This window comes from Vidua macroura, chromosome 19 (assembly GCF_024509145.1).
Source record: "Vidua macroura isolate BioBank_ID:100142 chromosome 19, ASM2450914v1, whole genome shotgun sequence".
NCBI classification, from domain to species: Eukaryota; Metazoa; Chordata; class Aves; order Passeriformes; family Viduidae; genus Vidua; species Vidua macroura.
Genome location: NC_071589.1, coordinates 4351116 through 4404583, shown reverse-complemented (window position 1 = coordinate 4404583; position 53468 = coordinate 4351116). Strand labels below are relative to the sequence as shown.

At 44.5% G+C, this 53468-nt stretch overlaps 4 protein-coding genes across 13 annotated transcripts; 2 read left to right on the top strand and 2 right to left on the bottom strand.

The window, feature by feature from the left end:
• Positions 1 to 4525: 4525 nt before the first annotated feature.
• JMJD6 (jumonji domain containing 6, arginine demethylase and lysine hydroxylase) lies at positions 4526 to 19000 on the bottom strand. Of its 5 annotated transcripts, none has more exons than XR_008440085.1 (9): positions 18594 to 19000; positions 17476 to 17864; positions 14307 to 14593; positions 12905 to 13040; positions 12662 to 12800; positions 11884 to 12011; positions 10997 to 11076; positions 9101 to 10238; positions 4526 to 7809 (listed from the first exon to the last, which is right to left on the bottom strand). XR_008440085.1 is itself a non-coding variant. In XM_053995140.1 (8 exons), exons 1-8 carry the CDS (start codon positions 18720 to 18722, stop codon positions 10195 to 10197), a joined length of 1332 nt encoding a protein of 443 aa, XP_053851115.1. In that variant the 5' UTR covers positions 18723 to 19000; the 3' UTR covers positions 4526 to 10194. The 5 variants fall into 5 exon arrangements, 3 of the variants coding, with proteins under 3 accessions (XP_053851115.1, XP_053851116.1, XP_053851114.1); XR_008440086.1 differs by having other exon boundaries at positions 4526 to 7723; XM_053995140.1 differs by having other exon boundaries at positions 4526 to 10238.
• A 256-nt stretch (positions 19001 to 19256) lies between these two features.
• METTL23 (methyltransferase like 23) lies at positions 19257 to 20980 on the top strand. The gene is made up of 5 exons (XM_053995143.1): positions 19257 to 19426; positions 19506 to 19610; positions 19699 to 19936; positions 20266 to 20350; positions 20651 to 20980. Exons 1-5 carry the CDS (start codon positions 19352 to 19354, stop codon positions 20850 to 20852), a joined length of 705 nt encoding a protein of 234 aa, XP_053851118.1. The 5' UTR covers positions 19257 to 19351; the 3' UTR covers positions 20853 to 20980.
• Positions 20981 to 21782: 802 nt separating this feature from the next.
• SRSF2 (serine and arginine rich splicing factor 2) lies at positions 21783 to 25772 on the bottom strand. 6 transcript variants are annotated; one of them, XR_008440088.1, is made up of 4 exons: positions 25336 to 25772; positions 24795 to 25203; positions 22731 to 24258; positions 21783 to 22219 (listed from the first exon to the last, which is right to left on the bottom strand). XR_008440088.1 is itself a non-coding variant. In XM_053995147.1 (4 exons), exons 2-3 carry the CDS (start codon positions 25154 to 25156, stop codon positions 23955 to 23957), a joined length of 666 nt encoding a protein of 221 aa, XP_053851122.1. In that variant the 5' UTR covers positions 25157 to 25203; positions 25336 to 25772; the 3' UTR covers positions 21783 to 23595; positions 23948 to 23954. The 6 variants fall into 6 exon arrangements, 4 of the variants coding, with proteins under 4 accessions (XP_053851122.1, XP_053851119.1, XP_053851120.1 ...); XR_008440087.1 differs by having other exon boundaries at positions 21783 to 22840; positions 23492 to 24258; XM_053995147.1 differs by having other exon boundaries at positions 21783 to 23595; positions 23948 to 24258.
• Positions 25773 to 29860: 4088 nt separating this feature from the next.
• MFSD11 (major facilitator superfamily domain containing 11) lies at positions 29861 to 47756 on the top strand. The gene is made up of 14 exons (XM_053994829.1): positions 29861 to 30020; positions 30232 to 30403; positions 31889 to 31944; positions 32930 to 33037; positions 33453 to 33532; positions 33627 to 33723; positions 35764 to 35822; positions 37828 to 37969; positions 38772 to 38812; positions 39560 to 39625; positions 41704 to 41829; positions 42686 to 42860; positions 43846 to 43981; positions 44498 to 47756. Exons 2-14 carry the CDS (start codon positions 30308 to 30310, stop codon positions 44663 to 44665), a joined length of 1350 nt encoding a protein of 449 aa, XP_053850804.1. The 5' UTR covers positions 29861 to 30020; positions 30232 to 30307; the 3' UTR covers positions 44666 to 47756.
• The last annotated feature ends 5712 nt before the right edge of the window (positions 47757 to 53468 follow it).

The following is a 53468-nucleotide window of genomic DNA, read 5'->3' as shown; positions in this document are numbered from 1 at the left end:
TTGCCCGCTCAGGAATGCAGCAGCATGTGGCTTGCATTAACCCAGCACAGAGACAGAGCACTTCAGCCAGCACCCTCTGGAGCAGGATTTATCACTGCCTTAAAATAAGAGAAGCTGGTCCTGACAGCTTTTCCAGAGGTTGGAATCCCTGACAAGGGAATCAACAGGAGCTTCAGAGGTGCTCAGTAGCAGCAGCTCCTGGCTCTGGACCTGCAGCAATTCCCTCTCAGGTTGCTGGAACCTGCAGCACCCACAGGAGTTGTGAGAGCTGCAGGGTTTGGATGCCTGTGAAAAACAACACTCCTGGTCTTGAGAGCAACAGACAGGAGCAGCAAGGATGTGTCTGCCAGAAGAGCTGCTCTAACTGAGCCAAACTCATGCAGTAACGAGGTGACAGGATCAGCAACAGAGCTCAGCTCCCCATGTCCACACTGGGGGTGAGAGCTCCTGCAGAATGTCACCTGATGGGGATGATCCCCAGGCAGAATTCGGGCCCAGCAGGTCCCGTGTGATGCCGACTTGTCCCCTCCACGGCTCTCCAGAGGGAACTGATGGAGTACATTCGGCCTGGTCCCTGGCCAGAGCTCCCGCTGGGAGGCACGGAGGTATCTCTGGGGTTACAAGGCACGATTGATGCCTCCAGCTTCATCATGCACGCTGCAGGGTGGGAGGGGATTCACACCGGCTCAGCCAGGCAGGCTCCCAGCCAGGGACCTCCGCCCTGGGCCTGCCCGCCGGCCCCAGCAGAGACGAGCTCAGAGTCTGCTGGCAGAGGGGGCTCGGGAAAGGGGTCCCCTGGGCACGGCCCCCCCGGCCCAGCCCCAGCCCAGGCTTGGGCTGAGTCCGGAGCCGGGCAGCGGCAGCAGCTGGAGCGCGCTGCCCTCTCTCGGGAGGAGAACCGCCCTGCAGCGCCCGGGAGAGCCGGGGATGGCTGGGGACAGTCCCCGAGAGCCCCGGCGGAGCAGGGTTTAGGCCCCAAGAGCCCGGAATGGGTAGGGGATGGCCGGGAACGGTCCCCGAGAGCTTCGGGCAGGCAGGGAATGGTCCCCAGGAGTCCCAGGCGGGCAGGGAAGGGATGGCTGATGGCAGGGGAGGGATGGCTGGGAAGGGCTTCCTCAGAGCCCAGTTTGGGCAGGGATGGCTGGAAACCGCTCCCCGAGAGCCCCGGGCGGGCAGGGGACGGTCCCCAGAGCCCCGGTCCCGCACAGAGCCGCTTTCACACGGCTGCCAGCTCCGGGCCGAGCAGGGGAGCCAAGGGCGGCAGCAGCTGAGGAGCTTTGCCAACAAAGGGGGATTCAGGAGAGCCGCGGTGACAACTGCTCCGGGAAACAGCCCCGGCAGGGGAAATGCTGCGCTGCAAATCTGCCTGCGGGAGAGACTCAGCCGGGCAGGCTCCTGCTGCCCGGGCCACTGCGGGACCACATCCGCCCCCAGGATGCAGGAATGGGGTGTGGGACCGTCGGGAGAGCCTTCTACAGGCACAGAACTGATCTAACACACCACACATTCTCAGTGTCTGGCAGCCTGTGAGCTGTACAGGCAGGTGCTGTTCTGAGGTCTTCTGCGTCCCACTCACCCAAAGCAAGGAGGTCACTGAGCTCCAATACCCACCTCTGCATCCCAGCTATAACCTAAGCATGGCTCCACAAGCCCCTGTGCAGCAAGGTGTGCAGATACATGCTGGTTTCCAAGGGGAAAAGTTGGGATTGTATGTTCCCAGATCCTTCCAGAACCCATTTTCCCCCACATAAAGTTTGAGGACAGACCAGTCTTATAGCTGCTCCAAACTTGGATTATTTCTGCAAGCCCCAGTCACGCTCCCAGTCATGGACACCACTTTTTCCTTGCCAAGAACAGAGCCCTCTCAATTTTCATGCCAGAAATGAGATGCTATCCCAAGAAACACCCCTGTACTCACTGTTCTTCAGGATTGCAGGTCATTGCCCTACCTGGCTGGCTTCTCATTTGCCTTTTGTACATCTGGCTGTGTGCTGGCTCAGGGATATTTGCATTCAATCCACAAATAGCAGAGCTCAGCCCGGGGGTGAGGATGGCTCTACCTTGCTTCCACCAAAAGAAATGATCCAACCCAAGAGCTCTCCTGAAGTATTTGTTTCTAGACCTCCCTAAGCTCCTGTCTCTACCCCCTCTGCTTGTGAGGCCTCTGCTCTCACCCCTACAGCTTTTCCAACAACTTAATTCATTTTACAATCTAATCCCTGACCCAGGGTAGGCTCTGAGTTGCTGTTGAGGATCTTCAAAGTCGTCATCCAGTACAACTGGCCTTTCCCTTGACAGCACACTGATACAAGCTGATATTCCAAAAGCTCCTGGATACTGGCAGCCATTGCAGCCCCAGCTGCAGTGGAGCAGCTGAGAGGTGACACAGCCTTGGGTCTAAACAAGGCAATGCTGCAGCAGAAAAGCCCCATTCCACCTCTCCCTGTCAGCACAGCTGGGACAGGCAGGACAGGCTGCTGCTCCAGCTGCCCTGCCCCTCCTCCTGCTCCGGGCAGGCTGCAGGATTTGTTCCAGCAGCAGCCCCAGTTCCAGGCCCCTCTGCTGAAGGACAGGACATACACAGTCACAGGCATCACACACAGGTGGGAGCCACCAGGTGTTAGACCAGAAGGGACAAGGAATGATTATTTCCCTCTGAACACATTCCTGACCAGTTCTACCTGCCTTGATCCAAACTTCTCCAGAACCAGAGGAGGTGAAGCCCCACAGAGGAGTCTTTATGTGCCTTGGAGGAAAAAATGTGCTGCAAGCCTGTTCATTCAACTCCAAACCAGTCTTAAAACATGCAGCTGCTCAGTGCCATGTCTGGCACTGCAGGAGGGATACAGCCCTGCTCCATGATTTGCTTTCCAAAACAAAAAGCAGGAGTTATTTGCTTCTGCATCAGACTGGAGGAAAAGAGCAGGAACATTGGCAAAAGTGCAGCACAGGCTCCCCAGCAGGAATTAAAGTATCAGTGTGTCATCCTCCTTGTTGAAATGAAATTGCAACTGTCACAAAAAGAAAGATGAGTAGATAAATCAAGAGGAATAAAAATAAATTAAGTCCTCATTGCAAGGCCACAGAGGGACTGCAGGAGGTACCAGCAATACCTGCAAATGAGGAAGAATAGTGAGGTTGTCTCTAAATTGCCTCTCCAGACTGAAAAACAAGAGAGATCAATTATAAAAGCATTTCTACAGTGGCTGTACACAGTTTTTAGCCACCATTAACTCACAGCATTTTCTGGAATTGGGGCTTGTTAAATACCAGGCATGGACACACCCATGGACCATCCACAAGGAGAGGAGGGGCTCATTTGCTAACTGTGCATCGAGCAGGGGAGGTGAGCTGGGCATGGGGAGAGCTGCTGAAGGGCAACTGGAAAGGAAAAAAAAAAGGCTTTATAGGTGACACTAAAGAAGAAGGATGTTTCCAGCAGTGTCTGGGGAGGACAGAGGTTTATGTGGAAATGAGTGAATTGCCTGTCTGCTGCCACAAAACCATTTACTCTTCGAGGTGTTTCATTTTACAATATATTGCTGTAAGTATTTCAAAAGCCTCAGGGCTGCTGTTCCACACTCTGTTCCAGCTTATTTACCTACAGTTAATGGCTTCAGCAATGCTCACTGACAAAATATACAAGTTTTTCCACCTTCCCAGTCCTTGTTGCACCTTACAGCCAGGTTCCTTGAGGCAGCTCTGCCCCAAACCCCTCTGCTTGGAGTGCAGCCCTTCCACAGAAACTCTCTGAACTGTGGGGCTTTACTCATGGAATCACAGAATGGGTTGGGTTGGAAGGGACCTTAAAGCTCATCTTGTTCCAGCCCTGCCATGGGCAGAGAAACCTCCATGATCCCAGGCTGCTCCAAGCTCCATCCACCCTGACCTGGGACATTTCCAGGAATGATGCAGCCACAGCCTCTCTGGGTAACCTGTGCCAGGGCCCCACCACCCTCACAGGGAAGAATTTCATCCTAATACCCAAGCTAAACTTACTCCCTGTCAGTTTGAAGCCATTGCCCCTTGTCCTGTAAAATGTCTCTCTCCATCTTTCCTGTAGGTTCCCTCCAGGGAGCAGAAGGCTACAATTAGATCACCCTGGAGGTTTCTCTTCTCCAGGCTGGACAATCCCATTTCTCTCAGCCTTTCCTCATGGGAGAAGTGCTCCATCCCTGATTACCATTTGGCCCTCCCAAAGCAGCACACGACACGTGGAAAGTGAAACCCCTTCTCAGCAGTGCGAGGTGGCACCAGAAACACAACACAGAAACCTCTTGTGACAGACTGGGGAGGCCAGGGCAGGGCCAAAGAGCAGGTGGGACAGTCTGGTAACAAACCTACCAACAACTCACCTCCCAGAGCCAGCGCAACCTCAGCAGCTTCCAAACCATGCCCCAGCACAGATGGGCAAATCCTCAAGCATCCCCAGAGCTGTTCCCAGCACATTTAACACTTTGGGAAACAGAGGTACATACCTGTAAGGTTTTTTCAGATCCCAGTATGAAAGAAAGTGACAGGATAATGCAAAATAATTGATTTTATTTAAAATAAAAAGCAAAAGCACAATCATCTGAACAACACAGGTATCCCAGCTCTGCTGGATGGGTGATAAAAGCAGCTAAGGGCAGTGGCAGGGCTTGGAGCTGACAGTGGGACTGTCACACAAATGGGTAACACTTTCCTTCTCCCCTTTGCAAGGGGGATGCCAAAAACCTCCCAGTTCCAATGTGCCCACAGAGGCCTTTCAGACCAGATTCAGCCAACAGTCTCACTTCCCAGCCCACAATGGCTGGGGACTCAGGGAGGAGAGTAGAGGTTAACTATGAAAGAGGCTGCTGTCTTTCCTTGAAGCATTTGGAGAGGTTTGATGTAACTGAGAAGACAAAATGGAGCCAGCACACATGAGCTTGAAAGGGGAGGAAGCTCTGCCAGAGGCTCCTTGGTGTCACCTGCTGCCACAGCACTTGTGCAGGGAACAGGTGCTGGCACTGGTGCCTCATTTGTGGTTCTGATGGAGTGTTGGATCATTTATTTCCTCCTGAACTCTCACAGCCTGTGTCTGTCACCAGGCTCTAAAGCACAGGCAGAGTTCCCAAATCCCATCACCTTTCCTGGGGCAGGCAGGCTGGTGACAATGACACCCAGCCCGAGGCTCTCTGCCCATCCCTGGGGAACAGAGCAGCCCCCAAAGCCCCAGAGAAGTGAGGCAGAGCTGTGCTGCTGCTCTGGGGCTCAAGGAAATGAGGGGTCCACAGGGTGCTGGACCAGCTGCATCCAGGGCCTCTCGAGTACAAAAGCAGCAGGGCTGGAACAAGAGACAAGGATGTCCCAAGAAGCACAAGCCTGGAAAAATGAGAGCACAGAGCCCACTCTCCCCAGCCAGCTTCCCACAAGCACAGAGCAAGGCACAAAGGGAGCACAGTTTTTAACTGCTCCTCCCTCACCCAGCCTGAAGCAAAGGCCTGGGAAGCTCCCCCCCATTCCTGTAAGGCCAGAGAAGCTGACTCCCTGATGAGAAAATTGCATCTAGTCCTATTTGAAAACAGATCCTGCTCTAGCAGGACCCCCTGTTTAGAGCAGGCTATGGAACAGCAACAGTTCAACCCTGGTGAAAACAGGAAGTCTTGTTCTGCTACAATTTATGTACCACACAGCAATTCTGGAAGGACCACCACAGAACACCACGTGGCCAAGAGTGTTGAAAAACATCCCCAATGTTTTCTGCTACAAAAAGCTCCCACCAGGCTCAGAAGTCTCAGGTTGCTCAGGATGAATGGAACAGTTTTGTGGGTGGATGGCTTCAAAGCATCTTACACAGCCATTAGAGTTCAGCCTCACAACAGCCCTGTGAGGTAGGGATTTTCCTCACTGCTCAAAGACTCACCAAAGTGGCTGAGGCAAAAGCCAGAAGTGGAAGAACTGGAGATCCCAGAGTTCTGATTCCCAGGTAAGACTGCACAGACACTGTTTCACAGCAGGAAGTGCCCTGTGGAGCAGTCAGGAGAGGGTTGCTGGTATCATGATGTCTGCTGTCCATTGTAAACACGCTGCTTTTCTGTGAGGGGTGTCACACCAACACAGGCTTCACCAGGAATTGCTTTATTTCACACTACAGAAGAGTTCACAGGCATGGAAGAATGCTCTGCACACTGCATCTTCCCACTGTGCTTCTAGAGGCAGAGGTGTGGCTTTCCCAGCACAGCAATCAGGCTTTCACATTAGATTTTAGACTGTGCAAACTGAACCACGTGCCAAATGCAGCTGCCTCTCACTTCCTCACCAGAGAGAAAGGGACAGCTCTCCAAGGACTCCTCTCACCGTGACAGAGCTGAGTCTTGTGAGCCTTCGCCTCTCCAGGTCCCACATTATTCCAAAAGGCAGCAGCTGCAGACAGCTCTGAGAGGAAACACTTAAGACTGTGAAGGCTCCTAAGCTGTTTAGCCTTGGCCAGAAATGCCAGGAGTTGGAATAGTTGGAGGATTTTTTAAGTGATCTTGTGGAAGAATCTGCAGTGGCAACAGAGCAAGTGTGCTTGCTTATGCCTGGCTATCACAGGAAATTTGTGAGTCTGGACAGCTAAAGAATGTAACAATAAACCTTCCCTCTCTCCATTTCCCCACCACCACACTGCTCTTACACAAACTGACTGGCACAGAAGAGTCAAAAACAGAGATCCCAACAAACATATTTAGGATTCTTTTGTACAAAAGGATATGGTCCAGGAGTGCTTAAATAAGGAACAGACAAGGTTAAAAATGGGTCAGAGAGCCAGGAAAAGCAACACTCCAGGTTCCACCAAACCCAAAACATTTAAGAAAGTCACAGTTGAGGCTTTAATCTCTCTTTAATTTGCTCTTTCATCAGTGCCTGGGCATTGCTGTGTGTTTACTACAAGCACAGCACTTCTGCTGTCAAGTTTCCTCTCCCAAAGAATGGCTGAAGTGAGTTCTGTACCCACCTCCTAGGGCTCAGAAGAGCACCCACTGAAGCAGCCCATGGGAAATTCAGATTTCCTGGCAGCACATTCAGCCACACAGAGACACCACCAGCACAAGCCCCTGCTAATATAACAAACCAGCAGCTCCAAAAGATCCCCTGGGGACCAGAGCTTTACCTGGCGTAATACAAATGCATTTACACAGACTTAAACAACACACCGCATTTTTAAAAAGCATAAAACAACAACATGTCCCCCTCTTCAGTCCTTTAAAATTGGCACTGCAACTTTCAGAAAGGTCTGAACACATAACCTCAAAGAAAAGCCATTTAGGGATGTGAACTGCACTGGCCTGAGCGAGCCCACGGCCCCAGAACTGTTTTGGTGTTCCAAGCCCAGCACATGTGATCCTGCCAGAGTCAGACTTGATCAGAAGTTGCCTTGTGCTAAACATCACACCTGCAGCTGAAGGATTGGAAGTACTGGCAAATGCTTCTTCCTGCCACAGTTTTTGCTGTGCAAGAAACTCCAGGATTCTCCTGCTCCACTGAGCTTCCCATTACAAGGTGCTGGTGCAGCTTTGTTACCTGCCACCCTGGCAGACACAGAGTGCAAGTAGATGGACTGCTGCTGGTTCAGGTGTTGCACCTCAGGTGTGTGCATGGAGCACGCTGATTCAGACCACAAAAGGTGCTTCAGGTTGGTGGTCACCTCTGCTGAAGTTGCTTCAGTTCTTGGGGCATTCACACCACCTTCCTTTCCTTGGCTGAACAGGGATCTTCTCTTGGAAATAAGATGAAAAAGGAAGGTGTTTGCCCAGTGGAAGCAAGGTCAGGTGACATGGGAAGAATACAGAAATGCTGCTGCCACTGTAGGGAGAAAATTCATATGGCCAAAGCTCAACTGGAGACAAAACTGGCCAGAACCGTGAGCGAAATAAAAAAGAGGTTTTTTTTCAAATCTATTAATGGCAAAAAGCAAATTAGAAATAATACTGGCCCATTCCAGGATGAGGATGGTCTCCTCAAAAACAGGGACATGGACATGGCAGAGGTGTTTATTTCTTTGCCTGTCTTCAGCACAGATGATGGACAAAGGGGGTCTCAGTGCCCTGAGCTGGAGGACTGTGACTGTGAGAATGTTCAACTCCCAGTGGACCCCAAAGCAGCAGGATCTGCTGCTCCACATGGATGGCTACAAATCCATGGGGCCTCATGGCATTCATCTGAGAGTCCTCAAGATGCTGCTGATGTCATGGCAAAAACTCTTAATGATTTTTGAGCAGTTTTGGGAATCTGGAAGGGTTCCAGCTGACTGAAGCTGGCAAATGTCCCAGTTTTCAACATCAAGGAGAAGGACCCTGGAAACCACAGGCCTGTCAGTCTCACTTCAGTGCCCAGCCAAATCATGGAAGAGATGATTCTGGGAAGTACTGAAAAACACCTGGAGGACAATGCAGGCAGCAGTCACAGCCAGCACAGCTTCACAAAGGGAAAGTCCTGCTTGTTCAATCTGATCTCCTTCTGTGACAGGGTGACCCACCTCACTGATCTAGGAAAGGCAGTAGATGTCACCCTTTTGGACTTCAGCAAAACTCCAAATATTGTCTCTCCCAGTGACCTTCTGGACAAAGTGTCCAGCCCACAGCTGGTTACCCGTGTTACATGATGGGTGAGCAACTGGCTCACAGGCAGGACACAAAGGGTGACAGTGACTGGGGTGACACTGGTCACTAGTGGGTTTTGCAGGGCTCCATCCTCATCCCTGTGCTCTTCAACATCCTCATTAATGACTTGGACACGGGATTGGAAGGAATATTAAGTTTGCCAAAAACACTAAATTGGGAGGAGCTGTCAACTCCCTCAAGGGTAGAGGCCTCAACAAATTAGAGAGAAGGGCAATCATCAACCATGTGGAGTTTAACAAGGGCAAGGGCTGCGTTCTGCACTGGGGTCCAGGCACTCCTGGTTGTGTGGACAGACTAGGGAACAAGAGGCTGGAGAGCAGAGCTGTGGAAAAGGACCTAGGGGTCCTGGTTGGTGACAAGCTGGATCTGAGTCAGCAGTGCCCTGGAGCCCAGAGGGCAAATCATGTCCTGGGGGCATCAGGCCCAGCATCGCCAGCCAGGAAAGGGAGAGGATTGTCCTGGGGTGGCCTCACCTTCAGTGCTGGGGGCAGTTTTGGGAACCACAGCATTTAACAGACATTAAGCCATTGGAGAGCGTCCAAAGGAGGCCATGAGGATGGTGAAGGGTCTGGAGGAGAAGCTGTATGAGGAGTGGCTGAGGTCACTTGTTCTGTTCAGCCAGGAGAAGACTAAGGTCAGATCTCATTCGGGTCTTCAGCATCCTCATGAGGGACAGCAGAGGGGCAGGTACAGATCTCTTCACTCTTGTGACCAGTGACAGGACTCAAGAAAACGCCTGCAGCTGAGTGAGGGCAGGTTTAGGTCGGATATCACAAAAACGTTTTTCACCCCGAGGGTGGACGGACACTGCAACAGGTTCCCCGGGGCAATGGTCACAGCACTGAGCCTGTCTGAGTTCATGAAGAGTTTGGACAATGCTCTTGAGCACAGGGTGGGGTTCTTGGTTTCTGTGCAGGGCCAGGAGTTGAACTCAATGATCCTGATAGGTTCTTCCCAAGTGCCCATATTCCAGGATTTCACGAGACACACACTTGTAAGCACCAGCCCTGACAGCAACCTTCTCCTGCAGCAGCGTAAGACCCAAGGACTCATTTTCCACAGCTCAGTTCTTGCAGAAGCTCTTTTCTTCCTTGTTCTTCCCAAAATTCTGGTGTGAGATCCACCAGTCATTCCAATAGGCCAAAAGGGCTGGTGTTCCTTTCCTCAAGTGTACAGGACAACATGTAAACATACGACAGTGTCAAAACAAGGCAGGTTTTTACATTTACCTGCTGGTTTTAAAAAGAGTTCTTTAAAAACTGACCGTTGCCTTCTCTGCCAGTTCCATGACCCATTAAATACTTGGCATGTCCTTACCCACAGCTGGGTTATAGTGCACTCACCCAGGGTGCAGAGGGGACAAAGCATTGCACAAAGGACGCAGCCGGGGCATTCCCCTACAGGTTATTCAGGAACCAACCATGGACAGCACGTAACGAAGATGTCTGGGTTGAGGAAGAGTAACAAAAACTTAAGGAGTGTGAGAAACAGAAGCAGAAGGGAGTAGAACAGAGCTGGCTGGCTGCCAACAGAGCTTCCATCAGCAGCTGCCTCTGGGTAGGTGGTGTTATCCCTCAGGGGTAGCTGCGGCCTCCACAAGATTCCCTAATCCTGTCAAAAAAAGGTACAACTGCCTTTAAGCATTTCCCTTGTATCAGGGCTCAAGATTCCAGCATGCAGATTAATCTCAGGCTTATTCTTCCTCCAGCATTATACAAGCAGGGTTAAGATTTCATGTTTGGAAGCGTTTTAGCAACTAAGCCATCACACAGCTGGAACAGAACGCCCACCCACCCTCACAGAGTGAAACAATCAGCATATGGGAGGAAGAACAGTGAAACTCAGAAAGCAAATGTTCTAGGCAAGGTGCTAATTTTCAATATTTAGGGTATTCATTTCAAAATTTGAATGGCAAATAATTTAAAAGTGCACAGGTTTTTCAGAAGAACAGATCTGCATCATGATCTGCATTTTTACAGCTTTCTTTTTAAACCAAGGTCTGCATTAAAGGTTTGTTCTTTCCTGCTGCTCATTCCCTGCCTGAAGTCACACTGGCTGCCAAAATGGGATTTGACAATGTCATAACAAGCAACTGTGGGAACCTCCAGGGCAAGATAAGCAGTCAGTACAGTTCTCCCCAACCTTTAATGATGCTCTGTACTTGTAATTCAATTGTATTCAGTTATGAGCAACTGCTGGAAACAAGAGAGCAATCTAGAGGAGCACACGGGTCTTCAAGGCAGTCCCCACACCAGGAAGTCAGGCTGGAATCATGCTGGAATATGGACTTCCTCAGGTAAATTACTGCTGCACACCTTCTTTAGCAAACCACACACTAAGCCACCACAGCACTTGCATCCATGCCAAACCTGGAGCATCCAAGAGCTCAAGAGCTGGGCAGAACTCTGATGCAGGCAGGCAGCCAATCCAGCAGCACTGGTTAACCAAGCTGCAAGGAATTTGCTTAAGAATTTTGGCAAGCCTCTGCTATATGAGAAAAATGCTTCATTTAGCAAAGAATGTTTAAGTTCTTCCCTGCAGTATACTCCCAGATTCCCAGTGTTCCACTGTTTTTACCTGGCCTGTCCAGAGAATTGCTTTCCTCAGCAACTTTACCCTAGAGCATATCTATCCTTGATTTTGCAATATTAATGTTGACTCCTTCCACACTGACTGAAACTTGCTCAAATAAATATATGTTTATGTATTTATTTATTTTAAATGTAAACACAGACATTTGGAATTTAGGATGAATTTTGCCTTTAACAGATAAAGCAGTGGAACAAATTGAAATAGTCCAGGCAGCAGTTAGAGAAACCATGCAACTACTTGAAGGTTTTCTGTTTGAACAAGACAATAAAACGTGAGCGCTGCCTGATCATTCTTCATCTTTAACTGTTCACTATTCATTTGTGCTCTCTGAAGAGCAGTTTAAACATCCCACCTCTCCCATTAAACAAAGATAAAATCAAATCCTTTCATCTATTAAACGAGACAACTAGGAAAAGTAATAAGACTGTTTATTAAATAAAACCCCTGTTTTTTAAAAAAAAAAAACATCAATAATCTTAGTTTTCTGTTTGGAACAATTAAAATAATTCATGAAGGGAAGATACCACTGGTCAACTCTTTATGTCCTGTAAGGAATCCCTTGCTCTCCATCCCTCTCTCCTGAGGAATCCCCTATCTGAAGTGTGCCAGCTTTCCCTTGTATTGTCCTGTGCTTGCTTAAAACCAACAGCTGCCCTGGGGTCACCTGGAGGAGCTGCGCTCTTTGCTCACGCAGTCGTCCTGGGAAGTTGTGTCCCCGTTCCCCATCATTCCACACGTCCTCCGCTTCTTCCTGCGGTGCATCATCCCCTCTGTCTCAGAGCCAGAGTCACACTGAAGGATGGAAAGATGAAACCACATTTCAGAGGAACCTCAACAACTGTCTGTGCTGTGCAATTCACCACAAGTTCTTTGAGTTCTTTGAGCTCAGCAACCCTGAGCTCAAAGAACCTGCTGTTTTGGGCTAGACACATCAAGGAAATTTTAAATTAAGCATTTAAAAGTCAGGAACAGAAACATTTTTGGATTTCATCACTGGCTAAAGCTGACTTGAGGCAAGACAATGAATGTGCTTCTTTTGGTCCCTAGAAGGACATGATCTTCCAGGAGAAGACTCTGGCTTCTGAAGGATTTAGGTGTTGACAAGAGTTCCGTGTCATAACTGACCCGTTTTGATTCTTTTCCCTGTCGCAATTTTTAGAACATTCATTTTGCAGCAATTTTTCACAAGCTAGATGAGTGACAGATTCATATATACTACAGACATGGATCAAACAGATTGACTCCATTTAGTAATGTGAAGAGAGGCTTCAGCTAATAGAACCTGCTAAGATCTCAGGCTCCTCCAACATGTAGATTGGTTTAAGTGCTTTCCATTAATTTATTCCATAGGACATGGATGTAAGGATGAAGGCATACGATCAGGTATGGAAAAACAATGTAAATGGACAATATGGATTACCTATTGCAATAAAAAGCATTACCTCTGAATCAGAGTCTGAGGAGCTGGAACTTGATGAACTGGAAGAATCACTAGAACTGTCAGAAGCAATACCAGTAGATTCCTGCAGGTCAACTGAATCAGCCAAGGCTGCCAGTTCAGGATGTTCCTGCTTTAGGATCCTAAATACAGTTGAAATTTTAGGGTTAGCCTTTGAATTATTAATGAATATTTTTAGGTTTTGTTTTCAATGGAGAATATAAAAGAAAGCTACTAAATCTCTTACCTGTACCATTTCCGTGACAGTTTAGGTCTCCCTCTTACTGTCTTGTGCCACACCACTGGGAAGTTGGTACAGCTGGCAAAGTTTTGTGTGATGGCAATAGTTGTGTCAAGATTGAGGACTACGTGCCACCAGCCACCTAAAACACAACACCAGTGACCATTGGTGGCTGCATGGCAGAGAGCAAGTTCAAGGACAGCCAAGAACACCTTTCCCACAGTGCAGGTGGAACTGGACCTTATCTCCCAAACCCAGGTGAGTTTTCCAAACCATCACCTTTCCTGTCTTATTTCAGCTTTCACCCCAGTGCCTGACAGATTCTTGTTACGGAAGGCAGCTCCACACTCTGACCAAATTACCCAGCTCACACCCAGGACTGAAGATGTGACCTGACAGCACCATGCTGGCTGCTGACAGTTTATTTAACAGCAGCAGCCATTGTAACCCAGACTGCACAGAGCCCTTTCTGTTCAGCTGGAGAGCATTTTCATGCTGATTTTGCAAGGTTCTTATGACTACAGACTAACCTTTCATTTAAACATAGATGCAAAATTGTTTTTCCACACGGGATAAAAATAGTGGAGTTCTTACAACCCACTTAGAGGCTCAGAAAAGACTGAGGGAACAGTTTAATGGAACCCGACAGCTACAAACTCTTAACAGAAGGTACACTCAGGAGTCACTAATAAGTGCCAAGATAATCACAAGGCATCCTTCACACACCAAGTCAGCTGGATGTTAGAGACAAGCAATGTGGACAGAAACTCTGGGCTGTGCTGCACATAAATGATGCAAGATTCAGAGGTTAGAATCTGGTACTGAACTCACCTCACCCCCCACTTACAATGGGCACACAGTGTGCAGTCACTCAGAGGGAAGGGCATCTTTAGCAAAGCTTTATTTAGCTTTTGATTTCAAATGCAAGATGAAGCATAACCACAGAGAGGTGGGTGGAAGGTGTCAGAGCCTTTAAGTAGTTTGTTTCCCACAGCTAAGAAAAATTCATATGCAAAATTCAGCCATGAATTTGCTCCAGCGTGTAGAACCTCAAACATTTTTGTCCAAGAGTTACTGGAGCTCAAACACCTCTATTATTTTATGCCATTGTTTTATGCCCTGACAGCTTTCTATTACTGAAATTCAGTTCAGACTACATTCCTGTGATGCTGCAATTTAAATCCCACTTGTTTTGCCATCTGTATCACATGCAATCCTATGCCACAGGTCATACACATTTTGTGACATTCAGGAAGTAACTGAATAGTCTCAAAATGAGCTCAGTTTGTTTTGTAAGAAATGGGCCATATAAGAAAGCTGAAATGTTCCCTTCATCTCTATGACACAGGAATGTTACAAATATGCTTTTTTTTGCTCAGATTTCCTTCCTGGAGAGATTTGCACATACCTGGCACAAAGACTGTCTCTCCTGGTTTCTGTAAGACTTCCAGGGGTTTGAACTCAGGGGGCCAGGTGGGAAGCTGTGTCCGAGGATAGATGACATTGAACCAGGTGATGGCCTCGTCCTGCTGGTTCCCCCCCTCTTCCCGTGTCACTTTGATCAGCTCTCTGGGAGTGCTGGTTGGGAACAGGCACCAACGCTTATGTCCCTGGACTAAGGCATTCCATGCACTGGTTCCCAAGGGGTCGATGTGAATTCCTGTTCCAGATCGAGGTGGGCCCATCACAAACCATCTGCATGGGGGGGAAAGTGCTTTAGTCACAGAGCAGGCAGGTAGCTCCCTTTCTTCATGTCAGACAGATAATTACAGCAGCTCATTGCTGCTGTAATTCAACATTTCTAATTCAGTTAGAAATTAAAGTAACTACAGTTCCTTCATTTACATTCTGGATTTTGTTAAGTTCACACTGCAGCAAAAGGATATAACAGGAGTTTAACCTAAAAACCAATATGAATTGGGACAGGAATGACTGTGGGACAAGTAAATGAAGATGACTTTTTATGTCATAGCTGTATTTTGTTTTAAACAGTTCTTCAATAAAATAATGATTTTTAAGTTTATGAGCACGATTTAAGTCCCAACTGCCTGTGCTGGGGTTCTTCCTAGGTAGGGGGATTTTCCTATGATTTTCTAAAATGTGCTGCTCAAACAGATCAGAACTGCAGAACAATGAGGAACAAAAGGCAACAACAAGGAACAGAGCAAGTTACACAACCCTGGCCTCTCTCTTCGCCTTCTGTTCACTCACAAGAGGCTTTTCATTCCAACACTTAACTGTATGGAGCTTATTCTCCAGTGACCATTCAGGATTTGAGGTTCATATTCCCACTGCCCATTTACAAGGTTTATTTCTCCCAGTGGAGAACTTTACCTACTGTACGTGTTTAACTGCAGCAGCACCTTCAACTGCTCATTTTCCCTGGAACAGAGCAGTAAGACCAACCACACCAGAACAAGCAGTGTGAGGTGACTTCATACCAGGCACCAAGAGGAAAAAATGACAATAATTGCTTAACTGGCAGCAGAGAGTGCAGAAACTAAAGCACCAACACAATCCCTCCATGGTGTAGTGACAGGAGGGTGATGCCCAGCAAGAAGAATGCAAAGGTTCAGAAAATACAGCAAGTTCTCCATCTCCCCTTTCCAGTGCAGGTGTAAATCAAACTGGTTTTGAAGGATCATTTGCCAGGATCAATTGTAGGACAGTAAAGTTTGATTATCAAGGTAATTTCTTCCTGCTTCACAAAGGCGCTGTAAATAAGCAGGTATTTGCCATTTCTATTGCCAATTCACTCTTTAGATTCATATTATGCTTAAAAAACTGATTAAACTACAAGTAGAACAGTCGAGGATTTTGTTAAGAAATCAGAAGAATTTATACATATGAAGGTCTGTCTAGCACACACAGATGCACTGCTCAATACTCTTTTTCTGACAATAACCTCAATCTACACACACAGGTTTTAAACCCTTTATTTAGCAACACTGTCATTTACCAGCACCTTCCTCCAAATTATTAACTTACAATAAACAAAACACAATTTGCTCCAAGACATCAAATTTACCATTAAAAACTTCACAACTCCTAAATTCAATCTGACAGCAAATCCCAGCCCCTTTCCCCAAATTAAAATAGCTGCTTTAGTAAATGGCTTCCAAAAATTACTGTCCTTATTTTAAAGAGGAGCAATGCCAGTAAAAATGTCCTAAACAGCACCAATTCTTCTTTTAAGATCTACACACTATCACACACCTCTCAATCCAGAGATCAACCTGTAGAGGTCGTATCCTCCTCATACAATTAGCATCACTTCTTGTCAGATTTTCAATTATGGCCTAAAAGTACTGCACACTCATTTCTGTACCTAGATGAACCCTCTAACTCCAGGAGACATTACTGTACTCTCGTGCATCACTCAGCTCTCAAAAAACCTCAACAGCCTGAAAAATACCTACATTTTCCAAAACAAAACAGAAGAAGTTGGATACCAAGATCAAGAGCAAGGAGCTCAGCATGTGTCTGTACGTGGGGAGGATGTGGGGGACACAGACAGCAAAATAAATGAGTCACAACCAGATTCTCTCATTTACCTCTACCTTGGGTAAATGATCTCTAGTTCATTAAGTGCATTCAGTTTCTGCTACACCCAGTGTGGTTTTGTGTTTGACCACAGTGTTGTGTGTTCTTAGAAGAGAATTATGAAAAGCACTGTAAAAACACCTCCTTCAGTGATCCCAAATGGAGTCAGGTTCTTGCTTCACTCCTGCAAAAGCACAACTGGACTACAGACACATGAGAGAGTGCAGAGGAAAGTGCCATTACTGATGAGCTGTTGCTCAATTTTATTTAAATAAACCACATCACAGCCTGATGTCACTCAAAGGGCAACAAGCATTGTCTGACAATTATAATGTCACTGTGAAGGCTTTAATTACTTGGGAGGGTTCAACTTAAGCTCAAGTGCTATGAAGTGTCACAGTAACACAGATAAAAATGGCTTTTTTATCTAGAAGCCCAAATACCAGGTTGCTGCATTTGAATTTATAAATGTCATTTCACCCTCTTCCAAACTGAAGCAAAAATAAAGGAAGAGTTGAAAAGACTACATAGATGTGAAATACTGTTCTCTCTCAAAACCACCTGAAGAGGAGCTAAGAACTGGTGCCCATATTAGATCCTAATCTAGTTTAAGATCTTTACCTTAAAAGGCATGACTCATAATTAAACAAAATTCCACACTCTACATAAGCCACTGGTGCAAAACCCAGGAGCTGTTCCTGAGGTATTTAAAATTTGAACACTAGAAGGCACACACAGCAAGAAATTGACCTTTACAGCTCTCAGTAACTGTATTTTTTGAAAAAATCTAAGAAGTTATGTAAACTGACTTAATAGAATGGAAAAAAAAAACCCTAAACCATAAACCTATAGCAACACTGGTGGCAGAAGGAAAAATTATGATATAATCTGCCCTTCTCTCCCACAGGATTATAGACGTACACTCATTTCAGAGATGATGTAAAAATATCCCTTTTTTATATAAGACAATCCCAGGTATTTAGGAACAACAAATGAGCTGGAAAATACCCAGTTTTGTCTTGCTGTCACTCTACCTGTAGGGTGGCCTTCGTTTCTCCCCTGCATACTGAAAGAGATCATCAGTGAAGAATTTGGGGACCTTGTAGTCCTCCAGGAGTTTCCTTCGCTTGGGATGCTCTCCATAGCTGCTGTCAAAGATGTACAGGGGGCTGTCATCACGCGTGGTTTCCATGTACTCAATGTAATATTTCATCTTCATCTTCACAGAGTAACCATCATTGTCCTCCCCACATTTGAACTTCTGGTTCCTGTACTTGCGTTTCAGCCGCTCCAGCGTCCACTTCTCCTGGGCAGACCAGCCCACCTGAGCGTTCAGCAACACCACGGGCTTGTAAGGCTTTTCATAACGCTCAACAAACTCCTCCACTGTTAACTGGAGTGCATCTGCCCTCTCCACGTTATCCTGTGAAACCAAGGGAGGAAAGCGGGACAGATATTAGGACAGACTGACGTCTTGTGGGGGTGCTTCACACATATCCTTTGCTCCACACACCACGCGGGAATGGAGCTGCCTCTGTGTTATTTTAAGCTCCCCGAGGCTGCAGCCCCATTTCTCCTGGCCCGCTCCCTGCACACATCAGTGGCACTCGCCGCCTGAAGCCTTTGGCACAGCTCCGCACCGAGGCAGTTCCCCGGGCGGAGAGGCCACCCTGCCCTTCCGGCTGACACATCCCTTGCTGCATTTCACTCCCTCGGGACACCGGGAAGCGCTCCTGGGAGTTATGCGGGTGCCCGTTCCATCCCGGCGGGCCCTGACCTTCCCACACGCCTCGCCACGTGGAGGGAAGAAACTCCTCTCCCTCACCAAACCTCTCCCTCCCGCCGGCTCTGAGGCAACCCCAGCCTCGGGAAAAGGCCCCTTCGCGCTTCCCATCAGACGTCCCGCAGCTCCCCCTTCACCTCAGGCATTCCCAACCCCCTCAGTCTCCCCCTCCATCCCCATCTCCTCAGGGCTCCCCAAGCCCCAGCCGTGCCCCCACCCCACTTCCCCCAGCCCCCTCCGTTCCCCTCAGGTCTCTTCCCCGTTCCCCGCAGGACTCGCTCAGTCGCACCCCCCTCCAGTCCTAATTTTCCCTCCTCCATTCCCACCCTTTCATTCCTCGTCCCCCTCTTTCCCCTCCGCCCGACGCACCTTGCAGGCGGTGGGGCTGAGGGGGAAGGTCTCGCAGTAGTTGTGACGGGTCCAGTCCAGCGAGTCCTTCAGCTCGGGCCGGGCGCTGCGCTTCGCCTCACGGATCCGCTTCTTGCTCTTGTGATTCATGGCGGCGGCGCTGGGGGCCGTCACCGCCCGCGGCCCCCGGCCCGACCCCGACCCGGATCCCGATCCCGGCCCCGCTCCGGCCGCACCTTCCAGAAATTTCACCCCGTGCCGCCGCTGTCGCCGCGGCCCCGCCCCCGCCGCACTCCCATTGGCCGGCTGCGCCCCGGCTTCCGCCACGCCTCGGCGCTGATTGGCCGAGGCTGGGGAAGCGGCGCCCCCGCACCGCCATGTTGAGGAAGGGCAGCGCGGAGGCAGCGTGGGCGCCGGGCGCCCTTGGCCGCGCAGTGCGGCGGCCGCCCCGGGAGCCCACTGCCGCCGCTGCCGTTCCCGCGGCGGGCCCGCGCTCCGCGCTTGCTGCTCCCCGGACAGGGGCGGGCCGACCACGTGGCACCCGGTTTCCTCCTTTCTCCGAGAAGCAGCCCGCGGAGGCGCCCGCCCCGCCCCGCCGGAGCAGCGGCGCGGGCGGGAGCGGGGCAGCTTAACCGCGGCCCCGGGGGGAGGCCGCGGCCGGGCGAGCGGCTCATCGCCATCAGCGCCCGCGGCGGCGCTCCGCGTGACGTCACGCCGGGAGGAGGCGGCGATTGGCCGGCGCGGCCTGGCGCCAATACGTGTCTGCCCGCGATTGGCCCATGGCGGAGCCGCGGCGGGCGCGGCGGTACCGTTTCCAGGAGGGTCCGGCGGCGCTGGCCGTGGACGTGCCCGAGGTACCGGGGGCAGCCGGGACACGGCGAACAACGGGAGCTCCCGGGACCCCGGCACAGCGCCTCGCCCCGTGTCTTGCAGGTGCTGGACTCGCAGTACGGCACGTACGTGTGGCCCTGCGCCGTGGTCTTGGCCCAATACCTGTGGGTGCACAGGCGGAGCCTGCCCGGCAAGCGAGTGCTGGAGGTACCGCCCGCTCCCCGCCCGGTTCCTCCTCTCGTGACCCGCGGCTCAGGCTCTGCCCGCGGTCTCCACGAGCACGCTGTGGTTTCAGATCGGTGCCGGTGTGAGTCTCCCCGGTGTGGTGGCCGCCAGGTGCGGCGCCCAGGTGATCCTGTCGGACAGCGAGGAGCTGCTCCAGTGCCTGCAGAGCTGCCGCAGCAGCTGCCTCATGAACTGCCTGCCCCACGTGCCCGTCCTCGGCCTCACCTGGGGCCGCGTGTCGCCAGAGCTGCTCTCTCTTGCACCCATAGACATTATTTTAGGCTCAGATGTCTTTTTTGACCCCAAAGGTACGTTAATGCTCTTAGGTATCTTTGGTTTGTGACTGCAAGGAGTTCGTGTCCAAGTACTGCTGGGAACAGTGTCAGTAGATCAGGTGACACTGCTACTGACCTTGTTACTCTGGGGTAATTCCAGTTTAGAGCTGTCATAAATACAGCTGAGGGTGTGAGAGTAGGAGATTGAGTAAATCAACTGAGTCCCTTCACACCATGGATCTCTCATACAGATACTCTGTGTTTGCATTGATTTGTAATTACCATTTCATAGAACCAGGCAGATTTATCCACACCTGGTATCGAGACTAACCCAGACTGCTTTATCTCCTCAAACTACACAGACTTTGAAGATATTTTAACTACAATTTACTTCTTGTTGGAGAAGAACCCACATGCTCAATTCTGGACAACTTACCAAGTCCGAAGGTAAATTTTTATGTATTTAAAAGTCAAATCTCAACTACTGTCCCAGCTGTGAACAAGCATCAAGTCTTCTGTGGCAGCACCACTGACTCAGAAAAGCTATTTATTGTGAGTCAGACTGCTATTTGCCCAGTAAACACTATAGGTAACAAAATCTGAAAATAATGCAAGAACCACCAATTTGCTGTTAAGTAGAAAACTGATACAAACCCATGTGTGTTGCACTAGTTTGGTGAGAGGCTGCTCGAGTTTCTGTAGCAGTGATAACCCTGGGTTAATTTTCGCTCCTTTTCCTCCCCTCAGTGCTGACTGGTCTATCGAGGCTCTGCTCTACAAATGGAACCTGAAGAGCATCCACGTTCCCCTGCATTCCTTTGGCGCAGACAAAGAGCACTTGGCCAGCTCCTCTATGCCAGGAAGACACACAATTGAAATGATGATCATCTCACTAGCACAGTCAGAGGGCACTTCACTTTATTCCACTTTAGATTTCAGTACAAGGTGATACTCAGCTGTTCACTGTAGCACAGAGCTGCAGAGGACAGTCCTGGTTACAGCAAACCTCATGGATATTTTGGGGAAGCAGCAATTCTTAAAACACGCATTATAAAAATAAAGCTGTTTGGTTTTCCAGCTATGGCTTTCGAGAAATTTGTCTTTCTCCCCCAAGTCCATGAAATAGTTCAGAGCCTCAATTCCATCATGTGAGCCACAACACAACAGTTGAACCTGGAAATCCACAAGATCCAACCTAAATCCACAGCTTCAGCTATGGAAAGGTAGCTGCACTCTTTTAAAACAATAAAAACCATTCCCATAAGATCTCTTTCCCAGGACTGAGAATCCTTCCCAAAGATCCACATACAAAAGCCAGCCCCTCTCTTGGTAAATGAATGTGTGGAGACTGCACTAACCTAGAACATACAAACTCCTCAGTTTGTAGAAAAGTACTTTTAATCCTCAACAAAGCCATACTGCCAGTGTTCAGATGTTTCCATTCCCATTTAACATACATGCATAAGATAAAACAAGGCATTACAATAACCCTTGACACAGGATGTTTGAAGTTACAAGTCATTTGGTACCAAATTGAGAGAAATCATCACTGTAAAGATCAGCCCCTGTCAAGCAGCAGCCTGGTGAACCAGGGCAAGCACACAGCAATGCAATTATTAGTACTGCTCAGTGTGGACCTCCCACAACACCATCCCAGGCTGGGTCTGTGTTCGTGGCCTGGTCGTGTTACCACCTGCCACACAACATTGGGTTAGTTACAATACTAATTAAAGTCTGCCCACAGTAATTTCAAAGCAATCCCAGTGGATAAAATTTATAAGCAGTAGAATGCATTTAGTTACTATATAGAAGTTAAACATTGACAGTATAATTGCAGAAATCTTTTCAAGCTAAAAATAAGCTGACCCAAGACATTAAGTTGAGAAAAGTTAACACAGAAAAAAATGTTTAATATTAACTACAGAGACAGTGGGTATAGTACAGAATGTCTTAAGCAAAAGATACACCAATCAGTACTTACAAAGGAATGAACCATTTCTTTGCTTAACATTACAATTCTCATATGTAAGTTCATATATGTAGGTTGGTAAGTTTTACCATTCTGGAAAAAATAAGGTGTGTATATCATCAGCTAGATGTGCTCACTGTATGCTCCATTTTTTTTACGCAAGGCCCGGGTGACTGGAAGTGCAGTTGTCAGGCATTTTAATTAACTGGACAGCCATTTGTTTCTGCACGACAAGGCATCGTTACACAGGAGCAATCAGGAGACAACAGGAAACAGCCAAGCACTCTGCACTGCAACACGCCACCTTAACAGCTAACCAGCATTACTCAACTGCTACACAACTGCGCCTAGTGCACAAAAATACATAAGAGAAGAGATTAGAATTGAGTCTGATAAAACAATCCTTGCAAATATCAACTGTCACCTGAAAAGATTTCTACCAATTTGAATTTGAAGATGTTATTTTAGGTCAAAGTATTCCTTTCTTTAAAAAAAAAAGCATTTACAGTAAGTTTCAAGTTGAAGTTTTGTGGACTTTTACTTCAGGAATCAAAATAAAATTGAGAGTACTTTTTGACAGTTAGCTATCAGCATATAATGGCTGCATGATTCCTCAGTATGAAACTGGAGGCAGCAAATTACCATCGATTTTAATTTCCAATAGAAGTCAGCACTATATAAACAAAAATGAAGTTTTACCTCAAATATCCAAGCCAATATTGAAATCGGTAGTCGTTCACTTCACTAAATTACAAGAAATTTGAATAACAGCAACAAAATGGCACATAAAATGTAAAATCTGCCACTTGAGGCGCAACTTAAACAAGTAAAAAGTTAGACAAAATGTTACAAAATAACCTTTTCAACAGCTGGTTGCTCGGCCAGGGTCTCTCCAATGGGCTGAAGACTCAAGCGATCTTTTCCCCCCAAAGGCGTCCTTTATCTGGGTTCTCATTTAGCTGAAGCATCTAGGTTTGAAGAGAGAAAAGTTCAGCCAGGTTTCTACCTTGTCTATTTTGGGTGTGGATGACTTCATGGATACTTCTAGTTGTGTTTCAACTGGCTTTGACTAATTTAAGTTTTAGGAATTTCCACAGTGTTCCACCTCCCCCCCCGTGTTGCTTTACTTCAGAGGCCAAATGTAAGGTTTGGTCAAAATATTTAGTTACAAAGGAGAATAAGCACCAGGCTGGAGATCAAGCCACACATTAACTTCAATTCAGCCTGTTCACCACTCCATTATTCAGAGTTCTGTAAAAGTTATAAAACTAATGCTTCTTCATAAAGACTTAACTAAGCTCTAATTAGCCATCAAAACTGAAAATGAGACTAATTTTGCTACAATTATCTATATCCAGAGCTAGCTCAGGCCCTTTCCTTTTAAAAAACAGGACCAAACAGTTTGAAGGGTTAAAGACACACTATCCTTTCCCCACCCAGTGTATCCTTAGATGCCTCTTCAAGATGTCGACTTGAGGAAAAACTAGTTTCCGTGGTTTTCTCGTTGCAAGGAATTTACCACTTTTCTAGGACAGTTATTACCTCCAGTCAGTACAACGGCCACTGAACCGATCTTCCGTTCTAAAAGGATAGTGTATCTTTAACAGTGTAAGACAAACCTGCTCCAACACACGCCCACAGAAACTGGTCCCTGGAGGATCAGCCAAATCAGTTAAAATCTGCAATACTGGCCAATATTCTTTTAGCAAACAGGAGACCGCAGCTTTAAAGGGGAAAATGCAGATGTTGGATAAATACAGTAAGAAATAGTCATTTTCATCATAGGTTGCGTCTCATACAATATTTTATTAAAACCAAGGCATTAATCTTGCAATAAAACATTTTCTCTGTTAAAAAAAAAACTTCTCCGTAGAAAACCCTTCAGTAATTATTTCCCTAAATCAATAACAAAAAAGTCACTGCTCAAGAAAAAAAAACCAAAACCAACAACTAACAATGTGCCCCACTAGGATTCACTTGGTTCAGGCTATTAATGCTCCGAGAACTACCCAACACCCCACCTAAGTGCTCTAATAAAGTAACATGCATCCTGTGCTGATCCCAAGGTACATTACCATGCTCCTAGGAGGATACAGCTCCTTCTTCTTCCGGAGACTTGGGAGGGCTCTTAGACCTGGATCTAGAGTTGGATTCCCTCTTTGAGGCAGGGGGAGGGCTTCTAGATCTGGACCGGGATCTTGACCTGGAGCGGGATCTGGAGACAGATGAGGACTTTGACTTGGATCTCCTGGCAGACCTGGACTTGGAGGTGGAGCGAGACCGAGAGCGTGTGCGAGACCGGGATTTGGATCGACTGTAGCGGGACCGACTGCGGGACCTAGAGCGGCTCCTGCTTCTAGATCGGCTGCGACGGCGTCTTCTAGGGCTAAAACATACCAGGAGGAAAGAAAAAAAAAAAAAGGGGCGCGTTAGAAGTCGCTCACGGGTGACGCACGGACTGGAGCGAGTGCTGCGGGACAGGGAAGGCGGAACAGGACGCACGTGGACAAGAAAATGAGTGTTACCAGGGCGCCATTGTTCAGAGCGAGTGGCCGGGGGCTAAACCTACTACAGGAAGAAACCGTTCCACTCCGAAGGAACCCCACGTGCCCGTGCTAGTAAACCTCTAGTAAGCCCCCGCTTCCTCTTCCCAGCCCCGCCGCGAAACTCGCTGGGAAAAGGACACAGCATCCCAGAATCGGTCCGGTTGGAAGGGGCAACAGTGGGTCATCCGCTCCAACCTCCCTGCTGAAGCAGGATCGGCCTAGAGCACATGGCTCAACTCGTCCCTTTCAGTGACGGAGACCTCACTACCTCTCTAGGCAACCAACATGAAAACAAACGGCTCCCACTGCACAGGCGCACAGCTAAGGCTCATCTCATTTACTGCCCAAACTCCGTTACCCGTTCCGCGGCGCTCACCTGCGGCTGCGGCGGCCGTAGCCGCTGCTGCTGTAGCGGCGGGGCGGCGGCCCGCGGCGGCTGTGGTGCGAGTCGGGCGGGCGGCCGTAGCGGGCCATCTGCACGCGGAGCTCCCGGCCGTCCAGCACCGCCCCGTCCATCGCGTCCATCGCGTCCTCCGCGTCCCGCTTGTCGTGGAAGCGCACGAAGGCGAAGCCGCGGCTCTCCTTGGTGTAGCGGTCCCGGGGGATGTAGACGTCGCCCACGCGGCCGTACTTCTCAAAGACCCTCCGGAGGGTGTCCGGGGAGGTGCGGTAGGTCAGGTTGTCCACCTTGAGGGACGTCATGCCCTCCACATCGGGCGGCGGGCGGCCGTAGCTCATGGTGGGCAGGAGCCCCTGAGGGGCGGCGGCGGCCGAAGAGAATAAACCTGAGGGGTTCAAGGGGGTCAGCAGCCGGCGCGGCCCTGAGGGCGAGGTGCCTCACGCCGCAGGGCGAGTCCAAAAAGGAGAGCTACAGCGCATAGGGGAAAGCCGCGGGGTCCGCAGGGAGCAGCACCCACCTCAGGGTCCGAGGGGCGGCCCGAGGCCGGAGCTAAGCGCCAGGAGCGGCCGCCCCGTCCCGCCGCGACGAGGAAATGAGAGGGAACCGCCCGCGCGCGCGGCTTAACGCCACAAAATGGCCGGCGGCGCCCCGGAAGGAAACGCGGCGCCGCCCCGCCCGCGGCTCCCCGGGAGCGACCCCCGATCCCTTTTTCCTACTTTTTCCCGAGGTGGTCCCGGAGGGAGCGCGGGAGGTCCCCCTCTAAATTAATAATTCGCCCTGTGGTTGGAAAGTGGCTGTTAAAACGCCGCCGCCGTGACCCGGAAGGGCTCGGTGGAGGCGGGGAAATTTTTGAACAATGTGTGTTGAAAACCGTAAAAAAAACACCCCAAAATAGCAATAGCAATAAGAAGAAAAGAAATTAGGCCAGAGCAGTGTGTGTGGGAGAGGGAGACGGGCGACAAAACCCCGCCGCGGGAAAAAATAGCGATGGTGAAGTGAATCGCTTGTGGCGCGGGCGGGCGGGCGAGGACGGTTTAAAATGGCGGAGGTGGAGGGGAGAGCCGTGAGGGGAGTGGGGTTCCGTGGGGAGCCCCGCTCGGCCCGGCTTCTGCCAGAGCGGTTCTCCCGGAGCAGCTGCTGTGGGAGCTCGGTGCCTTTCCTGCCCGCGCTCCGCTGCGTGCCTGTGGCGGCTGTGAGGGGCCGGGCAGCGCGGAGCGGGCTCTCCTTCATGCCCGCGGGCAGCGGTGCCCGGGGAAGCCTCCTCGGCCCCGCCAGCTCTGAATGTGCCGCGGGGGATCCGTTCCTGCCGGCTGCTCGGCGCCTGTCAGAGCTGAGCAGGGAAACACTAAAATCATCCTCACACCGGGCCGCTCTGCAAGTTCGCGCTGTGGGAGAAGATCTGCACAGCCCTTGTGTAAGGGTGGTAAGCAACTTCTCAGAGTCCAAGAAATTCCGTGGAAGCTGCTCCCCCACCCCAGAAGCTGTTGCTCTATCTAGCACTGATAAAATGCCAAAACTCCTGAACTGTAATGCCTGGTTCTCATTCTCAAAACAATGTTGAAAGTTTCTACCCAGCTGTTCCATAACACTATGATAAGAAAAGAGTAGAAATGAGACTTATTTTCTACTGATTTATTTAATCCAAATGACAGTATTGATATGAACAATTATTTCAGTATTAGAATTTAAATTCTTAGTTTTACTATGCTTGTGTTTAATTTTTTTTTTTTTGTACTGATGAAGTGTAAAAATAAACAGTGCCATGAATACAAATCCAGAAGCAACAGTTTGTTTCCTGCTACAAATTTCTTCAGAAATCAAATAAACTGGTACTGGTTTGACCTTTTGTATTGCTTCATGTTTATTCTATTTTTTCACCAGAAAATTTTGGTTAAAAAATTCGGTGTTTCATCTGCTGAAACCCTTTTCCAAAGGAGAAATTTGAAGTTTATATTTACAGTGATTTTCCTAAAATGACAGAAGTTTCCTATGCCCCTTCCTCCCAGTTTCAGTCACTTTAACACATGTTGCTGCTGTTGCTAAAGGAATTGTTCCAGCTCACCAGCAGGATGGAAACTTGTACTGGCATAAGGGAGAAAAGACATGAGTGGGACACTATTCCTAGAGGATCTTACAATTCTGCACTATAATAATATTAAAAAGGAAGAAGAGAGCTGTTCTTGTGTTAAGACCCCTCACCTTGATGTTTTGATTGCATTTTTGTAAAGCAGCCTCTGAATAATCACGCTGACTTTCCTCCAAAAATGAAAATTACACGCTGTTTTGAAAAACATTGGCATTTAAAAAAAAATACAGCTTAGGAATTAAAAGAGCATGTAATGCATGTATTAAATATATGTTACTGTGGCTGGGGTGCAGATTTTATTCTGCAGAGCTACAGGGTGGGTCAGGTTGGAAGGGACCATAGTGGGGTTGCCAGGTTCCCACCTCCCTGCTCCAGCAGGGTCATCCTAGAGAGGGCATGGAACATGACTGTCCAGATGGCTCTGGAATATCCCCAGGGAGGGAGACTCCACACCCTCTCTGGACAATCTGTTCAGGGCTTGGGCACAGCACAGGGAAGAAGTTCTGCCTCGTGTCCAGGTGGAATTTCCTGGGCACCACTTGGTGTCCGTGGCCTCTGGTGCCGTTGCTGGGCCCCCTGGAGCGGAGCCTGGGCCCTGCTCTGCCCTCCCTGCAGACAGGGACACGCAGGGACGAGGGCCCCTCAGCCCCAGCACCCTCAGCCTTTCCCCAGGACAGAGATGCTGCAGTCCCCAGACCACCTTGGTGGCCCTCCACAGGACCCGCTCCAGGAGCGCCGTGTCCCTCATCCCGAGGAGCCCAGAGCTGGACCCTGCTCCAGGGGAGGCCTGGCCAGGGCTGGGCAGAGGGGCAGCATCGCCCCTGACCTGCTGGAAATGCTCTCCTGACGCACCCCGGGACACCGGCGCCTTCTCGTGCCCTCGGGCACGGCGCTGCTCACGGACAGCTCCTTGTCCACCAGGACCCCCAGCTCCTTCCCCACAGAGCTGCTTTTCCAGCCGGTCAGCCCCGGCCCGTGCTGGTGCCTGGGTTGTTCTCCGCAGGTGAAGGACCCTGCACTTGCCTGTGCTGAACTTCGGGCAGGTCCTCTCTGCCCTTCTCCCCAGCCTGCCCCGGTCCCTCTGAAGGGCTCACAGCACTCCCAGCCACCCCTCCCAGCTTTGTGCCATCAGCGAACTTGCTGAGGCACTGACCCCTCATCAAAGTAATTGATAAAAGGGTTAAACAACCCTGGGGGACACCTGTGAGAGGCCTCCAAACAGACCCAGTGCCACTGATTATGACTGGTGTGAAAAATGCATATTATATGGCTCTACGCAGATATTTACTATATGTATTATGCTGAAAGTTATGCTGTATTAACATTTTAATAATATAGTAAATGTAGTTTTGTAATCAAAATTAAGCATTAGTAGTTAAAATAGAAACTATGTATGTGAGATATTCTTTTTATTAGAAAAGGAGAAGATAATCAAGGAATTCTTCACACAGAGATAACAATTACAGAAACCCCTAAATTTTCCAGAGAAGAGGAATTTATGGTTTTCCTTATCAACAGAAAGTTCTTCAAGCCTGACTTAGACCCGAATGCGCCTGGGGATTAACAGAAACTTTTTGACAAGTACCATATGAATTTCTTGTTTTAAATAAAATATATGCATAATCATGAAGTGTTTGTATATGCAACAGGTTACCCCTCTTAAGGAGTAAATCTCTTTTAATGGAGTCCTTTTTCTGGCTCGTTTTTGTCCAGAGAGAGGTACCCAGCCCGGGCTGTAACTCTTTGCTGGTATTGTCTCATTAATTGTCCTAACTCTAATTGTCTAACTTTTATTACTATACTTGTATTATTATTTTTATAACCATTTTATTTTTATTAAACTTTTATAAATTTTTAAAACAAGTGATTGGCGTTTGTCACAACTGGGATTTTCCATTCAGCCAGTGCTCAATCATCTCACTGCCCGCTCGTCCCATCCTGAATTTCCCCTGGAGGGTGTTGTGAAACACTGTCGAAAACCTTGCTGGAGTCAAGATGGACAGAGCCCACTGTCCTCCCTCATCCATCCATGCAGTTGTTTCATCACAGAAGGTGATCAGGTTGGTCAAGCAAACCTTATCCCACTTCAGATCTAGTTTGCACTCTCTCAACGAGCCCTTCTAACTCCTGGGCCAATAGCCTTTTCTTCCTTTGAGACCTCTGTTTCTTTAAACCCTTTACTGTAGACAGCAGAGGTAAAATGTGGTGATTTGTCATTTACATCAATCAGTTCTGCATCTCCTTCTCTGTCCTTTTGGCCAGCATTAAAGTAGAACTGATTTAGCTGAATTCTCCAGTCCCAGAGGCCCAGCAGAACAGACAAAGGATGGTAACAGGAAAGAGCAGCCATTTGGTCAACATCTGATCCTCTCTCAGTTTTGCTGATGTTGTAACAGAGATCTTCATGACTCGAAGATCAATTGATCTTAAATTTATTATTTAGAAATATTGTGAAGTAAAAGATTAATGGTATCACTTCCATCCCTGGAGGTGTTCAAGGCCAGGTTGGAGAGGGCTTGGAACAACCTGGTCCAGTGGAAGATGGCCCTGCCCATGGCAGGGGTGGGATGAGATGGGATTTAAGGTCCCTTTCCATCAAAATTTTCGCCATTCTGTGATTCCATGATTCTGGCGTTGAGTGGGGGTTTTATTTTTTTTTTTTTTTTGGTTTGGTTTGTGAGTGTGTTTTTGTTTTTTTTTTTTGGTGTGTGTTTTAATTTTTTTTTTAATTATTATTTTTTCCAAGTGTTATTTAGTGGCAAGAAACTACAATTCTCAAAATCTGGTAAAAATAACTTTATTTTAAGGACTGGGAGATTTTCACCGCTTTAAATAGGAAAAGGTTGCTTTGCCAAAACTGCATTTCCCATAGTGCACAAGGGCTTTCAGGGCAGGGTCAGCTGATCGAGACACTGAAATGTTCTTTATTTCCTGTGCAGTGCATGGAAATGTGCGAGCGGCTCCTCTTTCCTTCGTCAGGTGATTGAGAGGCCGGGGACCGCAGTTCTGATTTCAACAATGACAAGAAGCTGAGCCGATTCACCTGCTCGGTATTGGGAAAGCTGCTCCTTTGGGAGAAGGGGATGCCATGGAGTAACACCCTGCAGGCAGCCCTGGTAACTTCATGGGAACAGGCAGAGGGAATCTTGGGCTTCACCTTCTGTACCAGACCTTAGTTTTCAAGTTTTGTTGCACATTATTTAAAAGTGTTACCAGGACTCTTGATTAATTGGTATTTTCAATCAGCTAATGAGTCGCCCTAAGTAATCATTATTTTTGAAGCTTTCTTTCTTTTATTCTTTTTTCTTTTTTTTTTTTTTTTAACAGAGGTTAAGAGGAAACTTTTAAAAGAAAAAAAGAGTTTTTCCAGACTGAAGTTGAGGACGTGGGAAAAATACACAAAATGTCTCCAGAAGGAAAAAAGCTTTTCAACATCATTATTTTGGGAGTCTCATTTATGTTTATATTCACTGCTTTCCAATCCTGTGGAAATATTGCGGTAGGTGTGACTTTCAAAACGTGCCACGTTTCTATCTCAGTTATTTACCCTGGCTTGTCTTTTGTGTACTCTAATGTTGCTTTGTTTGGGATTTCTTAATGTGCAAGATACTTTGACATTTATCTTCTTTTGCTTTAGTTTTAAGTAGATTAATGTGTTTAACCAAATAATTTGGCAGGTTATCTCTTTAAGATAGCATAGCTACATATAAAACTGAGCCTGATTGCTTAGAAAGTAGAAAAATAAACTTGTAAAATGTTTGAGCTTTAAAATAGTGTCTGCTTTGATCCTTGTGATGTTGGACAATTGAATTACACTGAGCCTTGCATATTCTATATAGTCCCTTTCAAAATATTTGCACAAGTTATTATTAACCATGCTATCATTAACTAGATTTTCATAATATAACGAACTAGATATTGAGGGGGAGTAGGAGGATAACACCTGACAAATAGATTTCTGCAATTGCTAAACTGCCAAATCACCTTCCAGTTAAGGAGTTATTTGCTGCTATTTAGCATCTCTTTGCAGAGCAAAAATTGAGCACAGCATAATCCAAATTTACTGTTACTATTTACATTTTTAGACTCCTGTTACTGCCAGGCTTAGCTCTTTAACTTCCTGAGCTGCTTTCAGTGTTACTCGTTCTGCTCCTGCAGGGCAGTTAGATTTCCACATCCCCTTTGAGCCCACAGGTCTTACAGCTTGCTGGATTCAGACAGATAAATGTCCTTCATTGCATTACAGAAAGTTACAGAAATATTTAGACAGAATATTAGAGAATAATACAGAAATATTACAGAAATAACTACTTGGGGTAGTTTTTGTAAGTCCTAGTGCAGTGTAATACTTTCTGTGAGCTCTCAAGTGCAGCCCAACAATCTCAGAAATTCTGCAATGAATTCAGCACCTCACCAAATTGGACTTTGTGATCATGTATTCCATTGTCATAAAAGTCTTTGCAAGTGACTTTCAATCAGATCTGCCTGTCAGTCCAACTAACTGCATGGTCTCATGATCACTAAAGCTGAGTCAAGGGGAAAAAAAGGAACAGGGAAATAATGGGAAGCTGAAAAGAATGGAAACTCTTACCAGAGATTCATAGTTAGGTCAAGTAAAGATTATTCTGAAACTTCTCCTTTTTTCCCCACTTTTGAAATTAAGGTAGTCACACCTATCTGTGTAAGAGAGGTCTTAAGTGAAACAAAAGTTTTGTGAAGTATTTAGGTCTCTTATGAAATTATGATTTAATAATAAAGTACTCATTTCTTCTTCAAACATAGATGTTTCCCTGCCAAGTATCTCCTGCATCCTTGTTGTGGAGGTGATGTGAATTGTAATTAACATTTAGAATTATTTCAAGTACTTTGTAGTGTCTATTAATGAATAATTCTAATGTTTGATACTGACTTCAAACCAATGCAGGTGTTCTCAAAATACAAACTAGATTCTAACATATTGCAATGTATGATCTTCTCCTCACAGCAAACTGTTATCACGAATTTAAACAACACAGACTTTCATGGCAGTGGCTACACGAGGTAATTACACAGATTTTCTTCCTATTTTGCTCCTTGCAGGGTGAACTTAGTTACAGTTTCATCCAGTAGAGAGACACTCTCAAGAGATTGCAGTGTTCTGCTGACTTCACAATTTATTGACACACTTAAAGCAGTTTAAAACAGGCTTCTCACAGTTCTGCTCTGAATTATTTCCAGTTGAGCTACATATCTGGTTTGCATGTTTTCTTTGTAGGAACAAAAACCACTGTCATCACATTCTCAGCATTTTACCTTAGGAGGTGAAGAAGGTGCAAGTTTAAAAATAAATAAAACTGCTAACTCAGGCCTTGGTTGTTTGCTTTTGTACAGTGTGTTTGTGTAAGACAGGTGGTGTGGATCAGCTCTCAGGAAATACAACACAAATGTGAAAGGAGCAGTCAGAAAGAGAAGCAAAGCCACAAAAAGCCATTCCCTTTGTTGCACTGGCAGAGTCAAACTCGTCAGGCACGATCAGGGAGCTTTTGCATGCCAAATTAATCTGTCCTGTAGGAAAACCTCGTTGCTCCTTTGAAGGGTTTACTGTCTTAATTTAAACTAAAAATGCCACTGGCGCAAAATATGTCTGTAAAATTTCTGTGGCGTATCTGGCAGAAGATGAAAACCTCACTGACAGATAAATGAGGTTCTAGAACATTCTCCTCTAGACGTACAGGGTACAAAATACAATAACTGCTGTTCAGGCAGTTTGACAAATGCATGCTGTAAATTAAAAGATGTCATTGCCTGCAGTAGTCTGGGACTCTACTCAGCAATCCAGGAAATACTCTTCACTCCTGTATTCCCACGTGGAGTGCCATGGGTGAAGGGAACAGAAGAAAGCAGGGAAATGAACCACTGAAGTTTTGCTGTTAAGTTATGTATGTACTTAACTGGATATTTTGAAATCCACTGATCACTCTTAAATCATATTTTAGCCTATATTTTATTTTAAGTATTTAATAGTCTTTGTTTTTTATTTCTGTAGCATGTCCATTATTTATGGAGTATTGTCTGCATCAAATCTTATCTCACCTTCACTGGTTGCAATAGTGGGACCTCAATTCTCCATGGTTGTTAGTGGTGTGTTTTATAGGTAAGCATTAATTTTGAGGTTTGCCTGCTTCCTTGGAAATATTTCTTCAATTTTTTCACATCTAAGGCTCCTGTGCCATACATGAAATTGTACTGGCTAAGAAAAGCCTCTCACAGAGATACTGCAGGTGTTTAACTACAGAGTACTTCAGCCTACTGGAAACAATACATTTTTTTCCACAGCATTTCCAGACTTTGCTGACTGTGGAATTTAGGTTATGATCTCAGATTAATAACAATATAAAAAAAAATTCTATGTGCTTAGAAGGGTAAAAAGATTTTTCAAATACAACTTGTTTGTCAACATCCCTTAGGAGAGAGTAGCTGATTTAGAAGCACCTAAGTGGGTATCTGATTGTTAAAGAGCATTTTCCACTTTAGGGCAGTATTCAATGAACTGATCTGTTCTGTTCTAGCCTGTACATTGCAGTCTTTATCCAGCCAGCTACATGGGCTTTCTACACTGCCTCTGTGCTTATTGGCATTGCAGCTGCTGGTAAGCATTGTTCTTACTCTGCTGACTGTTTTTTATGAGATTTGAATATGACTTTAAAATATATTTCCTGAGCAATATATTCTATCTGTTTCAGTCCTCTGGACAGCTCAGGGAAATTGCTTGACTGAAAATTCTGATGAAAACACCATTGGAAGGAACAGTGGAATATTTTGGGCACTCCTTCAGTTCAGGTAAGCTTTATTTGTTGATTATTTTTTGGTTGTGATCACATTATGCTTTTTACATCTTTTTGCAAGTGGGAGACTGCATTGAAAATGACTCCCCTGGGACCTTGCAGTCAGTGGGAAGCAGAGGTGGGAGCAGTGTTTTTATTGGTGTTGTGCATTACAAAACAAGAAATGGAAGAAAGCTGAGTATTGCAATCTCAGCTCTTGAGCTGCTAAAAAGATACATTTCTGCTAGGGGAGCATTTGAGGGATGCAACAGCAATCTTGTTGGTTGTGGAGGGCTGTGGTAAGCACATTTTTCTTAAGATTTTTTATAAAAGTACACAGAGAGAAAACAATTTCTATTTCTACTTCTTGATTTTTTTATGTGGAATGTGTTTAAAGAATTGTTTACTTAGAGTGATTACTTGATTAGATTCTAGTAAGAATTGTTTGAACTTGATAACTAATTTGATTTACTTGTGTTTAGACTCTCAAGAATAGAGTCACAAGTTGTTAGTTAGATATAGTAGTTAGAGAAAGTAGGTATGTAGTTTTAGTATCTTTTCTATATAGTATATTAATGTATTATAGTTATAATAAAGAAATCATTCAACCTTCTAAACTGATGTTAGACATTATCATTTCTTCCCACCAAATTCACCTACATTTTACAATAGAGGGCTGTTCCAATTTGTGTCCTTTATTGAGGGAGAAGCTGGTTCTCACTGCCAAGGTGAAGATACTGAAGCTGGACCTGGCAGTCAGAAGCCAGAAAAGAAATCTTGTTTTTGGTGGCTTTCTGATATTAAACTTTGAGTGCTGCTCAACTGAAAAATCAACAAAAGGCTCAGCATCAAGAAGGGCAGTGAGAACAAGGCAGGGCATGCTGTGTTGTGGCCATTAAGTGTTTTGTGCAGAGATAGTTAATGCCTCTCATGGGAGTGTAATACAATTAGGATATAGAGAAAAATAATGAAATTATACAAGAAGATAGAACTGATGGCTTGAGGAGAGACTGAAAAGGTTGGGACTCCTTCCTGTGGAGGAACAGCAGCTGTGGAGGATTTATACCAAAATGTGGGCAGCAGGGGAGCTGAGTGTAGAACTGTTACTCACCGAATGCTGCTGTGCTGAATTGGGGTCACTGGGTGAGAATAAGGAGGACTGGTTTGAGACAGATCAAGTGCTTTTTACAGTGGGTGATTAAACATTTTGGAGCTTACAGCCTTGGGGGTCTGAAGAGTTGGATGATGTGAGCAGGATTGAAGAGGAATAAAACAAATTCATGGGAGACAGGTGCACAAATGGCTCCCGAAGAGAGATCCTTTTACCACCTCTAATGCAGCAGTTCTGAATATTCTCCCAGAATATATATCTGGGAGATAACCAGGGGAATGAATTGCAGAAATGCTTAGGGTGCTGAGCCTGCATTGCTAATGGTGCTGTGGGGATAGGATCCATGGCTGGGAGAACATCAGCCTGAACCAGCATGCACTTGTCAAACCTTGTGTTTCTAAAGTTTTCAGTTCCAGAATTAACCCCTCCGTATGTTATCAGAGTAGCAATTTCCACAAACCCAGCTGATTGTGTGAGTGAGTAAAATATATGGGTTAATAAGAAGAAAATTGGCTCTAAAACTGTTTAAAATCTTTCATTCAGAATGTCTGTATTTTGGGAAATGGTAGTTAGGGACACAGAATTTCCTTGAGTTGAACAATACTTCAGACAAAACACATGACCCTGCAAAGGAAGTATTACAAAATCACCTCCAGAAATATGTCAGCTTTCTAACCTATACCCTTCCAAAATTAGAAGCAGCCACCTTATGTCTTGATTGATAAAAATGAATAGCCAGCATTTTGGGGCAGAATCCTCAAATTTGTTTGAGTTTTATGTAAAAGCAGTTGACATGGAGAGTGACTCATGTCTTTATTTCTTTCAGGATTGCACAGCCGTGGGATATTTTTTTTGTTGTTGTTGTATAAAATAGTACTAATGTGGTGCTACAACCCTAGTTTTTTCATAGAATGTATTGTTGACTTTTGCTCTTTTTGTTTGCAGCTTGATATTTGGAAATCTGTATATATACTTGGCTTGGCAAGGAAAAACTCACATATCAGGTGGGTACTGCTTGTTTATATGGCCAAACTTTAAATACAGTAACATGAAATAATGGACTCCAAAGTGGCAGGAAGCTTATACAAAAGCAGATTTTTTTTTTCCTTCCAATTTATTGTAGGTAGTCTCTTCTTGGAGATTTTCCACAATAGCTGCTCTGGGATTTTCCCTGTGCAGACACATTTGTGTCAAAATACACCTATCTGGGAGAAAGGTGTTCTGGCTGTATGAGTAATATTGTACACACTATCCTATTCCAAAGTAAGCTCCTGGTGTGGAGTGTTCTTCTAAATCATATTAGAGATGGATAAAGCTATGAAATAAAGGAAAACCATCTCAGTTTACTTCATTTCTGCATTAATTGTGCTGGCACAAAGCAGTGGAGAAGGCAGCACTGCTGGGAGAGTGGAGTAAGAACTCTCTTCCTTTCTTGGCATAGTTTATGAGATAACTTCCTGATGGGATTGTAATTAATGCTGTATTTTTTTCCATTTGATGCTGTGCTTGACTGGCAAAGAGCAGGAACTGGAGAACAGTAGACTTTATCTATGTTCTTGAGCCAGACAGTGTTGAGATTCTGTTTTTAAACCAAAGATTTCTGTCAACTGTTTAGGCCAGGCAAAGTAGAGGGGTGGGAATTCACTAAGAAAAGTGGTGAAAATAGATTTTAATAACCAAAAATGAGCACTGCTGGGAAGGCAGTGCTCTAAACAGATACATTTGATTTTCCTGTGTATAATAACTGATAATTTTCCTTATTTAGTCCTGATGTTGAATATCTACTAGAATGGTCAATTCTTTTAACCTTTAACAGATGATGTAATTCTGCTCTGGTCAATCAGGAATAAGATGTTGACTTTTAAACGATAATTATCAGGTTTCAGAGAGAACAGTTCACTTCTTGTTTCTGTGAGCTCCATCTTTTCAGGTTCTCCACAGATACAGGTTTGGTAATGACACACTAGCTAAATTTAAAGGTCATTTTCTGCATTCTTGTAATACAAAGGTTTAAGTGTTATTGGAAATATTGGAGACACTTTGAACCTGGGGGGGTGGGTCTCAAATTCTGTGCATTCCAAACTTCACTGCTCTGCTAACCACAGAATAGAGCAATTAACTGTGAGGCAGTTCTGCTGTTACATTTCCCTCCATCTTAAATGTCTTGAGATTCCTCTTTATTAGAAAATTTTATATCAAACCCTAGCAGCATTTAAAAATCAAATAGCATTTAAAATCAAATCTTATTTTACTACCTATAGAAAAATAGCAGAGTCATTTCAAGCTGTGAAGCACACCTTCTCTTTTTGGATCTGTGATCATACCCAAGTTATTTGTAGGACAACTTTGCTTTTGCTGTTGAGCTAAGGGGGAAGTAAATACCAGCATAGGTGATATCTTCAGGGTCATGTATTAGTTCAGTCACAATTGTTTGCTGTTAATGGCTTTTCTCCCTGCTTAATACTGGTAGGTGGGGGTGGCTTTTGTATTAGATGTGGCTGTGCTCTGCTGCAGTATAACCAGCTTGTTTAGCAGAGTTGCCCCCTCCAGCTGCTGTGGCAGTTACTGAGGTTTTGGTGGTTTTAATATCTGTGTAGTTTCCCATCCTACAGTTTATGATGTCATAGTGCTCATGGTTCTGATGTTGGTCAAGAAATTCTCTTAGAAATCTGAAGGGGTTTGGGGCAGTTTATGTCCAGTCTGAATTATATAAGTCTTCAAAGATGTACTTTTTTCTGCTAATAATTTATGCACTTCCTTTAATTGGCTGCTCCTTGGTCATAGCCTTTGCATGGCAGAGAATGCGAGGGACCTCTTTAATTTGCTGATATTTTATTAGCACCATAAAACTGAGACAGGAGTTTGCCAGCAGCTCCATGTGGAAGGTAAGCTAGAAAATTAGTGTGTGTTAAACCCTGTAGCACGTGTGTGTTAGTTGTTTGGAGGTAGCTGGATTGGTTTGAATCTCTTCTGCACATCTGGTTATGGCTCTTGTTTGTTTTTCCGCAGAGAGTGATCGCAGAACTGTCTTCATTGCTCTGACTGTTATCAGTCTTGTGGGCACAGTTCTGTTCTTTCTGATTAGGAAACAAGAGGACACAAAAGCTCCAGGGGATGATGATTCCACTAATGAAATCCTGGGGGAGAGCTCGTAAGTGTTGATGGCAATAACATCTTGTCACATCTCCTCGTTTGTGCTCCTGCTCCACGGAGGAACATTGTGCATTCACTTCCCCTCCGTGCTGGGAGCATGAATGTTATCAGCAATCTGGTGGATTCACAGATTTAACAGAAAAGTGTCTGTACTTTTACAATGATAATATATGAGAAATAATGTTCTTGATACGGCATATTCTCAAGGGTGAAGTTCAGTACTGCACATGAAATTTTTCCTTTGATAAGGAAGTGCCTTGCAAAAGATACCCTTCACCTCTTCTCCACTGATTATTATTTATCTTGCCCTCATCAGCCCATTTGAAAGGCTGGAAAAAACAGAAAATACTCCTTTTTTTATAGGTTGTTTTACAAACTAGAACATGTTTTTCCTATCTTCTCTAAATATATATGCCACTCTGATAAATACATTAGAAATGCACAGTTACACAGATTCAGTGTAGTTTTGCCTGAGGCATCAGCTTAAATATTTTTGCTTTATTTAAAGAACAATGAAAATGTTAGGAAAACATCAGTGAGCATGCCTGTGGAAAAAATGTTGAAAGCTAAAAATGTTCAAAAGAAAGATTCTATTAAGCAAGCATTCACCAGTGCAGACAGCAAATTGATTTTGTGGTAACTTTAGATCTCAGAAACTTGAAAAAATACATTGAAATATTCCAGTATGTAGTGCAGGGCTAGAAAATGTACAGAAGTTTTGAAAAATGAAGGTGTCTTCCAGCACAGCAATAAAGTGTGGTTTTTCTCTTCCATTTTGACCAAGTAATTTGTTTACCCAGGTCTGCACGAAACAAAATGATGAAAGCAGTGGCTGCCTTCAGTAAGTACAATTTCACATGAGAGTTGCTTCAGCAGAACCTGGCATCTCTTTGCCAGCTCTCTGTGTTTATGCTGATGATGTGATCATGTACAAACCACTTCAGTCACATACCTGAGTGGTCCAGGAGAGATTTGGAGTGTTCCTCCTTTGATGTGATTTCAGATCCAAACTGCTTTACAACAGCGTCCTTGTACAGATGAGCACAAAAGGAGCAGGTTGCTACTTGGGAAAGATAGTGAGACTGAAAAATAAAAATCAACAAACATATGAAGATAAAAAGAAGTCAAATAGGTTGTTTGATTTTGTCACCAGTTGATACCGGTTAACAATTTAGAACTGAAACATCTGCAGTTCCCTTTGAAGCTTGATGTGTTCTGCCTGAGACTGTTAAGTTTGTTGTGAGGATGTGGGGATCTTCACTGAAAATCTATTTATCCTTTCAGGAGACAGTTGCCATGAACTGAGAGTACAAAAATACAGAGAGCAGAAAATTATCTGATAATTTAATATTTCCCCTACTGCATTTCTTACAAAATACAATTTTTGGAGGGCACATTTCTTCTAGATGGCAGATAAACCTCTTGTTGTTTTATTTGGCACTCTGCTGTAATAAACAGTAAATAAAACTTTAATACACCGTTTGTATAATTACCAATTTTTGCTTTAAGCAAAGAGCAAAAGTAAGTGTAGATTATCTTAGTAGTATCCTCAGAAGTTTTATTAATTTTCTTTATTATTTCCTAACAGAGAAATCTATTACACTGAGCTTCACCAAAGAGATGCTGCTTCTCAGTGTTACCACAGCTTACACAGGTATGAAGCCAGCAGAGTTTCACCATGGAGCAGTGGCAAGGCATTGTTTGGAATTTTAACCCCAGACTGGAACTTTAACCCATTTCTCTGCAAACATTATTTGGATATTTTAATTAATTTTGGGTTACTCGTGACGTTTCTGTGTCGTGGTGAATGTTTCTGTACAGGAGGAGGGGTGCATCCAAACCTGCAGGTGCTGGTTCAGTGAAGTTCTGGCTCCCAAAGTGAGAGGCAAAATTTACAGAGCTGACTTTTATGGGATTTGATATTGCACTATCAATAGTTTGGAGCTTGTTTAATGCAGCTGTATTGCATACATTTAATGCAGTTTTATTGCATTTGAATTAAAGGAATGTTTGTACATACCTTCATTAAGGCATGGGAGATTCCCAATGCTCTTCATTTTATTCTTGATGGTTCTATTTGGAACCATCTTAGTAATTTTCAACTGTTTTTATCAATAGAATTTGCTGTGGCAAGAGTTCTCACTCTTTTTAGCAACTTTCAGTTAAACTTGGTCTGCCCTCCTTGGACCAATGTAGAATTGTAAGATAAAAATGTATTTTTGCCATATAAGTGATTCTTCCACCAAAAAAACCCTATAAAATCCTTGAGTTGTTTTTTGGGGGGGTTTCTTGCTCCTTATTTGGCTTCAGATGTAGTTCTGTTCATGGTCAAATTAGGTTTTTTTATAAAATACATGCATTTTCAGAGCCTCAGCTCTGAGTCACCGTTAGGAAAAATTATTATTATGTGAACAAAATATAAACATTGCAGTTTACAGCAGCTCCTGGTAGAGAAACAGCAGGAGTAGCTCTGGAGTTGGGTTGCTCCAACCACTAATCTGAGTTACAAATTACTTCACAGCATCTCCAGTGTTGTGTTAATTAATTCACATTAATTCCTCTGGGGATGGGAATGTGGAGCAAGATAACAAGAAAAGGGAGTCAGTCAGGTTTTGCCTGAATATCCTGAAATTTGGGTTTACAGGTGGCATAAAAATAAATCAGTCCAGACTGGGGAAAAAAATATCTGCTGCCATCTTCTGGATTTAGGTTGGTGTTGCTACTTTCTGTAGGAAAACAGAAAATTCCCTAAGGCCAGCAAGGACTTTTATTCCAAACTTACTGGAATTTAGATGCTCCAAGTGCACCCCTGTTATTGAAGCCATGCAGTTCATCCAGGGAGGGGGTGAGCTGTACCAGCATTTGGCTGTAGCCAAAAAGCAAAGATTATAAATGAGAAAGTTTATTTTAAGCTGTTTTTCTCTGTTTAGGAATAACATTTTGTGTTGTTTTGAATACACTTTTTTATTGAGTTGGTACTTTTATACTAATGTTTGCTCATGGTCATGTTAGCTGGGTCAGTGGGGTCACCTTTCCTCACACTAATGGCAATAGAAAGAAAGAAATAGGATTTAAAACAAATAGCAGTTGTTCTTTCTCAGCTTACATTCATTATGTATGTATAAAAAACTTCATTTTAGGATTCTTAGCTCCTTATTGTTATTTGGGGTTGCAGGGACTTCTAGGAATGCCATAACTTGAAGTGTGGGGGGGAAATCCTTAAATGAAATTGTGCCTTATTTCTTCAGTTACTTTGTGTTATTTCATGTGGCATTTTTTATTTGATAAAATTCCAGAGTTTTTGTAGAAGTAGAAATATAAACTGTAGGTCTATATTTGTTTAATATAAACAAATATATATAGAGGTTTATCATAAACATATATATGTTTATTATAAACAAATATATACCTATATTTTATATATTTAATATATGTTTAATTTTATATATGTTTAATATATGTTTAATATAAACACTGTAGGTGTTGGATCAAGAGTAGCAGCACTGAACCTGGGTGCCTGACACCAATTAGTGACACTTTTCTAATGTGTTTTTTAGGAACCAGTATAGAAGAATATAATAATTACATCATTTAAAATTCCCTCTTTGCTTTTATTACCCACATCTCATTTAAATATATGGTTTATGAGGGGAAAACAGCCTTTAGACATAAAGATTTTTTCATGACTTGTATGAGAGTGCATGTATCAGTTCTCTTTGGTTTCCTTCCAAGGTTTGGTGCTAACATTCTTTTCTGGAGTGTATGGAACGTGCATTGGTGCTGTGAATAGATTTGGCAGTGAAGAGAAAAGCCTGATTGGTCTCTCTGGTATTTTTATTGGTGTTGGAGAAATCTTGGGTGAGTCTAAACTTGCTACCTTTGAATAACAAAAAGGATTAAGGTGGTGCAGTTATTCAGAATAGGGTGTTTTTTTTGTGTTTTACTCAATAGTGTGTTTGGAGCTTCCAGCAATAATTATGTGAACACAAAATGAAATAGAAGCAATATAATTGGCACTGTGGTTCCTTACTGCACTGTGAGTTATACCTTACACTGTGTAAAGTGGATGTAGACCAATTCTAATATTCTGCATTCTCTTTGGATTAATGTGGAGGAATACACAGACTTCAAATGTGAGAAACACTGGGCTGCAGTGTTATTAGGGAATTGAAACCATTTTGCTATTTTAAATGCTATTTTGAAATAGTATTATGTTTGCATTTTTATTACTTCTTGAGTGATATAATTTTAAAATTTTCGAATAAATGCTTACACTAGGGATTTCTTTCTTTAAAAAGTTTGCTTGTGTTAAATGAGGTGTGATATTTGAATAAATTTGGATACAGGTAATATTCATTAAATAAATATTTCTTTTTTTCTGTAGACTCAAGTACTGAGGTATTTAACAAAAAAACACTGTTCATTTGCAGCTAAGATCCATTGAGTTGCATGTTTTTCAATTAAGAGCTAAGCACAAGGCTGTCCATTTTCACTTAGTGAAGTTGCAATACTGAAGGAAACTGGCTGCTGGTTAAATACTTGCCAAAAGGTGAAATATATTTATCAGCAACCATCTGATCAATCTCCTGCCCCATTTCCCTGGCAAACTCCTTGGGGCTGTTTGCATGGCAGTCAATCTTTGTTTGTAATTTAAATTGTCAGTATTTAAATCTCCGCTTCTGATTCAATTCTCTCCTGTTTTCTGCTCCTGCAGGGGGAGGAATCTTTGGCTTGCTGAGCAAGAAGAGTCGCTCTGGCAGGAACCCAGTGGTGATGCTGGGCATCCTTGTCCATTTCATAGCCTTTTATTTAATATTTTTCAACATGCCAAATGATGCCCCCATTGCTCCCATGGAAGGAACAGATCAAGTTGCTTATATGATTCCAAGGTATGTGGGATTTTTTGCCTTTGGCTGCTGTCACTCAGGATGTGCATAAAACAGCTTTTTTTCTCTACAGAAAATTTCTTGAAGTTTTTTTCTGTGTAGTGACTAACTCCCTGGAAAAAGCTTTCAGGAATTCTGTTTTTATTAAAGGTAGATTTCCACCAGTGTGCACCCAATTTAGGAACTTGAATGGCATAAGAATAAAAAGCCTGGGGATGAATAATAGCAGTTGTGTCACTTGACAACTGATGTTTCTGACATGTAGCACAATAGCAAGACCAGCATCTGTTGTAGTGGGTGTTAAGAATTCAGTTTATTTTCAAACAGTCTTGGGCTCAGTTTTACATCAGGGAGCACCAGCCTTGCCTTGTTGCACTGGTTTTTAAAGTCTTCCAGTGCTTATTGTCAAATTCCACTTGGTGTGACTGCAGCCTGTCCCTTACAGCACTCAATGTTTGGGGGAAGGATATAGAAAGCTTTCTTATCTCCTCATTACAACTTCCTTTCGGGCTGTATTTTTACCAATTTGTGGGAAAATCCTGTACTGTCAGTTTTGCAGACTTGCTAACTTGCAATTCTAAGCATTTGTGCCTGTGCAGGTGACTGGTCTTAGCTAGAGTATTTTTCTGCCAAATGAATTGGTATTTCTCTAACATTCCTGCAGATTTTTGAACTCACCATGTGCCTCAGCTTTTAATCACTGCTGTGTGGGTTTTGTGGCTCCAAGCACTAAAACCTTATTTTAGTGCTTCTAATTCAGTGCAGAATTGACTGCAGGTAACAGTAACAGAAGTCTTGGCATTCAAGAAATTAAAGCTGATGAACTCCTTTTGCCAAGTCAGGCATTCCCAGTTCTTTCCTAGGGAAATTAAAAGTGTGATAACTTTCTTCCATTTGCAGTTTCCAAATAAGCCTGCCAGAAACAGTTTATAAATGTGTGAGCTCTTTGATTGAATGGCTTTTAAATTGGAATTGCTTTCTCCTTCAGCAAAGAAGTGGCCATGCTCTGCAGCTTCCTGCTGGGGCTGGGGGACAGCTGCTTCAACACCCAGCTCCTCAGTATTTTGGGATTCCTGTATTCAGAGGACAGTGCTCCTGCCTTTGCCATCTTTAAGTTTGTTCAGGTATTGCCTAACACAGCCTTTTGGAAGTAGGATTGTTGGGATGTTACTGAAATACTGGGTTGGGCTTCTTAATGAGTTGAGAAAAATGTTTCTGCAAATTATTTTATCCTGAATTTTGGTGTAAAATACTTTTGTGAAGCTGGAGGCAGTTTCCTGGGCTATGATGTTAAAGCTTTGTCTGTGTTGTTTCTAGACAAAGTGGTTTGAAATACCAGAGATTTTGGTAGTGGTTTTACCACTTGAAATACCAGCTTGCAATGCTACAAACACTTGGAGTTTGGTGTTCACTTTCCACAGTTGAACGCTGTTTAAATAACAAGTAAAAATGAAATCTGTTGTGGGACATGCTGAAACATATGTTGAGGTATAATGAAGCCTTAAGATTCTCTGTCTACTACAAAAGCATTCTGAGAGCTTCATATTAAACTGTGTCTATGTCAGTTTGATAATCCTTCTGTAGCAGCACCAGCCTGCAAATCTCCACTGATAATCTTTCCACTTTGTTTCTCCTCTCAGTCCATCTGTGCTGCAGTTGCCTATTTCTACAGCAACTATTTCCTGCTGCAGTGGCAGCTCCTGATCATGGTGCTCGTGGGCTTCTTTGGAACAATCACCTTCTTCACCGTGGAGTGGGGAGCAGCAGCAGCCCTTGCTGCCCGTGGCTCAGACTACAGCAGCATCTGATCCCTGTGCCAGGAGGAGCAGCGCAGGCACGGCTTTTGGGAAGTGTCAAAAGGTGAAGGTTGCTGCAGAGGTTGAGATGGAGGAAGCTGCTACTTCAGTCCAACAGAATGTGAAACAGAAGGGGGAAAAATGCCACGTTTGAAAGGCTTTTATTCCTTGCTTTGGTCATCTGAGCGTGGTATTGTGTTGTTAAAAATCTGGTACTGGGAATGGAAGGAAATGTAGGCACCCATGTATTGAACAATTCTCTTCTGAGATGTCCCTTTCAGAATGTAATTGCCTAATTTCACTCTACCATGCACTACAGAATTAGTTTGGGGGTTTGTTCCTTAAATTATTTTTCCTATATTCTAGTTCTGCAGACATTTGAATTCTTGTATTGAATGAGTGATATTTTTATAAGGTAGATTATATTGCAGATCGTGTCTGCACAGCTGAGAAATCAATTTGGCATTGAATTTTTCAACAATTAGATGTGAGGAAATATTTCTGTGGGAAATGTTGCCTTATTCTGTATCCCTCAGCTCCTTGTTTCCCAACTGTTTGTTTATTAATCTATTTCATGTGCTTAAGTTGTCAGATCCATGGGATTTTTTTTTTGTTTAGTTGGGTTTTTTTCTGTTGTGGGCTTTTTTGGGTTTGGTGTTTTAAATTTTTTTTTGTAAGGAAGTCAATCAGGTTATAGTGTGACATGATAGATTTTACAAGAATTTGAAGAAATCACCCTTGGCCATCTTAAGGATGGGATCCTGAGGCTTGTGAAATACTGATGGTGGAAAACAGCTTCTGGCTCAGCATCTCAGAATTGAGCTGTGTTGGGAAAGGTGCTGAACCTTCCTCAGGGTAGTGCTTTATGGAGGACCATAATCCACAGCTTCCCTCCCAGAATCCCAAATAGTTCTTTTGAGTTTCATAGCATTTTCATCAATGATGAAAATTTGCAATTGGAGCACTAAGACAAGTTTTAAAAATATAGTCTCAGAATGTGAACTGTCAGAATAATACTGCAGTGTTTGTGCTACTGCATAACCTGAAACACTTGTCCCGAGTTGTTTTATTCAGTCTGTTTTGGGAAAATTAAATGGTAATCTTACTCCACCAAATAGGAAAGCAAGGTTACTGGCATAATAACTAAATTTTAATCCAGAACTGTTACAGGTGATGTAACAGGCAGTGACTGCAGCTCACCTTGACTTTATCTGCCTACATAAAACTGAAGTACTTGCAGTTGTGTTTGTCTGGTGGGCAGAGAGCAGGCATGGAACACTCAGAAGGTGTTTTTAGACACTCAGTGGAGCTATTTTTAGAAAAGTACCATTCACCAACCTTCTTTTATGCCCAGTCAGAATGTTAATGCCTTGTCTTTAAAGACAAGTTTAAAAAAAACTGTTTCACGTGTCAGTAGCTCCCACGTGTTGTAACTGTGTAGGAGCTCCAGAGGTTAACCCTGGGGAGGGAGGGTGGCATCTCCTGTGACATTTGCTGTCACTTTTGCTCCCCAGGAGCAGTGTCACAGGTGGAGCACAGCCAAACAGCCGAGGGGCATCTTTTCACAGGGAGAGAGAAAGGGATTTTTAAATTCACAGGGATAGAGAAAGGGATTTTTAAAATCACGGCAGGTTTTTGCTGTGAGATCAGCAAGGTGTTAATGGGGGGATTAAAGGGCACCTGAACATCCAGCAAGCTGAGAAATCTGTGAGGACAAGCAGGAGAGAGGTTTGTGTGTATTCCCAGGAGATTTAATGAATGATGTAGAAAAGAATGAGGCAGAACGTGGATTTGAGTGAGGGGTTACCAGAGCCATTCCAATCTGTCAGGCAGCCTGAAAAAGCATTCAGTGTTCAATCAATATGTGATTAATGGGACCAGCAGCACTGCAAAGCCTCTCTCTCACCCACTCCTGTTATCCTGCAATTTGAAGCATATGATTTTTATATACTGAGCACTACAAAGGTGTGGATTAAAGAGTGCTGCCACTGATTAAAATTCTCTTGTTGCTACACATTTGCATTTTCTCCAGAGTACCAAAAGGGATAAAGAGCTTTTTTTTCCAGATAGGGAATTGCTAAATTTTTTTTCCTCCAAACCCTTTTGGGGCCCTGTTCTCCCCATCACATTAATGAGAGCAGAAAGACTTAAATGTTCACAAGGAGCAGTTTTTTTCTTGCAGTGTATTTGGGGTAAACAATGATTCTTGGATCTTGTGGTGATGAGTAACTTGTAAGTGCTTTTTAAACAATGTCATTTAATTGTGAGTGGGTTACGGCTCTCATGAAGTTGCTTTTTAAATTGACCCCTTTCAATGATGTGATGTTCATTTGCCATATAAGAATTGTATGAACTATTTTATTAGAAATTGAAAGTGCTAAATTTATGTAGTTTCAAAAAGCATTTTGAAACCAACTCAGAGGGATCCTAATGAGCAAGGACTTGTGGGTTTTCAGTACCTCTGTGAATCTCATGCTTTACTTTTTTTCTTTTGCTCTGTTCTGGTCTGACTCAGTATCAGATAATCTTAGAAGGCTGCTCAGGACTATTTATAGGGTCATTAAAGGGAAGTATTATTGCTCTGTGACAAGTTTTTCAAGAAACCATGACACTCTCCAAGCTGTATCATGGATAGCTATTCTTTTTTTACTATTAACTATATAATACTGCTTTTGACATTTGATCTGAAGAGAGAGGCCTCAGTTATTCAGGCTGCTGGTGACACATGATTGCTTTTCACTTATTCATATTTCTTCAATATGCCAAGAGGTGAAAAATCCTCTCCAATGTACACAGCTGTTCATTTGGTTGAAATTTTTGGTGTAGCAATATAAAGAACAGTAACACTGACATCCATTATGATTTCATCTCTTGATCTGTTAATCAGCAATTACCAGCCATGAGGCTGCAGCCCCTTCATTTCACCTCAGTGGCCTTTGAACAATTTCGTGTTCATCTGAATTGGGAGCTCACTGTTAAATAAAGAGGGATTTGAAAAGAAGGATTTTGCTTTTTCTGTGGGTTTGTTTTATATTAGAGATTTCATCTTTATAAGCAAAATTGTACATGAAGTTGCTTTGGTTTATTAAAAAGTCCTCTTTCATTTTCCCCCCTCATTCTTTTAGGGTGTTACTAAGGTTTAATATCTTGATTGAATATCACAGCCTCATGTTTTTCAAACAAATGCTAAACAGGAAATGAAAACCGCTTTTCTTGACAGCTGAGTGCCAAATAAGCTGCTACAAATTAGTCTTCAATGCATCTCATATAAACATACCTGTATTTTGTCTTGCCAGTTGGTTTTCATTTTGATACATGGGTGCATGGACTGAGAATTTCCAGAACTCTGTACTTCCTTCCTAATTAATGATGTGGTTTTACTTTTGTATAATTTAATTACTTTTGTGTTAATTTAATTAGGTACAATCAATGTTAGCAAGTTGAGATAAGGAAGAGAACCATTTATAAAATAATTTTTAAAAATAATTTAAATTTATTATTTTCTGCAGGTACTGCCAAACTCTTTAAGGGGTATAAAAAAAAAACCCAAACAGTCAGAACCCCCCCAAAATCCTTAACCAAGGTCCCTGTCTTTGCAGAAACCCTTCTGTGGTACAGTTAAGAAAAACAAGAAATCTTGTGCTGGTAAGTTCTTCGAATGTTTGTGACCATTTAAAGTATACTGGAGAGAGAAGTTCCTGGTGGGGTTTGCTGGAACTTAATGGAAAAATAATTCAAGTGTTGAAAGCCAAAAGTTCAGGACCACGTGTCACTTAAGCAGACAAAGTTCCTCTGGACCTTCTTGGAATTCCACAAGTTTACTTCAGCTGATGAACATGGTTCCCTGGACTCCAGCCTAGGTGTCAGCAATTAATGCACAGAGGGGTGTGTGAACAGAGCACTAAATTCTGTATTTTAGGGCAAACATGAATTGTTTGCTGTCAGCATAAATAGGAAATGCAATGTTCAGCATCATGCCAGGAGCCACAATACCCACCTTGGACCCAAACCTGTGCAAGTGTGTTAGTCAAGGCACGACCTTTCAACCACAACCATTCATTTTCCTGGTGAAATGTGTGTTTGAAGGCTTTATCCACACCTCTATTTTCCTTGGAGACCCACAAATGTTAATTGAATGGCAGCAGCAGTCAATACCATGTTTTCCTTGATGCCTGTGTAACATGCAGGTGGAAATAATAAAAGATGGGATCATTTAGAGATGGAGCTGAACTGGGAAGTTTGCTGCTTTACAAGGACCTTGCCCTTCTGATAGGACCATGCTGGTTCAAAAGCAAGATTGAGACTCATGATTACCATGGATAAATTCAGAATGGTGCCTTGATAAATTTATGTTCAGAGGTTGAGTTAGTACCACAGAGTAGCACCAATAATAGTGGGGAAAACATCCTTAAAATGCAATAAAGAGCAAGTCTGGAAGTGAGAATTAATCTCAGTGGGCACATGAAGGGGATGCTTTGTTAATTGAGTTTGTGCATTAGAAATTGAGATTTCTATTTAGTTCATACTGCCTCTGTTAAGCTGGTTATCTCAGCTCTTGGGAGTCTTCCTCCAAGCTGTCCTTTCTCTTTTATTTACATTTTGACACTGTGCAGAAGTCTAAATGACGGCAGCTTTTTTACCTTTAAAAGGTGTCCTTGGGTTGGAATGGGTGGTAATTGGGAGCAGGCGCACACAGTGATTATCCCTAATGCAACTCTGATTTCAAGTGAGTGTACTGACTCTTCCTTTCATGGTCACAGGCATGCAAATAAAAGCGAATTACAGACATTGTTTTTGTTAATAGGCTCGTTAAGTAGTCGGGATTGCTCTTGTCACTGTTTTAGGAGAGGCGGACACAGTCTGAACCGATGGCTCTTGGAAGTGCTTTGTAAGAGCCAGCTTAGGGAAACGAAGTGTTTGGTTTAGGGCTAAGTAGTCCTTTGGAAATGCTTCATTCTGGTTTAAGCACACCAGTGAAGTGTCTCAGGGAAATCAGTGGCTGCTTCAGGCTTAGCCCGTTCCCTTGGCCTGTTTGAGAGTCCATCTTGAGGAAACCCATGCTGTTGTTGAGAGGAGAAGGGCCTAAATGTTGGCTTGGGGCTTTTTTTTTTTTTTTGTTTGTTTTTTTTTTTTTTTTTTGTTTTTTTGTTTTTTTTTTGTTTTTTTTTTTTTTTTTTTTTTGTTTTTTTTTGATTTTTTTTTTTTTGTTTCCTTTCCCAGGATTTCAGTTACTTTCCTTTTAACTCAAGTGGTCTTGTCTGAAAGACTCCAGAAAATCGATCAGATTCGTGTTTGTTTATCTAAATTTAAATGTGGCTGTGGAGAGCTTTGTCCAGGCTCAAAGTCAGGATTCAGTGCAGGCTCCATCCTGCAACTGAGGAGAATGGAGGGAGCAGCAGGGAACAGTTCTGCTGCCTCTCATTTGGCTGGGTAATACATGAAATAATTCAATTGCAGAGGTGAAGATGCTCAGGGTAACAAGTAGGAGGCCAGTACAGATGAAGTCTGCCTGCTGCAGTTTTCCCTTGAGATTTAGTAATTTGCAGATGGGCCAAAATCCACTGTGGTTTCACCAGTGTGATCTTTGAATGGCCTTGGCATTCTGATTTCTGAGGGAAAGAATCTGTATTCAATACCTGACTGAGCAAATCCTTTATCTGAGCAAATAGAAAAGAACATTGCAGGTTAACTTTTGCTATGCACAGCCCTTTGAGTCTTGGATAAAAGGACATTCAGGAGTTTGCACTTCAAAGTTAATCATGAAGGGAGGAAAAAATAGAAGGTTTGTGCCTTAAATGAAAAAAAAAAAAATTAGTCATTCTGTCATATGAAAAGGAAATTGCTATTTAAGGTCACTTAGTGAAATTAGCTTCAATTAAGCATCCTTTCTAAATGCAGTGCTTGTTGTCAGAGCCACTCATCTTGTGGTAATGCCTGACCTGCTGAGTTTATGATTATTAATCTGTGTTTAAAAAAAACCCCAAAACCAAACAGGTTATTATCTGTGTAATCAGCTGTTGAAATGAGCTTTGCCACCATACATCACTCTTTGTTTTGTGCTCACAAAATTGTGACTGACAGAGCATTTGTTTCACAGCTCCAGAGCTGAGTGATGGTGCTGAGGAGGTGTTTCCTCAGCTGGAAATCCCTCTGGGCTGAGTGCTGGGGGCTGAAAGCAGAGGCAGTGGAGAGAATCAGAAGCTGCTGGAGTGTCCCTGCTCTGTTCCCAATGTGTGACTGATGGAGGAAAGCACAGAGTGCTCAGCCTTTTCCCTCACTGGAATTTCTCCAAATGCTCATCTAAAATTTGCAGGCCAAACCTCTTAAACCGCCTTTCTTCCCATTATACCTATTCCTATAAAATATCTGTAAAAAATACACCGCTGTGGTGTCACTGTGCTCAGGCTGACAGGGGGCAAATCCAACAGGCTCAGCTGCTGCTCCCATCTCAGTGTTTTCTCTGTGTCTAGGTGACCCAGCCATGGAACTGGCTGCTCTTCCTCCCTGCAGGGCTGGGATTCAACAGGCACCTGTGCTGTAATTGGAAGTTTTGGAGAAAATAGGACACGAATGAGCCTGAAAAATGAATGTTCCAGTACTTGCATTCATATGCCACCCTTACCCCGCTGCAAGTGAAAGAGAGCAGCGATCACAGGCACATCTTGATGACATTTATGAATAATTATAATAATTATACTTCATAAGAGCCTAATTCTGCTGATTCTCAGACATGTCAGTGAGACACGACGCGCTGCCCTTGGCAGGGAGAGGCAGAGGCAGGGACAGGGCTGAGCACCCACAGGCTTTCAGCAGGATCAGTGTGGGACTGTCCCTGCCCACGGTCCCAGTTCCACAGACACAGGGGTCTTGGTCTGAACAGACAGGTGTCTGCTAAGGAAGGCAGGAGCCTCCCTTGAAATGGAAAATGTAAACCCCCTCCCTCTGAATTATTATAATTTTGAAATTATAAGGCTCTCGGGCAAAGATACGAGAATAGGAATAACAGCTCTTTACTAGGAAAATTAAAAATACAAATGCAATAGTACAGAAAAGAAAACAAACCACTGCCAGAGTCAGAGCAGGCCGTGGCAGCCTGTGGGTCAGGGTGGTGGCAGCAGTGCCATTCCATGGGGGCTCAGCCCTCCTGCAGTGCCAGCTGTGCTTCTGCTGGAGCAGGATCCTGGACAAGGCTGGAGTTTTCCTCTGAAGCTCCAGGGCTGCTGGAGATGGGCCTGGGCTTCCTCTGGGAATGCAGTGGGGCAGAAAGCTGCTCCTCTGGGAATGCAGTGGGGAAGAAAGCTGCTCCTCTGGGAATGCAGTGGGCAAAGGCTGCTGTGCTGTTCCAAAGTCAGATTGTATCCAGGTAGGAATGCTTGGCTCCTCCCCTGGGCGCAGCATCTCCCCAAGGGATGATGGAATTTTCTCAGCCATGCAGGGACACTCAGTGGCCATGAACAGAAGAGATCTCCTGGAGGGAGGGTTGGGTGTGGGAGAGATAAAGCAAACTGCCCCATGAACAGCAGAGAGCTGCCCCAGCTCTGACAGATGGGAAATAAAATCCACACATATCTTACAACCTAGGACAACAGGAAGGAAAATGATTCCAAGGGAAGGAGAGGGCATTATGCACACTGGGCTTTACTTCATGCAGAAAGCAATTGGATTTTAAGTTTGCTAGCTGGTAGATATGTTCATGATGTTGTGCAGCAAACAAATAAACCACCGGTGGTGGGAATTGTGAGGGGAGGATGGCTTAAAATGCTTCATGGCTGAAATGTTCATGTTCAAGACTTCTTCTTTGCTGGACAAAACACCTTTGTGTTGAGGGACATCCTGGTGTGTTTGTAATGCTGTTAGTGAAGGTGCTTGTTTGGCTACCCTGTGCCCTTGCTGGGGGTGGCACAGACAGGTAAAAATGGGCTGGCCAGGTGTTGGCCAGCTCTGCCTGCCTTGGTAGCCAGGTGTGCTTGGGGAACCCAGTGGGGCTGCTGTGGATGGAGCTCCAGGCTGGTGGATGCATGCACAAGCCATGGTCTGCCAGACACTTTTTTTACCCACTATGAACTTTTTCTTTCACTGGGCAGGGGAGGTTTTGCTTAGCATTGGTGACTGGGCATAAACTGGGCAGTTTTACACACCTCACTCTGAACTACAGGGGGAAAAGAAAAAAAAAATACATATATAGATGGTTTTTCTTGGCTTTCCAATACCAGCTCACCGTCACTGTGGGTCTGGATTCACTACAGGATCAAAGCCAAAGATTTCTGTTTGTGAAGGAGCCAAAGGTTGCAGCAACATGTGGTCAGGGGAGGTTGATAACAAGCCAGGTGAGAAGCAGAGGGGAGTGCTAAAATATGTAGGAAGAAAACAAGAGGATTATTTTTCATGTTCAGGCATCCAGGAGTTCTGAAATGATGATGTGTTGATAGGTAGCAACACTGAGGGATCAGCAAAGCCTGGATTCTGCCTGTCTGTGAGGATGAACCTGTGAGCCAACCCTATGCAGAGCACAGAAAAAGCTCTCTGTGTCTTCACTGCCTTTTGAGCTCACAGCGTGTCATGGTGTGGTTTGGTTTTCCTCTGTGTGAACATGTGTCACTTCATTTGGAGGGGAAAGAAAGGTCATGTTTCTCCATTAAAAATTAAACTTCTTTTCAGCTGGTGGTGAAGCTGTAAGGTGGCAGGTGCTCAGGCTGTGGAATAAAGCAGTGGGAATGCCCTGGGTAGTTTTAAATAGCTGAAAGTGCAGTTTGATGCTCAATATTTTCCTGAAGGGATACATTTAGCAAGAATGATAATGTTCCCAAGTCATTGA

Excerpts from the sequence above, each read along its gene's own strand:
- SRSF2 (XM_053995146.1), bottom strand. The coding sequence starts at position 25,156 with ATGAGCTACGGCCGCCCGCCGCCCGATGTGGAGGGCATGACGTCCCTC. Across the intron at positions 24,259-24,794 it reads TACGGCCGCCGCAGCCGCAG|CCCTAGAAGACGCCGTCGCA; the intron begins GTGAGCGCCGCG and ends GGTATGTTTTAG.
- JMJD6 (XM_053995139.1), bottom strand. The coding sequence starts at position 18,722 with ATGAATCACAAGAGCAAGAAGCGGATCCGTGAGGCGAAGCGCAGCGCC. Across the intron at positions 14,594-17,475 it reads AAACGAAGGCCACCCTACAG|ATGGTTTGTGATGGGCCCAC; the intron begins GTAGAGTGACAG and ends CCCCCCATGCAG. Across the intron at positions 13,041-14,306 it reads AGAGACAGTCTTTGTGCCAG|GTGGCTGGTGGCACGTAGTC; the intron begins GTATGTGCAAAT and ends GTTGTGTTTTAG.
- METTL23 (XM_053995143.1), top strand. The coding sequence starts at position 19,352 with ATGGCGGAGCCGCGGCGGGCGCGGCGGTACCGTTTCCAGGAGGGTCCG. Across the intron at positions 19,937-20,265 it reads TGTCTTTTTTGACCCCAAAG|ACTTTGAAGATATTTTAACT; the intron begins GTACGTTAATGC and ends CAAACTACACAG. Across the intron at positions 20,351-20,650 it reads ACAACTTACCAAGTCCGAAG|TGCTGACTGGTCTATCGAGG; the intron begins GTAAATTTTTAT and ends TCCTCCCCTCAG.
- MFSD11 (XM_053994829.1), top strand. The coding sequence starts at position 30,308 with ATGTCTCCAGAAGGAAAAAAGCTTTTCAACATCATTATTTTGGGAGTC. Across the intron at positions 31,945-32,929 it reads CATGGCAGTGGCTACACGAG|CATGTCCATTATTTATGGAG; the intron begins GTAATTACACAG and ends TTATTTCTGTAG. Across the intron at positions 33,533-33,626 it reads TATTGGCATTGCAGCTGCTG|TCCTCTGGACAGCTCAGGGA; the intron begins GTAAGCATTGTT and ends TATCTGTTTCAG.